We start from the raw sequence: 67,368 nt of genomic DNA on the forward strand, positions 1-67,368 counted from the left end.
CTCTCTCTCTCTAAGACCATATATTGAAGGACTTTCCTAATTAACCACAGCGTGGTTCTTCTGTCCGTGGTTCATCTTCATTTAATTAACGTGGTCATCCACGGCAGCCGCGAGGCAAAGAAACAAGCTTACATGGGAACAATTTACTTCTCACACGAGCACACAATGACAAGGCCTCTGAGCTGCTGTAGGCCCGAACCGGTTGGTTTGTTGGGCTCTGTAATTACTCGCGGTGCAGTATCTTGACGGCACTGTTTACCCGCAGTTCTGATTCGCTGCTCAAACTAAAGCAGAAATAAGGTCTTCGTAGTGAACCTGTTGGGACGAGTGCATGCCTCAGCAAAGCCAACTGTTTGCATCTGACGTTACATACGACATACCAGTCGTGTGACCGATGCTGTGGTTTTTCTGTTCTTCCACAAAAGCATCCGTACTATATAATAATTTGTTTAGTATTCGTAAGCTGCAAGGTTATTTGTTGTCTTAATGTCACCCCCCCCTCCCCATCCCTTACACAGTTTCACATTAAACATATTGGCAAGAAGTTACGTTTGCATCTATTTGTTCCAACTCAGGAATTCCTTTTCTTTTCGTGAATAATTATTGTTGATTAATAAATTTGCATTCGACGCTGACAGATTTCAGCGATAGAGTTCGGTGTTTATTGATAAGATAGCACAATAAAGCTGACGATCGGTGCCTCTTTCTTTGCATTTTCACTTGTGTCGTTACCGGCTGTACGTTTACAACTATCAGTTTACAAGGTTTCTTTATTGCCATTGTGAAAGCGTCGCATCTGTATATTGCAAACATAATATGGCGCTTCTGAAATAAAAATTTTAGACTTGTAACAAATACTTGCCTCATTTATGTCTGAGAACCAAGGGAACTTAGGTTTGCTTCATAAATAAAAAAAGTATTTGTTGCAGGTACATTATTCTGTCCTAACGAAAACACCAATGTTAAGCAAACACACAATTCTGAAATTGAGCGCGTGTACTGTGAAGGCGTACAAATACTGCCACTCAACTGCTCTGCAAGCCGTGTCAGTGCGCAAAGCGCGTTGCTCATGCACCAATAGAGTTTCCTAAAATAATTACTAGAAAACATTCTGGCGATGTGACTGTTCGTCTGCTACGAGAAGGTTCGCTAGAATATTGATTCGGTTTAATTTTCGAGCTTATGATTTCAAGCGTTCTTGTGACGCTATTTATTATGGTTTATCTCCCCAAGATATTAAGCACTCGTAGTTTTCTAAACAAAGGCAGGTAACTAGTCGGTGCTCACATGCGTAATAATTGCGTATTGCTGTAGTTGTACCGCAGTAGAGTGTTGGAAATGATGAAATCGCTAAGTCACAAAGCCGTTCGAACCCACGAGGACGGCGTTTGGACAAATTTACGTACCACCCGTAATTTTCATGTTTTCTGAACCACCGCACTTCTCCCGCAGGCACTATAGCGCCAGGGTAATTTTTCTCGGAAACTCTGTGCATAAACACAGCAGCTCGTGTCACCGTCAATGTGTCTTCATTTTTGTGTCTCCTCTTTGGGACAAGTAAGTCTTAGCAGTGTGACTACTTTAGTTTTGCAGAAACTTCACTGTACTAGGTAATGTTAGTTGAGGTCTTCTCACCATAGCTGAGGGCATGTTGAACCTGACTCGACTGAGTGGAAAGAAAATGTAGGCGCTCACTCATAGTCCACCATTTATTTTGCAAAGGTCGGGGCCGCTTCCCTCAAGAAAAACACCCCGGGCAGATATGACCACCGGTTGAGAATGCTCACTTTCCAAATGTTGAGGTGCCTAAAGAGCGCTTTACCTGATCCAAACCGCTTACTTGACCTCTTTAGATTTCATCTTTCTTTGCGCCACTGGTTGGCAGCTACCAAGAGAATAAGCCGTATCCATTTGCACTACACGAAAAATTTTCATCGTCTTCCACAGCTGCGAGCTATGCTCCCCTACACGGCAGCTCGTGGTTGGGAAAGACAGAGCGAGAAAAGGGAAAGAAACGCAGGTAGGAAGGTCAACCATGTTCGCACGACCGGTGGGGTTTCCCGATAGACAGGGAAGTAGGTTAAGGGATAAAAAGAAAGAAGAGAAAACATTGAGGGTTCATCCCGAAACAGGTGTTCCGGAACACTTGGAATGTGTTCTCATCTGCACGGGCACATTGAAACTGTGCAGTCTTTCACTGAGGCCTGGCCTCTTCATGAACTGCAGTAATGCGCTTTTCGCCTTCTGGGGTTGCGAGACGCGTTTACTTTGAGTAATGACGTGCAGACGCTGTGCTTTAGGTTATGTGCATTGGAGAAATGGACTATAATCAAACACCACAAACTCTGCCCAGCTATATTTGTAAAGATATCTACCGATAAAAAAAGCATGCTTCACGAAGTCCATAATACGCCACTAAACCAACCATCACTGGGGTCCGAAAAAAAAATGTCGCATGTCCAAACCACATGTTGGAATCTGAGAAACGGAGCTTTCGCGAAGCGGTTAAATAAATGTCATGCAACTGATTATATTCAACACAGCGTTTTGCATCAGGGCGTTTACCTGTCTGCCAGTGAAGACAGCGAGACGCAGAGACCTCCATTCACGTGACACATGTGACCACGCATTACGCTGTCTCCGGAATTGGCCACGTTTGTAATGACACTGTGTGCAGGGTCGGAATGCCTTCTAGAGTCTGCCGATCCTGGAGATAGAGCTAGAGTAAACTGCACTTTACTCGGCGATAGAGCGACCAAGCAGATGCGCGAAACCTCAAACCCTAAAAACGAATGTGTAGAAAGGTCGGCTTTATTAAATTGATTGTGCCCTTAATGACGCAGTTGAGACAGAATATTTAGGTATCATTTCTTCTATCACTGCGTAATTGTGAGGAGAAAGCAAGGCCAGCAGCCAGGACACCTGTAAGGGTAGTAAACGTGATAGTGCTCTCCTATGCGTAAGCTATTCGGGACCGTGCTGCCAACCCTAGGAATGTTTCCCTAGATCTAAGAAATTTGGGTATTATTTAGGAAAACCTTCTTTTATTTAGGGGAAATTTATTAAGAAATAAAAACTGTTGTACTGCAAGGATCTGCGCGGCGACGTGACTCAAGCTTGAGCGCATCGGCTTCATTAGTTAAATTTGTAAAAACGAGCTTGGTAATTAAGTTAAACTCATGCATAGCAAAAGTATGCATGACAAACAAGTTTACTTCTGCAAAAAAATATATATATTGGTGAAGTGAAAAACTATACTCAATAGAAAACTAGGGAAGTCTAGGGAATCTGCATCAAATTTAGGGAGAACTGACTTTAGAGTTTGGCAGCACTCGTTAGGGAAGACAGCAACACCCAACCGCGATCACGAAAGTCCGCCAGGGTTTGCAAGAAAAAAAGAAAAAAGAAATGAATTCGGCACCCAACGAGGATTCGCATGGTGATTGACGTGTCTATTTCTGGGGCCGGTTTACAAGGCGGATAAAATATTTTATTGGGCATTAGGTTGTTTGTTGACGTATGTCTTTGTCAACGCTCGCACACGTTGCATCATCTTTTTCGAGCAAACGTGAGCCCGTCAGCGATGGGTAGCAGGCACACGTCTATCCGCTCGTCCTCGTGCAGTTTCTTGTTGAACGCCCGCAGTGACGTCACTTCCGATGAATTGTCGTTGGCGTCGTACACCAGGCCGCGCCACAGCACCTATCAAAATGCAGATGATCACTGTTCAAGCACACGTGTTCTCCGCAGGCACCGGCCAACCGAATTCAAGAGCACATACGCAATGAGGAGGCTCATATAACCACAATAATCAGATGCTTTTAGCGACATCGTACACCATAGGCAAACATGTTTTTTAATGCGAAGCGAACTTCGGTGCCTTTAGCGTATGCAGGGTGTTTCAGCGAACACTTTCAAAGATGTTTAAAGGTTGCCTGTGGCAGATAGCTCAATTCTAGTTTACGCGCCGGTCTACTCGAAGCGGTGGACACTACTTGCACAAAAAGTTGAAATGCAAAATCGACTAACTAGCAAGAATTCACCAATTAACTTTTAAGTTTATTATCTTATGACCCACATTGCAATTTACAAATTCTAGCAGTGGACTTTGCAAGGCAGGTCCACTTGGAACGAATTCTCGGGACGACGCCAGTTTCGAGATCTTGCAGAGAAATCCATTGGCGTTCCAGTTACTTGTGTGCTTCACTGCATGAAACGACGTTTTGTTAACAAATTGACTGGTCGAGAGCCGGTCGAGGCGCACTAACGCAGGGTCGACGTCATAGCCAGCTCTACCTGCAAAATGCTTCGCATAACTTCGATTCCCACAGCACGTGGTATCTGCATAATTTTTTACTTCGTACGGTCCAACAAGAAGCTCATTACGCTCACGATCTTATTGGATACAGGAGTTAGGGCAGCTTAGGTGCGCAAAATATTCCTTTAAAACATTATTTTCATTCATTAGGGTTAGACAGGTTGAGCATCGCTTGTCAAAATAAAGACAAGATTCTTGCTTTGAATTTCGCGGTAACCTAAGCGCCGCTTCTCCAATGACGTCACGAAATGCAAAGCATATTGGTCATATTTCGGCCATTGTAGCCCAGGAAAAGCTTCTCGAGACTTGCCAAATTGAGTGTATAGTTTCTTTAGAGCGCAGTGCAGTTCTTTCTTGCCGATGAATAACTAACTAGACCCGAGAAGGCGCTGTCAAGATCCGTGACGTACGTCACAATGAACTGGCGCTGAAAGTTCGGGGCAGCATCGATAGCCGTCTTCCGTTTTTGCTACCTTTGCTGGCTTAGCAAACCTCCTCTGGCAGAACGAGCAGCCATTTTTCTCTTGCAGAAGCTTAATTTACCATAATACAGCTTAACCTGATTATTATTCCCCTCTATGTCCCTTTAATGAATCAGGACCCTGTATTCCTGTTGGAGTCTACAGCCTGATTCTCCATTCTTGCTGCTTAAAAATAGCTTTTCTCACTTTTCTTCGAAACAAAAAAAGTGCCGCATCATCGCCTGTCGTCACCTTTAACAAGTACTACGGGATCATGAGGTCCACCTATTTAATGGAACAACGTTCGGTAATATAGGCTTGTCTGTTACTCCAACAGCAGCGTCAAAACTATCAACACAAGCCTGAGAAAAAAGAAGGTTCAAGCTGTTTTCATTACTCCATGTGCCATCGTCAGTCTCGAAGCATCAGCAACGAGCTTGAGCCGGAAGTACAGCGTGCTGCCCTGTCGCAGGGTCCCTGCCACGTTACCATGTGACAGTTTTCATCACTCGCAACTTTCTTCTTATTGAAATGAAAATCACTTTAAACTTTAAACGGTCACTTTAAAACGGTGATGGCTACTCTTTGTCACTTATTACTAACCAAAATAGTGTAAGAAACGTCACGAAATCTTAAGAACAAACGCAAAGAGTTGAGGATTTCGAAACAAGGTCCCGACATAGGATAGAGCTCATCGCTGTCGTGATATTTTGCCTATGTATCAAGGCTTCGTGTGCCTATCATTCCGCCATTTTTTTTTCGTATAACTGCACACACTTCACTCCTACCCACCGGCAATAGTTTTTCCGCGCATTAGTACAGACAATTTTGGTGTGCGTTCAAGTGCAATTGAAAAGGAGGAATTAGCTTTTCTAGCCTGTCCCCATGATTCCTCTTATCCAAGCTTCGTACTTTGGTGCTCTGTGAAATGTGGCTAGCTGAGCAAGATTACCAAAGTACAAAGTATAGACAGGTGTGAGGTATCCATGCGACCGTAGAATGGCCTCTGGCAGACTCCTTTTTCGACCCTTTGCACGTCCTTCTAGCCCATATTTAGTTTCTGGGCATGAATTTGACCTAAACCTCTCCTTCACCGGCCGACCCAGATTTGGGTCCTCTCTCTTTCTCTCTCTCTCCCTCTGTTTCTTCTAGACTGCTTTCACCCATTCATGGCTATTCAGTTGTGTTTCAGGGGGAATCATCCTAATTAAAAGAATATAAAGTAATTCCCAGGTCTCGGCATTCTTTTCAGTGATGTGATCGTGCGCTGTAGCGACATTTCCGATGACGGAACTTCTCGTGGTAGGTTGCAGTCCTCGATGCCGCGAAGGTGTATGATTCATGGAACATAGAAATACACTACGACATGCCAGCGGACTCACGTTGTCGATGGCGATGAGGCCGTTCTTCCTGACCAGCTGCAGGGCCCTCTCGTAGTAGTTGTCGTAGTTTTCTTTGTCCGCGTCGATGAACACGAAGTCGAACGTGCCCGCCTGGCCTTCGCGCAGCAGGGCGTCTGCAGCGTCGTGAAGTCGGTGGGGGGAGGGAGGGGGGAATCACCAGACGTTATCGATTATTTGCGCTTTAAAACTCGTTCACTGCGGCAGCGAACTTCCACGATTTATCACAACGCACACAGCTTTGTACAGAAGCTCTTTCATTCCGGCCTCAAGTCCTGCAAGTTTAAGTGCCGACGAGAGGGCGGTAATGGCGACGGCGGTGATCACGTGACGACGGGGACGGTGTCTCATTGATTAAAACCTGCAGTTATCTGTTTTGCTAGAGGGATACTGAGCATAAAAGCACCGAAGATTAGCTCAAATATTTGCAACGCTCACCCTTGAATCGTTGCCTTGGTAACGTGTTTTATTTCGTCGAAGAAACAGAAGGTTAGGAGAAGCGAATATGGAAGTGTTCATACAGAAGCGCTACGCGTGCCCGTCTACTGCATTTACAGTAGCATTATGTTTACAATCGTATAAAATACAGTGCCACAAACAAACTTACTGCATTTCGATTATGCACTGGTTTATTGAGTTCTGTTGTGTTCTAAGCTGTTTTTCGCGATTTATCTTTTAAGATACTTAACATCAATGTATACCGTTTCCCGCTAAGAGACCTGAGACTCTGGGCGCTGCTATACTTTTAACCACTCAATCTTTAGAAGCTCTCTCATTATTTTGCGTCTCTGATAACTCAGTGTAAAATTTAGCTCACACAGTTGTTTTTTTTCTTTTCTCAATTTCTACATCTCCATTTTTTTAACCACTAAGGAAATAGCGGGAGGAAGAGTATAGAAGCCATGACGATAACGGTGTCAGTGAACGCCCGCCGTTGATACGCCACCGCAAGCTAAAGCTTCGCAGCTGTCGCCGGCATGGCGCGCCGCAGCACCAGCCGTACCGTGCCGCAATTTCAGAGTTTCCTAGAACCTACTACAAAACATGTTTGTTCGGCAACAATTCAACCAACAGGGGCATTGTGCTTGTATTTTTTTTTTTTTTTTGTTAGCAGTTTTGTCCTTTACTCATGCTGCTGCTGTTTCTTTTTGAAATCCAGGTGTATCCCGTGCTTGCCTTACATGGTACGTTCACAGAAGTCGCGTGCTAAGCCTCTCACATCTAAATAAATGTATCGAATAATTTTTAGTGCACAGATAAATAAATACAATTTAGTAACGCGTGACCGCTAAAGCTAGATCTTATTTATTCAGCGCTTCCAGCTACTAGGACAACAGGTGACGCCCCTTGTGAACGCACGTCGCGGTGGTAACAATATAACGGACCTCTCAGAAACTCACCTAAGGATTCAACTGCCGGTCCAAACCTCAGTTCCACCTTGTCCTCCACACCGGCCTGGAGAAAAGAAATAAATAAAAGCGTCACCGTGTGATTCGGTGCACCTAAGTACATGAGGGGTGACTTTAGGGATAGCATGGTGCAAAGATAAACCGCCTAATGAAGCTGTTTAACTGCGTGCATGAAAGTAACAAATTACATCGACATTCAATCTACTTGTGAAGTATTCAAGCATTAAGGAGACGTTGCTGACGTTATGACCCGCGAGAACTCTGCGCATGCGCTGAGGCGGTTAATTACTTGTGTTCTAGCTTTCCCGGTTAGAATAACAAACGTCGTTTTCTTGCGGGTGTTCGCCTTGATTTATTCAAATAAAAACTACGAGAAGGATATTTATTGACACTCCAATAGTGACGACTACTCCTTTTTACTTAATATAGCAATTGTAGTAAGAAAACGTTCTAAGATATAAAGAAACGTCACGCGTTCAGATGACCTAGAGAATATAAGTGCTCGAAGTAAACAGTTGCACCCCGGAGTATACCGAGTTGGGGACATGTACACGAGTTCACGACGTGGTGCGAGATGAGCAGGCGCAGATTGGGGAAAACGTACGCATCACATAATACATGTAGAGATACAACACTCAAGAGCAATCTCTATCGCACAAGACGCACAAAGATAATTATCTAAACAAGACAATTATCTAAAAAAAATAGGACAGAAGCACACAAGAATATGGAGGCTTGAAGTGATCAACAGTGTTCAAGCGAGGAATGTCGATGCAGCGAAGGATTCGGCAGAGGAACTATAGTCTTCGTCAGGGCAGTCACTGGTCCCCTTAGCAGCGTATGACACACACATGTGTATGACACACATTTCCGAAAACAAGCGCACATAAATAAAAATGGTGACGTTGATTGCGCCTATTCTACAGATCACCTGTAGTACAAGTTTATTACCGATGTTTCTTCAGAGACATTTTTAGGCGCGCTTATTGCATTTCCCTGTGCCTTTCCCCTGCCCTAGCATATGGCTGTGTTTTCGTGTTACCTTTTTTATTGCGATAGCAATTATACGGATACCCAAGGCTCACTTTCACCGTCGTCGCGCTGAGTACTCACTATAGTCTAAGTGCGAGGAGACTGAGCGGCTCGTACACCGTGTGTGCTGCGAGTGCGAGGGCGAGAATGCATGGGCCAGTGGAGAATGACGTTGGCTTGATGAGCACCGCCTTCCCGCACACACGAAGCTGGAGGTCACGTGATCAAGTGCGCACTAGGGGAGGGCGAGTACGTGCACGGGTTAGGTGAACAGCCGTCTCCTTCACTAACCTGTTCGTGTAGGCGCATGGCGTCCGCGCGGTTGAGCGCATACGCGGCCCACGCGCCGAATCTTCGAGGTAATCTGAGGGCGGGCGCAAAAGCCGAGGGCGAGCCGAGATGGCTGGTGACTTCGTGCGCACTGTGTTCCCGCCGCCTAGTGTTGGAGGTAGCGTATAATATCAGCTTTCCGAGACGCAAGAAGAGGCAGCACGAGGCGATCGCTTCACGCGGCCGGCGCTCTTTGTGACACCGACTGGTCGTGGTCAGCGAGTGAAAGATCTGTTCATGTTTGCCATTGCGCACGTGACACCATGCTTGGCGACTTAATTACTAAGCGTCTGTTTACTGCAATTTATAACGCCGATAAATCTACGAACCTCCGTTCGTGTATTTGCTTAATACTCCGCTATCGTTAGCGATGCCTCACGTTTTGGGTGAGACTACGACATTTTTTAGCCTGTAAGCGAATGTTCGCTGCAGTTTATACAGCCTAAAATACTACGAACCTTACTTCCTGTAATTGCCTAATACCTCGGTATTGCTACCAATCCTTCGTCTTTCGGGAGAAGCTGCAACATTTTTTTAGTATTATTGACATGATAGGAGGTTTTGGCATACAACTATGAGCGACTGCTAATTCTAGACTCTTGAACAGATGTTGCAATTGCACATGTCGATTTGTGCAATTATGAACGTAGTTAATTTAGAAAACGAGTAGAAGAACATTTATTACACACAGAACGACATTTCGGCTTCATAGCTTTCTGCTTCGACGGCCGCGTAACTGTGTGTGTGTTCGGAAATTAACGCATAGTAGGGGAAAAGGCGAACTGCTTCTAAAGCAAAAATATAATTCTCTTCCTTCACGTCGTATGGCACAGAATGTTCGTGAGCGGCTCGAAAGATCTCTAAATCGGCGTTTCAAACCATCGACAGCTGGCGGTCATTTTTGCTTTGTACTTCGACAATCGCGAAAACTTTGGAGCGCGTTCAAATGTCACCTTCTGGGTGGAAAAAGACGAAAATATAGCTCTCCTCCTTCACGTCCAATAGCACATTGTGCCCGTGAGCGGCATGGAAAGTCTCGAAAGCGACGGTTCAAACCATCGTTAGCGGACTAACGATGCCCAGTGGGCGCGGTACGCAAAGAGTTAGAACGAAGCCCACACTCATATGTTTACATTTAACTGATGAACGGCCACTGAGGTGTAATTTTCCGACAGCAAACTGCGGTTTTGTGAGTGTCACTCCTGTAAGTAGCACCTTGCGTTCAGTTGCACTGCAGCTTGAAACATTCAGAAGCTGCTGAACGTGGGATCGCCTTACGAGGGATGTCCTTGAAACAGGTCAAGCGCCATAAATGGGCACTAAAGAAAAACATTTATGTGTTCTGTATAAATAAATTAGCCATTTGAAATATTGAAATATTCCCCTAGAGGCTTGACAAGCCAGAAATCAAAGATTAAATAAAAACCAGTTGAGACGTCGCCTTGGAATTCCCAAACTAGCACGCCGTGTTGTCACGAATTTGGCGGCGTCTGCTCAATCGTAGTTATTTTTCTTTTATCGCAAAAGCTCTCACGTTGTATTCTAAAAGATCCAAAGACTGAATTTTGCGAGCTTAAAGAACCTTTGCTGGTCTACACCAAAAATAATTTGAAATTTCTAACGCCACACTACGCACCAGCGCTGGCGTTTCGGAGCGCACTTCAAGCAATCGGTCTTTGACCTTCATTATCGCTTCTAGTAATCAACCAGCGCCGGTATCCAAGTGTGACGTCACGGATTTCAAAGCATTCTTCTCGCATTGTGGCAGTTGGGGCTCCGTGGAAACTTTCTATGATCAGCCGCGGGATCGTTTAGAATACAATGTAGCTCACCTTAACCGATGAAAACTTAACTAGGCCCGCGCAGGCGTCGTCGAAATCTGTGACGTCATGGTGAACTGGTGCTCGAACTCTAAGACGGCGGCGCCAGCCGTTGTCCTTACTTTTTTACGTCTTTTCTTGCTTATCGAGACTGCTGACGGGGTAAGAGCGACCTCACTTGGTATTGCTGAAGTTTAGTTTATTAGTACAGCAGAAAACATTTTCCTGTTTGTGTTACCTTAAAAAACTCGAAACTGCGTGAACTGCGTCCGTCGTTTCCGTTAGGTCGTCGTCGTTACCGTGTCGTCGTGCCAACATGTCATCCTCAGCTTCGCCTTCGCCGAAAAAAAAGAGAGCTTTAAACGTCAACGCGGCTAGAACTCATGCCCGTGCGTCAATGTGCATCTGGCAACCGTGCATCATGCAGGTCATCAGTTTTCTGTTATTTTCCTGGCATCTATTACAAATGGGACACAAAAATTTGACTCGACATCCCGGCCCTGCGAAAGTTGATCTCCAGCGAAGCTGTTGCAAAACCACCACTACAACTGCTGAGGGAGCTATGCAATGCTTTATTGGTGGTTCGGATGTTCGTTTCGAGCTTGTTCTTTATCACATGTGCCGTTCTGTGCGTTGTATGGGCGATTTCAATGAATGTATGCACTGTTCGTTTCACTTTGCTAAACGCTTGTAGCCTCTGCCTTACGGGGGTATGAGCCACCGCAATTTTTGCTTGCTGTCACAAAGAGTTATACGAAAACCTTATAATTTCACGGAAGTCCCTTTCTCGCTGCCACTGGCGCATAAAATCGACGCGACAAGGCGTCACACAAACACTGTATAGCGTTACGGCTATAAGTCAAGATGTTTTCGGCGTGGCCGCGCGAATGCAGTCAAAAGTGAACACACGTACTTCCTTCCAGTGTGGCCTGCCAACGTTGACCAGGCCCTCGTGCAGGTCCAGCGCCACCACCTTCCCATCCGGAGGCAGAGCCAGCGCGGCGGCCACGGCACTGCAGCCGGTGAAGGTGCCTGTACAGAACGCGCGTATGCGTGCTCGAGCTTTGTGGCAGTTTCCTACAATAATTACTCGAGTGGAAACTCTGGCACTGCGATTGTTCAGCTGTCGTGGGAATTATGTATAGTACTGGCATTTGTCTATTGTACGTGATTTTGGCTTCAGAGGCCCTGGTATAGCGCCATTTATTACCCTTCATTTTTACTAAATTTACAAGCACTCGCGGTCTTTCTGCGCACGTGCGTAATTACTGCAAATTGTTGCATTTATAACGCAACATTTTGTCGACAGTGATCGACTTGCAAAGTCCCAGAGCCGTTTGAAATAATGGCTAAGTTTAGGCAAAGCGCCACGTGCTGAATACCAACATTTCCGTGCTGGCTGAACCGCCCTACTTCTCCCGTAGACGTTTGCGCCAGAGTTAGCTCTGATAATTATTGTGGGCCTGTCTATGGTTTATGGTTCACGGAAATGGAGATCTCGCAGTTTTTTTTTTTTTCGGAAGATGCGCCATAAGTACTATATCTAAAAAGAACTCCCAGCGTTTCTTTCAGGCATGGCGTATGCGGGCGCAGGCGTAACGATCTCGCGTCACGTGATGGCTGGGCTGATAACATTGTCAAAAAGTGTGTCATGGGGTCAATCGGAAACCATATGAAGTCCATTTTGTCTAGTGTACGTCCCAGCGCAGGCATTCAGTCACACCGAGTTTAGTCCACACTGATCCGGAAGCGGTAAAGTTAGCGTGAAGTGGCACTGTTGAACACTATCACCAATGTCAGATGAAAAAGTATGCGCCAGTTTACGCGGAAGGATGAGTGGTGTGTGTGCGTGTGTGCGTGTGTCTCTCTGTGTGTGTATGTTTGCTCCGCCATGTACGCATGGCGTATCTTTCAACGTGTTAGTAAAAGTTATTGTCATAGCTATGCGTTTAGGCTATGTGGCCAAAGAAAACACTATGTCACGTCAGAGTGCCTTCTTAAAATAAAGCAAGCCGGTAACTATTACTGAGAGATGAAGCGTGATACGGCCAGAAGATGGTGCACAAGTGAAACACCGGTGTCAACACTTTTATCGCCATCCCAAAGTACAGCTACATCACCAGTTATTCTGAACAATTGGCCGAACCTAGTAATTGCTGATACGAAAATAAATGCAACATGTGGATAATTATGTAGAGAGGGAGAGAGACATTCTTTAATGAGTGCTGGACATGATTGCGTGGCCATACACCTAAAATACTACTTCCGGTGAGACTATTGATGCTCGAAATGACCACCTCATAGGCATCGCACACTCACACGCGGTATGTCCAAGTAACAAGCACAAGCATGCACAGTAACAAGCATCTTGAGTATGTGGTTCAAGCTAATGTCCACGAGGTAGACCAAAAGCGCCTTTGTTGCGCGCAGAACTGTAGCAGCGCTGCCCCAAGAATAGGACACACCTCCAAAGAACTGCCATGCAGCAATGGTGTTTCCGAAACTTGCCTTAAATTAAAGCTTCGTGTATTTCTCGTGAACCAGCCATTGAAAACACAGTGTTGAACAGCTGGTTCAGTTTGCCCTCGGGAAGTTTGAGCCTACCTTGAACCTGCGCGAACGGATAGGCCTAACCGAGCCAACGAGTTCGTCCTCCCACTAATAGCGGTCCTGGACTATAAGTAAGCTAAGACGAAGGAAAGTGTTCTTTAAAAAAATAAATTATGGTGTCTTACGTGCCAAAACCACGATCTGATTATGGGTCACGGCGTAGTGAGGGACTCCGGAATAATTTGGACCGCCTGGGGTTCTTTGCTGTTCACCTGAATCCAAGTACACAGGTGTTCTCGCATTTTGTCCCCATCGAAATGCCGCCTCCCTGGCCTGTATTCGATCCCGCGACCATGTGCTTAGCAACCCAGCACCTCAGCCACTGACCAACCACGGCGGGTGGAAATTGTTCTTAATGCGACTAGCATACTTAGCCTACTTCCCCCACTTTGGCCTGCTGCTTTATTGATGCGAAAGCATCAAGTGGCCCATTGAGCTAGAAAGTCGGCGGCGTCTGTAGCAGTGAAAGGCGGCACCTAAATTCCCATTGGATGCAATGCCACGTACACGAGCGCGCCTCGACGGAGCAGAGTGGGCGAAAGGGAACAGCTGCTGCCCTGTTGCGGGAGGGGAGAGGGCATCGCCGCGACGCCACGTCACCCTCGCTCTCACTCTCGGAAGGCGGCGCGTGGTCCTTATCTGTCTCTCTGGACCTTACGGGGTTTAGCCTCTACGCGCCTGCCGGCCTTGGTGGCCGCTGCTGCTTCCTCGGTCTCTCGTCGCGCAGGACATCGGTGGCATGCGGCGTTTACATCGCAGGCTGCTGCTGCTGGCTGGATCAGGCAGCACGTGCGACCCGAGCGATACCACTATATGGCACATGACTCGCAGCGCAAAACTCGAAGAACCGCCCAGGAGCGTCCAATTGGACTTTAATGCTTTCGCATTCTCAACTCATATGAAATGCCTATAGGTGTCCTCGGATTTCTTTTATTGCGAACATCCCCACATGCTAAGTGGTAGCCTGTGCAAATGACAAAATCGAACCATTTGCGATCAAAGCGTTCTCGCGATTTCTGCCACTCGGCCGTGTGAATGCACCAGGCGAGTCATTTGTCATGTGCGTTCTGTGCAATTTGTGTGGTTCCCGACGAGACCTCTGCTACTGTTCTTTTTTATTCTGGCGGCCAAATACAGTCCACGTGAAGCCTTAAAATGGCTGGACGACAAAGCGCTCGCAGAAGATAAAATATTGGGGCCCTAGCGGCCTTAGACTCGACTGTCATCTGCACAGACAGCGACTAGCCCTTCGGCGCTCTTTGGGGACTGGGCTTTGTGGCTAACATAGAAGTATCTGCTTGAACATATTCATTAATCTTTAGAGTAAAATGAGTTGCTTGACATTGAGGGAAACCACGAAATTTATCCTTGTAGAGATGTCATTCGATTTTGGTGAATGAAATAGCCGTGAATGGCGCGCGTTCCAAAAAAAAAAAATAAACCTTTGCAGATATAACGTATAAGTCTGATGCCCAGCTGAATGTGCCAATATTTCCCGTAGAAGTGTTCACCTATGATGGTTTATTCCAATAAAATAGAAAAAAAGCAAGGACATCTTATCATACAACAAAGCTATAGCCAACTGAAAATAAATTAAGAATGTCAGAACGGGCAACATAGACGCTGCTGCATTAGGATAAATAATTCGCAAAAGTGGCAACCTCAATTTATACCAGTGACCGCACCGGCAACTATAGTGAGCTTGTAAAGGACAGACAGACAATGAACTTTTATTGAGGTCCTGAGGGACTCAGCGGCGAGCCGGGGGCTCGCCGCTGGCTGCTTCTATGTCAGAATCGGGAGGCCAAGCCTCTCCGCTCTTTCACGGGCCCTCTGGACGGCCATGGACTGGAGCTTGAGCTCCGTACTAGATATGGCCTCGTCCCTGTGCCGTTCGCTGGTGAGGGACGTATCCCGTAACGCAGGACACTGCCAGAGCATATGAGATAGAGTGCTAACCTCCTTCCCACAATCCGGGCACTGAGGGTAAAGGAATGGCTGTATTTATTTTCAGGAGACGCTATCGAGCACTGGAAATACACCTTTTGGCCAGACAGCTTTCAAACAATGGCGCATTGTCTGATGCGTCACTGTTTGATGGTGCAGTGCAGCGCAAAAAATTCCTCATTGAAAAAAAAAGGGGGGAACTATAGAATAACAAAACACTCTATTTTTGTTTCTTTCAGTGGAAAGCTTGCCACTTCCGTTCCCAAATTTCACTCTCCACTCCGAAACGAAAGCATAGCTCGCGTACGACTGCAGATGTTGTGCTCATTCGCTGAACAATAAGTTAAGCATTTAGTTCATGATAACTTGGTGAAAAGCTAGCAGGATGAAAATAACGTATATGTGCGTACGGGACTGCAATTGGCACAGGTGCGCATCTAACATATACGTATGTATGAGGGGAGGCTAAAAAACGGGAACACATGTGCTACGATGCTTCAGCGAAAACATGGAGTGATTCTTTAAAAGTTTGAACTACAGATAAAGCAATGTATATTTAGGTGAAGCTTATTTTTGGGGGCTTGAAATTCATCGGCTTGCTGGAATTTTTTTAACTTTTTTTAATATTTGGGCTACCCCATTCTTGGTCTACTGAGTATTCTTGGTCTATTGGGTATACTTGGCCAATCCCCAAGAATGGCTACCCTCTCATCAATGGGAGAAGGAAGACGAAGTGCTTCTCTTGTGGAACACATCTAGCCCATCTCTGTGCTTTTCTGGATTTCTCACTGCACTTATTGTGGGGTCTACCGCCCCCTACATCGCGGTGATGGATGTACAACACCCCGAGGACGCTCCCGGTTCCCGTTCACCGGTGGACATCGCTTCGAGGAAGCGAGAATATACATCGAGCGATAGCGAGGACGCAGAGCTGTACTCCTCATTAGCTGACGAGTTCTCGGAAGACAGCTTTCGACTTGTCCAGTACCGCAAGGCCAAATGAAGAATTCTCAACGCATCTTCAGCGTCAACTTCGACTACCGTGAAAACTGCGCCTTAACGATGGCCTTACTCCATCCTGTTTGCGCCACAGAACGCTACTGACAACCTACGCGTCCTCAATAGGCAAGCACTCTTCGTGTATATAGAAAAAACTGTGCCGAACGAGATCAAGTATGTCAGGATAAACACTGGGAAAAACATCCTGGCAATCGATGTGATGAACCGGAGGGCGCTGAACCTACTACAACATGTAACGCAGCTGGGTAACATCAAGGTCCGTTCCATCGTGCCAGCGAATAGTGCCAAATAACAGGAGTCATCTATGACATTGACAATGAAATACCTACCGCAGACCTCCCAGTTCTCATAAAACCAGCAAGTGAACACAACGTCATTGTGCATCTTGGTCGCCTCGGTAACACACGTTGTGTGAGGATAACGTTCAAAAGTGACTGTCTTACATCCTACGTGAAGGCTCGCCACTTTCGCCACCAGGTTCGACCATTTATTCCAAGACCAATGCAATGCTTCAACTGTCAGAAGATTGGCCATGTGAAAGGTGTTTGCAGAAATTCCACAGTGTGCCTTCGATGCGGCGAACCCCACTCAGTAGACAACCCTAGCGCAACCACGTTACAGTGACCTAACTGTCAGGGTGTCAGGGTGCGCCTCTTCCAAAGACTGTCCCCAGATCAACAAAGAGATCACCATACTTGAACAAATGGCGAGACAGCTTTACCGACAAAGAGGCCACTGTGAAAGTCCAGCGAAGACGACGTCACCATCGCAGATCCTCACCACGGAAAATATCAACTTTTCAAGAAAAGTTTACTCGTCAAGCAGCACCGTCAGCGGAAGTTTCCAGCACCCCAAACACCGATGTTGGAAGGGAGAAAACTGCCAGATCTCTCTCTACAAACGAATCACCGCCACTTACGCGTACACGACCGGCAGAAGAACCACAGAAGCCGCTCCCAGTAGAGCAAGGTGCTGTATCCGAGGAGTTGCGGAAATTATATGAGCAAGTGGTAGCTGTTCTTAGGCCTTTAATGAATGTCATTCACGTGTTGCTAAACAGCATGCACATACCGTCTGCCAGAAGTGCGCTTCAAGTACTGGACGCTCTGAGTCCGGTGCTGGCAACCCTTGAGTAGATCATGGCTCCCCAGTCACTGTCTTTCAGGAATGAGGTCCGACAAGCGGCTATTTTTCCGTGGAATGCCCGCAGACTCACAGGGCGCATTTCGGATTTTCGTCGCATATGTATACCAATATGTTTCCCATTATCGTCATTTGCGAGCCGAAGTTATCGAACACGATCAGGCTTTCTGGATAGGAATCGTTTATGTCATCAACTGTTGATGAAAACAGTAAGGTTTTGGTGTTTATTCGCCGTGACCTCACTTACATTCATCAGCCTGTGCCACCTAATGACGATAATAATATATATGTCTCACAATAAAGAGAATTTTACCTTTACTGTTGTGGGCGCTTACCTATCTCCGTCAGGTTGATTTGGTCGCAAAAGACTACGAGACATCCTTTCCTCAACTCCCGATCCGTGGGTCATTATTGGAGATTTTAACGCTCATCATAAACTCTGGGGAAGTTCGAAGATCAACGCGAGAGGCGCAGTTCTGGTATCTTTCGCCTCCGGTAATGAACTTTGGCTGTTGAATGATGTTGTTGAATGCTGTTGTCCCACGTTTCTACGTGCCTCCACATACAGCAGCCGTCTTGACTTGGATTTTGTCTCACGAAGCCTTGTCAGACGTGCTGGGTGGTTTGCGGACATAGAGACGCACGGAAGCGACCATATCACCACGTACGTCAAGACCAGATGATTGTCCCCTTCCAAAATACGAGATACGATCCAAAGAGTGGACTGGACTAAATTTCAGTCTATCATGGAAGAATACTGCGAAGCCAATCCATCTTTCGAGTTGGAAGAGGCAATCAAAAGCACGGTGCAAGACACTGCGTGCCCCTTTACCTGCTCTTCGAAACTGACGGAATTTTATGTGGAGCTAAAACGACATGGAGCAATCCGACGACGTGCTGGATGAAGGTACCAACGCGTGAAGGCAATGGACGATTTACGGACCGCCAGACGCACGCAAAAGAAGATCCAGCGCCGGTTAGACAATCTCGAATCGCAACATTGGACTGCCTTCTGTGAGTGGCTAGATCCACGCAAGCCTTTATCGCAACTATGGAGAACGGTGCGTGGTCTCCGCACCCCCCCCCCCCCCCCTACAGCGCTTCCCATTCAAGGCTCTAGCCCTCTCTCAAAAGAGACCGTAGATTGATGTGGCAGAGCTGTCCTGCGCCAGATTAATCGGGCAACTCACAACATTCCACCGCTTTCCATCAGTTGTCCGCCTACACGTGATCACTGCGTGGATCTAAAACCCTCAACCAACGAACTTAAGGTAGCATTAGCTTCGTTTGTACGTAGATCAGCGCCAGGACCTGATTGAATTTCCTGCTGAGCTCCGTGTCACCTGAATTAGCGAGCGTGAGTTGTTCTCTTTGAGCTGTACAATGAATCTTGGCGAGATGGCACGCTACCAATAAGCTGGAAGACAAGTCGCCTTGTTCCACTGCTGAAGCCTGGCAAGTCGCCGTTGGGCCTCTCATCATATCGCCCGATCGCTTTGGGAAGCTGTGTGGGCAAAGTAATGAAGAGGGGGGGGTCCTAGGACGCCTTGGGTGGTACTCGGAGTACCACAACACCTACCCAGATACCATGGCGGGCTTTCGGCATGGTCGATAATCGATCAATAACGCCGTTGACCTGGTCACCTACGCTCAGCATGAGAAATGCCGTAAGCGTGTCTGCGCTTCTTTGTTCTTCGGCGTCAAAGGGGCGTATGACAACGTTACCCATGAAGCTGTCCTCTCTGCTCTCGAAGAGGTAGGAGGGGGTGGTCGGATGTTTCAATGTATACGGAGCTATCTCTCCATACGATCATTTTTTGTAAGCACCAAGGAAGGCCAAAGTTCTCTACATTATAGCTACCGCGGCGTCCCCCAGGGTGGTGTACGTACCCCGTATTATTTAATCTAACCCTAGTTGCTCTCCTTGAGCACGTGTCAAGCACAGTCATGCTATCAATGTACGCGGATGACATATGCATATAGCCGTTTGCAGTGCCGCGCCTACAGTTGCGAACGAGAATTCAGAGAGCTGCCACCCAAACTGCTATCTACCTCCGTAATCGAGGTCTAGAAATTTCCTCCAAGAAATGCGCACTAGTGTCATTTACGCGTAAACCCCTGACAAACTACAGCGCAATGATAAATGGCCAAATAATACCATATGTTCGAGCTTACAAGTTTCTAGATGTCATAATCGACAGGGACTTGTCATGGAGCCCTCACCTATCATACGTGAAAAAATGGTTGACAGGCATCTGCCACCTGTTCAAGTTTTTCACTGGCAAGACTTGGGGAATGTCGACAAGTGATATGCTACAATTATACAAGCTGCCTTTTCTCTGCATTCTGTGGTGCAGATTGCCAGCAATAACCAACACAGGCAAAATCAATCTACGCACAATACAAAGTGATCTCATAGCAAGCTATTCAACAATGTATCACAGGGTCTCCCTTGACTGTCACTGTCACTGTCACACTGTCAGCAACATTCACGCAATCACTATCCACTGGTCGCATCCCTCAAGAATGACGAGCAGCTGAAATCATTCTATTGTTTAAGTCCGTCGAATGCTCCTCGTCGCTTAATTGGATACCGACCAATATCATTAACCAGCTCCATTGCAAACTTATTGAACAGATTACTCATTCGCAAGGCATCAACTGTCTCGAACATCACAGTTCATTATTTAAATACCAGCACGGCTATAGAAAAGGCTAATCTTATCACACAAAGCTCGCTGGATTTGTTCGCGATTTGTATTCATCTGTTGACGGCGGATTCCAGATTGACGCCGTATTCCTACACTTCTCCAAAGCTTTGGATTGTGTGCCTCATTACAGATTTCTGGCCAAACATGCAGAGCTTAATATTCATCCACATGTTTTTTAACGTGACTAACAGGTTTGTTGGCATCTAGATAACAGTACACCTCTGCTAACAACCTTAACTCTACCTTTAGTCACGTACCCGCCGCGGTGGCTCAACGGATATGGTGTTGTGCTGCCAAGAACGAGGTCGCGGGATCGAATCCCGGCCACGGCGGCCGCATTTCGATGGGGGCGAAATGCGAAAACACCCGTGTGCTTAGATTTAGGTGCACGTTAAAGAAACCGAGGTGGTCGAAATTTCCGGAGTCCTCCACTACGGCGTGCCTCATAATCAGAAAGTGGTTTTTGGCACGTAAAACCCCATAATTTTTTAACTGTGTTTTATCGCGCATTAGGCTTTTTGCCAACGATTGTGCTCTTTATCCTCAGCATTTCTTGTGAAAATAATTATGTGACACTTCAAAATTATTTAGACACAATTAACACATAGTGTAAGTCCTGGTTAATGCCCATAAATCTCAATAACACAAAGTTCATTAAACAAATCACGAAGCCAAACGAGGCACTCAAAGCTCCACTTCGTGTCATCTAGAACGTAAGAGTGTTGAGCTCGTCTGAACCGTTAAGCATCCAGGCGTTCATTTGCATTAGGCCTTCACGTGGAATCGTCTAATTTGCTCCGCCCCTGCAGCTGCTAATAGCTCCCTCGGCATCACCAAACGCAACCTAAAGCCCGCTCCTGCTGACATACACAAACTCGCTTACACTATACTAATCCTCTCCAGCTCCAATACGCATCGGCAATTTGGAATGCGGGTCAGCCATATATCGTTAACGACAATGAATCAGAGCAAAACCGGGCAGCTTGTTTAATATTTATTCATCTTACACTAGCGCTTCATCATTAAAAGCACGTACCTATTTACAAGCGCTATTCCTTCGCCGCAAATCAGCATGTCATTGCCCGCTTCACAAAGTTTATCATCCAAATTATCTTCATGGCGATTTCTTTCAGTCCCCGCCTGTCGTCTCTCCACACCATCTCAATGTGAAGCGCATGCCGTGCCTCGCGTTAGATTATGCCGGCTCTCTTATACCGCGCACTATCACTGAGTAGAACAGCTTGCCTTCTGATATTGCCACTGAACCTGACCATCTAAAATTTCACGACACGTTACACACTGTTGATTAGTTGCCTTTTAATTAGCTTTTTGTTTGTTGTGAGTCGTCATTATATCATTCAACTAATACCGTAGTTCATGTGAACTTGCATATTTTCGCCGTACAATTGCGCTCCGTGCGTGGCCTTTCTACAGCGAAGCTGTTTATGGCTAGGGTTACGTGAAACTTTCATGTGTGCGAGCAAAAACTATCATCATCAGCAACTGTTCGCGCCTTCGTCGTGGTCTTCTTCTACGGCTGGGTCCAATAGCGCACATCATGCCAGCGTTCCCATACTGCCCCTCCCTCTGCGAAGGCGCTGACGGCACTGGCCCACTGCCAGTTGATGCAGTGATTTCGGACTCAAATTCCTTGCGTCAGTATATCGCGAAATGAAGACACGAATGTATATAAGGAATGTGTATAACGAATGTATAACATGAATGAGAGCGAACGTATAAAAATAAATGTATGTGCGTACCTTTCGTCACGATGACCGCCGATCAAGGCAATAAATGTGTTCGTACCTTCAAATTCTGTGTCACGTCTTTCTCGTGTGCTACGCAGCTTCGCTGGTCATCCGTCATCAGAGTGGAATGACTCGTAGATTTTTTTATGCGCTTAGTGTTTCGTGCAAGCCGCACTTTGTTATCGCTTCGATAATCAACGCGAGACTCTCCAGTGTGCCTTAAATAGACTGGATGACAGGCCATTTACGGAAGCGAAGATCTTGGGGGCCTGGGCTCATAGTTCATTGGCCCAGAAAGCAGTTCGAGTGCTTTTTCGCTACCTGAGGGAAACAGACTTGAGTGCCAGACTGTAGACATCCTATACCTAAGTTCTCTCTCTCCCTCTTTCACTCCCCATTCCCCTCCCCACGTGTAGGGTAGCAAACTGGACTCAGTCTAGTTAACCTCCCTGCCTTTCTGTCTTCCCTTCTCTCTCTCTCCCCCCCCCGCACTTTGTTAGCATACTTTTGTTCTGAAGTTCGTCTTGTTTCCGACTGCTAGTTGGTAAACACTTTAGTGTTTGTACTGCCCACTTTATGTAATACCCGAAACTGCATGAGGGTCTTTGAAGGTACTGTGAACAAGATTTTAACATAAATTTGTTTTAGACTTTTGTTTTATTTCTCTTTCTTTCAGAATTTGTTACTCATGTTGCTCATTTTTATACCTAGTTCATGTTATCAAAATATCTAATAATTGTATTTATTTTTTTTATTTTCTGTCTTTGTAGGGTGCATGTGTGTGTTGTATTTCCATCTGTTTAGCCACCCTGCAAAGTTCTTAGCGACAATATTGCAATATTCATTAAAAAAATCGTTCGACGACACCTGAGGCACAGCTAGGACTGGGCGCGTAGTCAAGCGAAAATAATGCAAATGTACGCCTAAGAGGAAGTCAATTGCTTGGTATAATATGAGTGAGTGCTGAAGGCTTTCTTTTTCTACTGAAGATTGATTTTAACGCCACCTCGTTCCTGTCACGTGGTATCGCAAAGATTGCAAAATGATCAACCCATGGCGACAAGAGTCCTCAAAGTGCTGCATTCATTTCTCACTGCGACCAAATGTGTTTTCTCTTGTGCCTAAAACACAAAGCGGCTACAACCCCCCCCCCCCCCCCTTGGTGCTTTGGCATGCTGCAAGAAGGCACGCTTCATCCCCGTCTTCCTTCCTTCCATGCGCGAGGTCAAGTCACCGTTCTCAGCTCACTTTAGCACGCGTTATCTCACGCCCACGGCATACGGCGCGCGGCCACGATGTTATCGCACTTAGACTTTATATGGAACGTCACGGCGACGCCAGCGACGGAAATGCTCCTGGAGTGTCTACGTAATTGCTATGGCAATAAAATTGCACGTACCGCGTCAACTGGCGCTTGACGCGTGACTCACCTATTTCGAGGTACTTTTTAGCCGACATTGTTTTGAGTAGGATCTGGAAGAACTGCAGCTGGCAGCTGTCCCCCAACATGGAGCCGTACACGTGACTCTTGGTGATCTGCAACAAGCGACGTGCCGCAGGACGCTGTAAGTTGTGGGCCTAGCTTTCCTTGACTCGTCAAGAAAAATACCGGTACGTGAAAGAAAAACGTACAGTCAAAGGAAAACCAAGTAAATTCGACATAAAAACTGTACACCAAGTACTATTATGCGGACGAAGAACTAACTAGGTCGATCATAATCACTCTTCGGCTCATTAATGTTAAAGTGGAGGGATGTGTGGGTTTGGTGTGGGTGTGCTTACATATGTATGCAGACGTGTGCGTCCATGCGTCTGTATAAGCGTTGCACACTTGAGTAAATCTATCTTGGCCGTTTCTTCGTAATATCAAATAAGCATCGCAAATGCTTGAAGTAAATCTTCCTCACAGGCACGTACCCAGGATTTTTTTTCGGGGGGGGCCCACCACCTCCATCATCATCATCATCATCATCATCATCATCATCATCATCATCATCATCATCAGCCTGTTCTTTGTCCACTGCAGGACGAAGGCCTCTCCCTGCGATCTCCAATTACCCCTGTCCTGCGCCAACCGATTCCAACTAGCGCCCACGAATTTCCTAATTTCATCGCTCCACCTAGTGTTTTGTCGTCCTCGATTGCGTTTCCCTTCTCTTGGTATCCATTCTGTAACCCTAATGGTCCAACGGTTATCTAACCAGCGCATTACATGACCTGCCCAGCTACATTTCTTCCTCTTGATGTCAATTAGAATATCGTCTATACCCGTTCGCTCTCTGATCCAAACCGCTCTCTTTCTCTCTCAACGTTATGCCTAGCAATCTTCGTTCGATCGCTCTTTGCGCGGTCCTTAACTTGCTCTGAAGTCTCTGTCCCATATGTCAGCACTGGCAAAATGCACTGATTGTACACCTTCCTTTTCAATGATAATGGTAAGCTTCCAGTCAACAGCTGGCAATGTCTGCCGTATGCGATCCAACCTATTTCTATTCTTCTGTGAATTTCCTTCTCATGATCAGGGTTCCCTGTGATTAATTGACCTAGGTACACGTACTCCTTCACAGTCTCTAGTGGCTGACTGGCGATCCTGATCTCTTGTTCCTTTGCCCGGCTATTTATCATTATCTTAATCTTCTGCATATTAATATTCAACCCCACTCTTACACTCTCTTTGTTAAGGTCGCCAATCATTTGTTGTAACTCGTCTGCATTGTTGTTGAATAGAACAATGTCATCGGCAAACCGAAGGTTGCTGAGATATTCGCCGTCGATCTTCGCTCCTAAGCCTTCCCAGTTTCATAGCTTGAATTCTAAGCACGCAGTGAATAAATAGCTTTGGAGAAATTGTGTCTCCCTGTCTGACCCCTATCTCTATAGGTATCTCCCTGCTTTTCTTGTGTAGAATTAAGGTAGCTGTAGAACCTCTGTAGATATTCTTACGCGAAGGACGAGTCAGTAAGACGAGAAACTATTTACAGATTATATTTACAACAACGGTTGCAGCGCTGACCGGTTAGATTCACAGCGCGAGCCCAGTTCGTTCTTCCTTCTCTTTTCTGGAGTGATGGCGCCTATGCGCCTCGTTCAAACAAACAAATACCACACGCATGTAGCAATATTTTCCAAGTTTTTCACGTAAGCGTTCTGTACTCCTTGATTACGTAGTGCCTCTACGATTGCTGGTATCTCTACTGAATCAACTGCATTTTCGTAATCTATATAAGCCACATAGAGAGGCTTATTGTACTCTGCAGATTTCGCGATAACCTGATTGATGACATGGATGTGATCCATTGTAAAGTATCTCTTCCTGAAGCCAGCCTGTTCCCTTGGTTGACAAAATCCAGTGTTGCCCTAATTCTATTGGAGATTATTTTGGTAAATATCTTATATAATACTGGGAGCAAGATAATGGTCCTATAATTTTTCAATTCTTTAACGTCTGCTTTTTTGTAGATTAGTATAATGTCTGCATTCTTCCAATTTTCTGGGACTCTTGCAGTCGATAGACACTTCGTATAAAGAGCCGCCAGTTTTCCAATCATTATGTCTCCTCCATCTTTGATTAAATCGACTGTTATTCCACCTTCTCCTCCCGCTCTTCATCGTTTCATGTCTTGCAGGGCCCTTCTGACCTCATCGCTAGTTGTAGGAGAGTTTCTGTATCCTGTTCATTACTGTGCCTAAGTGAGGTATCGTGACTCCTCTGGGTACTGTATACAGGTCAGCTTAGAATTTTTCCGCTGCTTTTACTATATCTTCGAGATTGCTAATGATATTATCCTTCTTATCTTTTAGTGCATACATCACGGTTTGTCCTATGCCAGGTTTCTTTTTTACTGATTTCAGGCTGCGTTCATTTTTTACGGCTTCTTCAGTCTTTCTCATGTTATAGTTTCGAATATCAGTTATTTTCGCCTTGTTGATCAGTTTTGACAGTTCCGTGAATTGCGTAACGCTGTGCGACCGCCAGTCCCATACAACCGCGTAGAGCGCAGGACTCTGCGATTCTAGACGTACTGCGCTCACCGCGAAAGGTTAGAAAAACACCCACATAAGCACAGCAGAGAAGCGGCTACGTGAGGTGGTTCGACCGATAACTGTAGAAGCGTCATTCAAAACAAGCAATTGTTCTCTACTTCCGGCGGCGTTTTCTCTATTTCCTTTTTAAATAAAAGGATGTTGATCCATAAATATTCTCATAAACAACGGTTAACTTTTTTATTATTCGCTTTTGCTCGCAGTTTGGTTGTTGCCTTGGCTCTCTCCTTTAGTAGATCGCTTAATTTCTCAACTCCTTGCGATTTTTGTTTCCAGTTGCCAATTTTGCACGAAAAGTGCTATACAATTAGGGAAAAACAGACGAGGTAACGGGCGACAGTCATCTTGCTTATGGGTTTAAGGGTTATTGCAGGGTTTCATGATGGACGCTCTTTCACATTATTTTATTTCCCACCATATCTAACCCATATCACGTGTATATGGTTCCGGGCAGCGCTTCCGGTGCATCTGCCAGCGTCGCGGCGAGCCGTAACTCGAGGAAATAATGAAGCAAAGGGATAAGTTAAACGCAACTGGCGTTTTCTCCGGGCGCAATTCGTTCCATGAGAGTACAGACCAGCTGAGTAACAGCCGCATCCCTCTCCTGGTCCCAGGATCAGCCTAAACAAAGAAGGTTGAACTAACAAAAGCAACAGCTATGCGCGTGACGGTTGAATAGACGGTGACAACTGAACGCATCTCGAGTTAATCGCGCGGGTGCGGAATCTATGAGAAAACCGTCCTTCACATTACAAGAGATGCCGATAACTGCCGCCATCTAAAAGGAGTGAAAAAGGCAGCATAATGCTGACCGATGAACAGCTGCCAAGTCTCAACATTGACCTGGCGGCGTTTTAGGAATGTTTGAGGAGTGGTGGCGTGGGTGGGGAGGGGGGGGGGGGGTATGCCACTTGATTTCGGGGGGGGCCCGGGCCCCCCCGGGCCCCCCCTTGGGTACGTGCCTGCTTCCTCAATATAACAATTGGCTGTCGCACTCAGCTGTGCATGGTATAACATACAAGGGGAAGTGCGCACCACACTTGCTATTAGCACTTTCAGAAGCTTTAATTGCCTAGTAAGCTGACAAGCACGGCAAAGCAGCCGACGGAATTCAGCCCAGGCCGCTGGCTCCAAAAAGAGAGCCTCGTTGTCTTTCAGTATGGTGACGCCATCTACCCGTAAAGCAGCGAATAGAGCGAACGCCAAGGACCTTCAAATTGTGGCAATTATCGCGGGTGCGTGTTTCGAGCGTTTGTTTCAAGGGGGTGTTGTTTTTATACTAGTTGGATAAAGCAAAGGTCAGTGAAGAAAGCCACTGTGTTTGCTCACCTATAACGATCACGTTGAGCAAAACACAACGTAGAAGGCAAGCGCACCCACTTTTTTCGACACAAAATCTGTTGCTGTGGAGGTTAGATATATTAACCTGCGGGTGCGGCCACACTGACCTTTCTCCTTTCCCTCTCCACTTCCACCCTTTCGCTTCCCCAATGGAAGGCTGCCGATAGGGCGCGGCGATGGTTAACTTCCCTGCCTTTTGTTCTCTATCTCTTTTTTTCTCTCTCTCAACCGTGCTGTTTACAACACATGGGGTCGCCTGCAGAAACTTGTTAACAGATATTATATGCGTATGCACTTCGATTGAAGGTCAACGGCTTGTCACTCTCCCCATGACTCTAAGCCAACCAGATGAAAGACTTCATTGAAAACAAGATCAGGCTCATGGTTTCACACGTCGAGCGTAGCACCTTGAACGACTAGTCGGTTCAGTTTAAGGGTTGTAAGAAGGAACTTGTTCCCCTTTTTTTTGTTGTTCTTCTTCCCGGCTTGTGGAAGTAGTAAACAACCGTTTCACACGTCGCAGCGGCAGAAACCCACAAAACCGCTGCAGCAGTTTCTGAACTCAACCAGGCGGAGTGACCGTACGTGAGATAGCGACAAACATTCTTCCTCTACATCTCCAACGCGGCTTACCTCTGCCCTCTCCCTCTGTCTACAGCTTCTGTCTCTGTACGGTTACCCCGCCGTAGGATAGCCAACCAGGCTCAGCATACTGGTTACCCTTCCTCTCTTTCTCCCTCACCAGCCTCCTTTACTGGCACAGAGCATCATCGAGATACGTTATAAGTATTTTCTTTTGGTTACTCAACACGCTCAGCACCTCTTTATTTGGCGCCTGACAATCAACATGACGCGAACGTGTATGAAGTTGCAGAGCAATACCAAAGCGTACTTCCTGCGCAAAGTGAGCCAGTTCGCACCCTCCATCCCTCGTGAATTCTTAGAGTCGCAGATCCTGGGACAGCAGGTTTGACAAAGGGTTTATTATTCTACCGGAATGTCGTTAACCATGTCTTTAACCATGCACTTAACCATGCCTGCATATCATTAAAAAGAATCTCCTCTCCGTGTCCGTCTCTTACTCTAATGCAATATTCCAAAGAGACTCACCAACTAACTAGGATCGTGCACCCCAATTTTCTTACGTCACACTTTTTTTTAGAACGACTAAGGCTCCTCAGCCCGTTCGTAATGTCGGCGCCACAAATTTATATATATATATATATATATACATATATATATATATATATATATATATATATATATATATATATATATATATATATATATTGATTTTGACTGTGCTGAATAGGTAAAAGATTACATTTGTACGTGATTCCACAAGCAACAATGTCAAAGTTGTTGTGACTATGAATAAAGGAAAAATACAATGGAGAAATGTGTGCTGAGAAAAAAATGGCCGGGCTTTGATGAGTGCTTCGATGCCATATGCAGCCTTGCATTTCAAACGATGAATTTCGCTGTGAAACTTAAGCTTGCTGTTTATTTGTACTCCAAGAACTGTTGCAGATTCAGTGATAGTAATATGATGTGATCTAAGAATTACAGACGTAGTGTTAGGTATGGGTTTCTGTGGGGATATGAGAACCATAAACTTAGTCTCAGATGGAATGAGGATCAATTGATTAGTTGAACACTAGCGAACACTAGTTTTAAAGGGAATGACAACTGGCCAGAATGCATTGTGAGAGGTTGATGGAAATGAAATGACAGCGATGTATAGTGATAGAATTCAGCACGCTGTTCGGAATTTAAGTAGGAAATATAATTTTAAATTGACAGAGGAAGTCAGAAAAACCAGTAAATGGCGAGGCCTGGCGGTGATATCGTGGTACTTCGAAATGCCGTCAAGATATTACTGTACGTAAGTCGGCTGTCATTAAGCACAGTATAATTATTGCTTAATATTGCAGTTAGCTTATTATAAGGCACTAGCGCTTTATTCTATCGTATTATGAAGTAAACAAAGTCCACGCTAATAAGCGGCGCTCGCGTCGTCCCACATGCATGGCGGCGCACATGATGTTGTATACGCGCGCAAGTATAGCACGGGTTTGCAAGTACCCAGAGTCTTATAATCTCCTTGTGATATGCCATCGACGAGTTGTGCCGCAAATGGGTGCGTTTTTTACCTTCGCGTCGGCGCCTCTGTCACACTGTACCGACGCCGAGCTCTCCGCCGACCGTCGGCAGATTGTCGGCGTCGGTACAGTGCGACAGAGGCGACACGAAGGAACAAAACGCTGTCGCCTACTGTCGGCAGACCAAAATCGCTGTCGGATTGGCTTAGCGTGAGTGAGCATTTACCAATCGGCATTCTCCAGGCGCGCTGCTTGTGGCGGCGGTCGACCGTGCAAGTTGGATTCGTCGCTTCCACTGCCGCTTTCGTCCATCGAAGCCCCATGACGTTCGGGTGCTATTTCGTAAAGATCTAAATTCTGAGCAAGCATGGGAGCTAAAATCCTTTGTTCCTGTTCGCTCAGGTCTTCGAGAGGAGACATCGGAAATCAGAAGCGCACGCTTGGCTACAGCAACACGAACAGTGTACCACGTGTAGAAGCGTCGTTTCGTTTTCGATGTGCTTGGTTTCGTTTTGACTGGTAAAATACCAAAGCAGTTGGACAGGAAACCGCAAGAACACGTAGCTATTATCGTAGAAATACGTTACCACTTTGGAAAAGATACAAACAGTCTTATCTGAAAAAATAAACTTGAAAGAATTCAAAGCCTAGCACTCCGTTTTGTTTATTCCCGTTACTCCCGCTACGAAAGCGTGACACTTGTCCGTAAAAGGGCTAGCATCTCGACGTTAGAATGCCGACGACTAACTGCATGTATGACATTTCCTTTCCGGTTATATCATGATTGCATCAGCATAACTAAAGATGCGTACCTAAAGCCACCTCACCACCGCTCCAAAAATATCAACCACGACATGTGCATACGACCATTTGCTGCTAGATGTGACTTATTCAAATTTTCATTTTTTCATCGATCCATGGAACTATGGAATAACCTGCCCCACCTTATTATGAATGATGTGTCACTTGATGCTTTTGTTGCGAATGTTAAATATGTCTTTGAAGAGCAGTTCCTGTTGTAAATCTGTTTGTAGCCATAGCTTTCTTGATTATGAGTCATGGATAGTATGATTCTAGAGCTCTGCACACTTTTGATTCGATTATTTATGTAAGCTCTCTGTCTTTTCATTCATGTTCCGGAACACCAAACCTGTTGTATTACCTATTGTTCATTCCACTCCTGTCAGAGCCTGTGAAAAGCTCATAGTTTTACGAAATAAATAAATAAATAATAAATAAATAAATCGCAGGAACATCGACTTGATAAACCAAATAATACTTTCTCACACCTACAGCCGCACTTCTCGTCTGCCTTCCACTAGGGCCAGCCTATAATCGCTATCGCGCTCACCTATCACAGTTTTCAGCACGCTTCCAGTGAAAGACCTCATCCTCACTGCATATCGAGAAATTCTGCTAAAAAAAATGTTCCACGGCGTTTTCCGCGTTAGTGCTTCATCATTAGACGCTCTGGCCGGTAAGCTTTCCATTGCACTAAAGAAGTGGGTGCCATGAAAATTGGTTGTCAGTCGCTTTAAAGCAGTATTTAGTTCCGAAGTTAGGCAAGCGATACAAGTATCAGATTTTGAAACCGCAGTGTCATCAGCATATAAAACGACATGAGTACCATTGGTTGTTTAGGCATGTCATTAGGTTATGAAGAGTAGCGGACCTAACATTGAGTCCTGACGTACGCCTTGGTTAAATGATTTTGTGGTAAAAAGGCAGTCCGATTATAACAGGTTTATTGGAGGACCAGGAGCACCATAAGCTTCAAGTTTGTTAAGGAGGATAATATGGTTAACAGTATCAAAAGCCTTGCTACAATCCAAAAATATAGAACCGACAAGATACCCAGAATCAATTTCAATTTTTAATAAAATCTGTTAAAGGAAGAATGGCCAGGCTTGTTGGGCGCCCAGAACGGAATGCGAATTGAGAATTGGTTAATACATCAAACTTATTGAGATAAATCTTTAGACGCACCACAGAAAAGTTGTTCTATAATTTTACTAATGACTAAAATAATAGAAATTGGACAGTAATTAGAGATGACGAGCCTGTCACCCTTCTTAAAAACAGGGATAATTTTTGTGTCCTTTCAGAAGCTAGGAAGAGCAGCGTTTTTGAAAATGAGGTTCATGATGTAGCTGAATGTGTCACGGACAAGATGAGCCACTAATAACCCACTAACCTCTCAGCCCAAGCCCAAGATTTGTGGCGCACTGAGGCAAATACATTTTGCGTGGAATGATAATCCAGAAGCGTAAGCAACGCAAACACATTACATAACATGTTACCTTGGACGAAATTTTTTTTTCAAGCCAGCTGAAGACTACATAGGCATCTTAAATAATAAAAAATCATCAAATAATAGAAATCAAATAATAATAGTGACAGTGACAACACGGCGTCCACGACGGGGACGGTGGAAAGACATCTCGGGTGTCCTTATAATTTCTGTCGCAATAAAATGCGAAATAAACGTACCTACGTGCCGTGTCTAAGCACGTAAAATATTTGCTTAGCTGACAGTGAGTGCCACTCAATTGAAACTATCTATTAACAAATACAGCATTTCCTCATCATGCCTGTTTGTGGTTATATGCCTGACATCACTCACCTCCATGAGTTTCTTTTGTACGGGATGCAGCCGTAACGTGTGGTCTTCGGCATACTTGGCAGCCTTCGGGCACACCAGGTCTTTCTTTGAAGGAACCCTCAGCTCTTCCTGAAAAGTTGCAAGTAGAAATAACATATATATACATATATATATATATATATATACGAACCTACGAGCAAGGTTCAGGCGAAATGGCAAGCAACAGCCATTTTTCAATTCTAGGCGCTGTTCTATTTACTGTAGTTCACATACATTTTGCCAGTTCGGTAACATTATGGCAAAATTAAGGCCCTAACTTTGTCCCTTCCAGTTCTCTCGACAAAAGTGCAGGGGCGGCCGAATAAGCAAGGGGCAAAATATCGAGGAAAACGAGAAGGGAAAGAAACACGTTCAAGGTATGGTTCGGCTTGGACCTGAAGGTCGGAGGGGTGGGGAGAGTGAGGAGGGAGTACTCTGCAAGTGTTCACCTACAGTGTACTCTCCAGATCGGCCATTGCTAGCTGGCTGGTGCCTTACGAGAGAGAAGGATAATGGCTGGGGGTGCCTACCTCCACCTGAATGGTACCCCAGCCCAGTCAATCAACTATTCAGGAGCATTGACTGAAACGCAGCAGCTGCTGATTACTACACCCCCAGGGCTGCGCTGATGCCAGTAAACGGATTTTCAGTGGCCCGCACCAGAGTTCAGACTTCTATGGTGTGCTGGTGTGTGCAATCAGCGCATGACCACGAATCTTGTTGTCAGACGCGATAAGCGCCATGAATCGTTAGCGGCATCACGGGCACTAAAATGGAAAAAAAAAAAGGAGGCGGTGCTGGATTTTTTTTTTTTTTCTGGATCTCTTCTAATGAGATAAAAAGGGCGCACGACCCACGAACGCATTCAGCTTTCTAATGCAAAGACTGCATTATTGGAACAGATTCCGTAATTAAATCGAACACAGCCCGAACACAGCCTTCTTACCTTATTGACCCCATGTGGCATCACCTGCGAACTGACGCTCTTCCTTCACACGTGCGACTTGCTATTCAACTTTCACGAATATTTGCTCACATGACAGCGCTGTAAGAGTAAGCGTCAGTTCAGGTAATTTGGATCCATTAACGTTCCAGGATTTGTACTAGCGCGATACAAACAACCTGCCGCACTTACCCGGCAAATTTTACGTAGATCGCATTAATTACGATATAAGACCAATTACGATGTACGAATTACGACCAAGCGGGTCGCTTCCTCGTCATGCTGCTAGACCTTAGTTAAACTAATGGCCCGTAACAATGTCAGTGCCGCCAGGTCCAATGATTGCTTTTGAGATCGCTGGTTCGGTGCATACATCGCTCCTCGTGCCTGTTACAATGGCGGCGCAGTTAGGTCCAATCACTTCTCTGCACTGGTTCGGCACAGATGTCACTCAGCATTCTAATGCACGTGCTGACACTGGTTCGCGCCATGAGTAAACAGATATGCGCAGATTGGCTTTCGTGTGAAGAAAAGGTTAGCCTATAGCCTGCTACGATGTCGGCGCAGTCGGTTTCAGTCAGTTATGTGAAAAGCACTGCTTCGACGAGTACATCACTCGTCATTACAAAGTACGTGCTGTCGCTGACTCACTCCAGGAATAATATAGTCAGATTGGCTCTCGTGAAAAAAAAGGGGGGGTAAGCCTGTATACCGCCGTTTACAATGTCGGCGCAGCCATGTCCGATCACATCTCTGGAAAACACTGGTCAAGCGCATTCATCACTCCCCATGCTAACGCACGTGCTGACGCTGATTCACGCGATAGATAAGCGGATATGCGCAGATTGGCTTTCGAGGAGAGAAAAAAAGGTAAGCATATATAGCCTGTTACGTTGTCGGCATAGCCAGGTCCAATCACTTCTCTGGAAAGCCCCGGTTTGGTCCGTGTCCTGGGCCAGTACTCGCCGCCGATGGGGTGTTGGTTATTGTCGGTGAGCGTCGCTCGTTGGCGCCACAGGGCAGCGGAGCGCGAAATGAGTTCAATGCCACGTGGCGTAATACGGCTAGTACCTCATAAACTTACGGTAAATTCTTCCGTTGAAGTTGCACTTTGTTCGAGCGCCACCAGATTAGAATGTTCTGTCTTGATTTACAGCAAAGCTGTATATGACTAGGATTGCGGGATTTCTTCGTCTCCGTCGACAGACAATTCAGCCAATCACAGCGAAAGGTGCGCGCCGCGTACGCCGCTGGATTCGTTGCGTTGCAGCACCACCACATGGCGCTAACCTCTGCGCATCCGCGGCGGCGCCGTTCGTGAGGGGGATAGAAAAAAAGAACCAGAAAGCTCGTCTTCGCGTGTAGCGTTCGCCGCAAGCGTTTCACGGTAACGATTAGGTTACATAAGCTGCAGCTGCCGGGAAACGGCAACTGTGGCATACAAAGCAGGGAGTGATGTCACTATACTTTCACATGTAGAAGAAGAACCCGCCTAGCAACGCATTTAATTTGTATTGTAATAACGATATGGAGATGCCCCGCATAGTTAGGACTCTGGAAGAGCAGCGTGAACATGATGAGCGACGAAAGGAACAGCAACATCAATATGTCCAACGGCGTCGTGTTGAGGCTCGGCAAGACGCAATTCAAGACTACGTCCCATTGGTCTACCGGATCTGGTGTTACCACAGCTTCGTTGGCCAAACAACTTCACAGTATGGATCGGAGCCCAATTTTTTAAGTACTTTGGCAAGAAAAGAAAATACAGGAATATACATAGCGATAGACCTCGAGACTGGCTTTTTTCTTCGGTAACACCTATGTCTGTGAGCAGTCGCTCTCTTTTGCGTCCCTGAACAAGACCCACTTTTTGCTTTCAATGACTAAAGTGACATAACAAAACTTGCTGAGAACAGAAACGAGTGCGATGACTCCAAACATAAACTGCCTCTCCCCGAGCAAAAGGTGTAACATTTTTTCTTGAAGTGCAACCCGTATGTCTCCACAATAGGTTGGTTTTAGGCCCTCCTTAGTTTTCAGTTGTGCAACGCTAGCCTAAGCATTACCGTTTGAAACCGCTTTCTGGAGATTCTGCGTCCAGCTGCGTTTAATATGAAATCAAATAGGTTTGTACTATTTCAACGTCCGACGACCGGATTCCAGTGAAGGGAATAAGACGTCTCCCTCACGCTTCTGCCATAGAAACAATATTTTCATATGATTTTTATAGTTAAATTCTTCCAGAATGGTGACATATGTGAGCTCTAAGGCAGTACCACCTATACACGAGAGACGAAAAAATCGCTATTGTCTCAAGTTGGCGGATACGGTGAAATTGCATTACTGAAATCTTTATTAGAGACCCCACATAAGTCATAGTGTACGCCAAAATACATGATAATCTAAATAGTTAGTGCTGCCGACTTTGTGTTTCAGTACAAACGAAGAAGGCAGCTTACTTCTGTGTAAAAATTCTGTGCAGGACAGCACATTTCTTTTTCGCGTGCGTAAAACTGTGACCGGCGTTCATAAACACATGCAATCAAAAACAATAATTCTGGTCAAATAGGCAAGAAGTAAAAGGTTCTGGCCAAACAGCGCTGCCAAGCCTGCACAGCAAGTGGAAATTAAAGCAGCACCGCTGACGTTGCAGCGTTGGCTCACTACAGGAAATGCGGAGGGCTTGCGACGGGTTGTTTAACCGACCGGATGTCATTAGCGAGGTTCAGAAGTAGCGTGTGACCTCGCAAACAACGGTTCAGCGCACACAAAGACAAAGTCGGTGGCAGTCCGCATACGGAGAACTGAAACTGCGCTTGGCCATTTTTGTACTACTATAATGCCAGAGTATTGTGCGGGAAGCCAATGCAAGTCACCAAAATTATTCTGTCACCGAGAAGCTTTCCTTGACCCCGCGGAGAGCGAAAAGGATGTACGAGCGCGCACCGGAATGCTTGAGAGAGGAGATCGTGGCGGTACGTAGTTAGGGAGAAATTATGATGATGATTTCTATCGACATCCCTTTCGAAGCGGATGACGAGGAACGGTCACCTAGACTACTTGTGCTAATTGAGTTTTGTTTACTCTGTTGCATTTGGCCTACCTCTCCTTGATGTTATGTCTCTTGAATGAAGCCTTTGTCTCTGTATTCTATGCTGTTACCTATTTCTGTAACGAGCCCGGTACTGATTACCTCTTCCCTGCATTCTTTTTTTTTCCCCACCAGTACTCTAAACGTCTCTTGCTTATCTCGACCGCCCGACAAGGTTAATGCTTCCATTCGCATTGAATCCCAGCGCTTCTAAAGCTTCCCTGAGGTAAATTTTAGCCGCTATTACTATACCCTAGCCGACATACGCAAATATGAGCGTATACCTTAGATTGTTCGTGGAACAACGTTTACGAAATGTCGCGTTTATTTTGTCGCTGGCGCACTCCTCGTCCGTCAGCTGCATGCGCCTATTCGCATACACAGAGATTCCGCAACACTGTATAGAATGTAAAGCCTCAGCGACCTGACAGGGCACTCTTAGAAGTTATTGCGTACTTTCCACGAAGCCTTACCATTTCAGAATGTGACGTGTAGAGACGTTGTGCTGTGAAGTTCTAAATACAGAAGATGTCCGAGTTCGCTCCACCAGCTCTACACGGCTGTTGCTCGCGCGCTTCTGTCCCCAGTTTGCTTTAACGCGCCAGCATGCTCGCTTTATGTATACATTTTGTTTCGTTTGTTTATCCCTCAGCCCATCCACCTGCTCTGTGCCGTACCCTTTCCAGGGCACGTCAGCCATAAATGTGAGCCGAACGCGGGGATAAAACAAAAAAGCTGAGCGTGCTTCCAGATAAAACCATCAAACAGGTGTGCGAATTTGCTTTATGTGTCGTTTGGTTCTCGTAATCATTGCCCTCGGACCCCGCAAAACGGTTCCGTGCGGAGCAATTCGATGGTATTCACGTCCATCCATCGCTTGACGAACGGCACGCAATTTAATCAGTCTCTCTTTCTTTGTTCCTTCTAAAGGCTGAAAGCAACAAAATTTTTTGCCATGGAAAGGACTACATAGCTGTATAGAGTATGTATGGAACCTCCTACACCGAGCGAAATTTTACATCTCAAATACAAGCGCATGCGTCACAAGAAGCTCGCGAGAATTGACGCTTTTGATATCGAAACTCAAAGAAACGCCGCCATTAACACCCGCCGGAAGCGATCCATGATTGAGCACGCGCGGTTTCTTGGCATGACCTGCGAGACATGCGGCTGCCTAGGGCGCCCTGAAAATTTTGGGGGGCCACGTGCTGGAGACTTGCGTCACATCCGCTAACCATTATACGTTCACGCGTCGCTTGCTAAGGTGTTGTTTAAAGGCTGCTAATAAGACAATTATACAATTACAAACCCGGCAGTTTTGCAAAGCTTACTTCGATTCTGTAGACTGCTCGTCTATAAACAATTTAGCCAAATTGAAATTTAGATGCAATGGTTCTTGAACACCTGAGCCCTGAACTATCAACATCACCCCACTATCTCCAGCTGTCCCCGAAAGTCATCAACATCATCATGATCAGCCTATTTTATGTCCACTGCAGGATGAAGGCATTTCCCTGCGATCTCCAATTACCCCTGTCCTGCACCAACCGATTCCAACTAGCGCCCTATTTAGTCTTCTGCCGTCCTCGACTGCGCTTCCCTTCTCTTGGCACACATTCTGAAATCCTAATGATCCGCTAGTTACCTAACCTATGCATTAAATGACCTGCCTAGCTACATTTTTTCTGTTAATATCAATTACAATATCGGCTATCCCCGTTTGCTCTCTGATCTACACCGCTCTCTTCCTGTCTCTTAACGTTACGCCCAACATTCTTCGTTTCATCGCTTTTTGCACGGTCCTTAACTTGTATGGAGGGTAAAACTGCGCGAAAAAACGAGGACAAGCGAAAGGAACACACAACACACCATTGCGTTGGTGGTGTGTTGTGTGTTCCTTTCGCTTGTCCTCGTTTTTTCGCGCAGTTTTACCCTTCCTTTAAGTATAAACCAACTAGCCCGCAAGAGCGTCCTGCCTTAACTAATTTCCGAGCTTCTTTGTCAGTCTCCAAGTTTCTGCCCCATATGTTAACACCGGTCGAATGCACTGATTGTACACATTTCTTTTTAATGATAATGGTAAGCTTCCAGTCACGATCTGACAATGTCTGCCGTATGCGCTCCAACGCATTTTTACTCTTCTGTAAATTTCCTTCTCATGATAAGGGTCTCCTGTGAGTAATTTACCTAGGTAAACGTACTCCTTCAGACTCTAGAGGCTGACTGGCGATCCTGAACTTGTTGTTGTTGTTGTTGTTGTTGTTGTTGTTGTTGTTGTTGTTGTTGTTGTTGTTGTTGTTGTTGTTGTTGTTGTTGTTGTTGTTGTTGTTGTTGTTGTTGTAAGTGGTGACTGTGGCACATACCCACAGTGTGGGATTGATCGGCCATGCATCAGATGGTTAAATTAGGTGTGTAAAAAACAAGGGTGTTAACAATTTGAGCGTTGGAGCTTAAAAAGTAAACTTTTGTTGTGGGGAAAAACAATCAGAAGAAAACCGTGTATATGAGAATAATCTATTAATAGATAATAAATAAAAGAAAGCTATGGTTGGGAGGGAGGACGATCAGTCTAACATGGTAGTCGATTGGTTCCAATTAGGTAATTTTCGATTGTCAAGCAAACATTGCTGTGGCTGAACCCGATAAAGGAGGCTCCAAAAGATGCGATCACAGGCACTAATAAATTTAGGCCAATATTGCGAAGCGGGATTTCGAGTAGTCGTTTTCTTGTGACAGAACAACGCCTGCAAGACAACAAGAAATGGTCTATTGTCTCCGCTTCACCACAGAATGAGCATAATGGTGAGGAGACCAGACCACACCTGTGTAGATAGAAGTTCAACGTAGGTATGCGGCAGCGCAGTCTCGTGATGGATACTTCAATTTTTCGCGTTTGACAAAAAACTCTGTGCCAAGGGTATAGAAGGTGTCGCTAGTCCACAGAGTTGGTAATTGCAGAGTCTGATACTGCCTGCATAATGACACTCCTGCAAAATCTAGCAGCAGTAACATAAGCAGTCAAAGGGCAATAAGAGAGAATCGGACCACTTATCGATGCCTTAGCTAGAGAATCTGCAATTTCATTTATAATTAGTCCTTTATGGCCAGGCACCCAAATCAAACGCATGCTTCTCAAGTACCGATTTACCAATGAATGAAACGTCCTCATTACGCGAGAATCACGAGAAGCAGTAAGGGATGAGGACAATAATAACGAATTAGTGATCTTCACGGATGACGTAATTGATGGTCCTAATTTACGTAATGCCAGCACCACTGCCATGAATTCGGCTAAAAAGATCGGCATGCAATCTGGCAGCCGAAGAGAAAATGTCCAATCAAGAATCGGGGAAAATATTCCTACTCCTGACTTTTCTTCCCATTGTGAAGCATCTGTCCCAATTACAATGTTTGTTTGAAGGTTCTTCAAATGATCTGTAATATACCGTCTAGAATACGATGTGGAAGTAATTTCGCATTATTAGGAAATATCATCGAATTGAATAACCCTGGTAACAGCTCTGTCGGAAACAGGAAGTACATCACATCCGCGCACGTCCAAAGAATCAAGTAATTTTTGCAGGAATGTAATTTGCGTAGTATGTAATCGTGGCCAACTGACACCGAAAAACAACGCAGGCTGTTAAATAAATGTTGTTTGGGGACGTCGGCCACGGTAATTCGTGAATCCTCAAGAAGGTCTGCACTGTCAAAAGCCGGAACCAGTACGAAAGAGGAGGAACACGGGATTCTAGATAAAGGACATAATTTGCATCAAATTTAGAAAGACCTAAACACATACATAATGCTTCTCTTTCTAAGAGGATTAGAGGATCGGGACTTGTAGGCTGGAGCTCCAGAAAAGAGCACGCAACTAAATTCTAATACAGGGCGAACGTATATACGGTATACGATATCATTAGGAGTGTATCTCTTCTCAATCCTATTCGACGACTGCTGAGGCTACGCAATATGCCAATTGCACAGGTACCTTTTCGTCTCACATGATCTATGTGTGGGCGCCAAATGAGAGAGGCGTTATAAATCATTCCAAGGTATTTAACAGACTCTACCTGTGGTATGTCTTGAAGGTGGCACGACAATGAGATGTGCACTGCGTCACGTATCGGAAAAACAAGAACAGCACATTTGCTGGCATTAAGTATAAAGTGACTAACATCTAACCACCTCTCCAGAGCACAAAGGTAAGTTTGCAGTCGTTGGTATAGCATGTGGATGTCGTTTGAAAATGCGAAAAACGCAATATCGTCTGCATAAACATAAGTAGTCACTTCTTGATGGCAGGGTAGGGTGCTCATGAGAATATTAAAAAGCACCGGGGAACGGACTGAGCCTTGCGGTACGCCTCTTGTTTGTTTGTACCTAGAAGAAGAAAAGCTGCTTTTGTAGCAATAGAATTCTCTTTTATCTAAAAACGACTGAATATACCCAGGAACACCACAGGATGCTAACCAATTTATCAACACAGTGTGCTCCACGGTATCGTATGCTTTAGCGATATCGAGCTTCACTGAGGCAGCATATTGCTTATGACATCGAGCGAGTTGTATTCGGCTTTCTAAGTAGACGTGGGGATGCAACATGGAGCAGCCGGCCCTGAAACCAGTCTCACAGGGATTAAGAATAGAATTATCATTAATAAATTTCATGATACGAAGGTGAAGAATACTCTCAAATAATTTTACTACGTTTGATGTAAGGGCAGTGGGCTTAATCTTCTCCAATACATGCCTTCCTTCTTGTTTCTTAAGCATCAATATTACTTTGGCAAGCGTCCATTGCAATGGAATCCAAGCATATTTAATTGAATAATTTACCAGGTCTAAAAGAACATGAGGAGATTACTGTAACAACATATTTAACATCGCATATGTGACACCATCAGGGCCAGGAGCTGTATTCGGCAAACATAGTGCAGTCTCATTTAGCTCAGATAGGGAAATTGGGGTAAAGCCATCCGAAGGATCTACTGCAGAATGAATAACCGGAAGCCTGGCCGTAAATCGATTTTCTAAGCCTTTGGCAATCTCTTCTAGAGAGGCGCCCAATTCTTGCTCGGTCAAAACGATCGCGTTTAATGCTAAGGGCGTTGGTAGCACCTTCTTGGCACGAAGAAATGCAAATAGAGCACGCATATTTTTTTTAATTTGATAGATAATCGAATGCCTAATATCATATTCATCTTTGGCTCGATTAACAGTCCGCTTAAGTACACCAGCGTGAAACTGATAATATTTCCAATTTGTCGGGAACTGATTGTGCAGAAGCATTTTCCAAGCGGCTTTTCTTTTTCTATAGTCCCGCATACACTCATTATTCCACCAACGACAAGCGGTGCCTTTAGCCGAAGGGATGACAACTTCAGCTTACTTCCGAGAACCCTCTAGAATTGAGCAGATGGTTGAAGCGATTTTCTTATCATTGGCATTGGTAAGTTTCGAAACGGATGAACACAAGGAAGTCTTAAATTTCTTATAGTTCACAAATTTGCATGCCTGGTATTCTAAAGATTTTATTCGACAAATGATTTCGAATGACACAGGAAGATTATCACTGTTGGTTGCTGAGTCAACTGCTAGCCACGACGAAAGCTTGATTCCAGCGCTACAATATGTTAAACCTAACACAGAACGAAAGTGACCTCTAGCAAACGTTACTTGTCCTGTGTTCTGACATGAAACGTGACTGCCAATAGTCCACTCCCATAGTCGCTTACCACACAAGTCCGTTTTTAGCCTCCCGACACGTGATGCGAATTGCAAACGTGCAAGTTACGTTATGCAAACAAAATTTCTTTTCTACAGGGAGCCACAGCCCTATCAAGTCGACGCCTACTTTGCACACTGGTGGGGCAATAAGCATCTAAAGTTTAAAATGGATGATACCCTGCGAGACATAAATCTATTGCCAAAATTTCGCAGTCAGAATCCATGATTTCCAAAGAAATTTTTGCCTTGTGACAATTTTTACTGGAAAGTAAATTGTTACTTGTTACTGATTGTTACTGATTACTGGTCAGTAATTGTTACTGATTACTGGTCAGTAATCCTCCACCTCGCGAGTGTCAATCTAATCGGAAAGACCGAAAACCTCTAAAATGAAAAGTTTTCTGTAGTGAAAGCCAAGTTTCTTGAAGAAGTATGACATCTGGATTAAGTTGAATAGATGGGCAAGATAAATCGGTTAAAGCTGAGAATATAGAGGGACAGTACCACTGGAGTACTTTCAACTGTCCAATGGTGTTGATCGTACAGCAGCGGCAACTGCCGCCTTCAGAATACTTTCTTTAATCATAGGAGATGGTTGGCTCTTCTTTTTTATTTTGGTTTTATAATTGTATAAATTGAGGATCCCATGCGTTTGGGAGCTCGAGTGTCAAGTTCTATATATGTGACGCTAACGGTGTCTGAATAAGAGGGCTCATCCTCGCCTGGTTGGACTAGCGGAGTAGTGTCTCTCGAATGTTCTGCAAATGTAGAAGGCGTCTCCATCTCGTTGCTAGGCATTCGAGGTGAGGCGTTAGATACTGAGGACTGCAGCGGTGTCTTAGTGGTCTGCATTATTTGCATCATCTGACTGGAAATGATTTGCGCTAAGCAATCAAATAGGCTGAATATCAATTTATCCATAGCTTTAGCCATAGCTTTTTCCACAACAGGGTCGATGGCTTCCGAGAGATTAAGATCCATGCTTGGAGTGTTGCGCGCTGTAACACCAGAGTATCCGTAGGCCCTGTCTTTACTAACTGCAATTGCATCTCTTCGGGAGCAGCGACGGCGGTTGATTATTTCAAAAATTTGTCATTTTTGAGCGCGAGCTGAGCAGTTCGAATAGTTTGATGTGTGTGTTCCCTCACACAGGCAGCCCTTTTGAGATTGTGCAGAGCATTCACTTGAAGGATGCCCATCTCCGCAGGTGCGGCAACGCGAGCTTGACTTACATCCTCCTGCACTGTGCCCGAATCTCCAACAATTCTGACATTGGATTCGACTTGACGCGAGTTGTTCTACACGGAACACAAGAGGCCGAATTTTTATTCCCGACGGACATGATGTGCCCACAAACGTTGCAATTACTGATTCCGTCGGGATCTTCCCGTTATTTACCACTCGATTGCAACGGTAAATAGCAATGACGCCTGCTGCGGAGAGCTTGTCCAAGGTTTCAGTTGGACTTAATCGGGAGTCTACGCCCCGTACAAGACCCTTGGTGCACGCAAGGTGAGGCGGAATAAAAGCACTCACCGGGGTGGAAGCGAATGAAGTGCATTTCAGTAGGTCTTCAACACAAGTCTGGTCGGGTGACCGACACACTATAACTCCCTGTCCGACCGCTCACACTAATGGTTGGACATAGTCTTAAGTTCCTTCTGATGTAACCTCCATTGCTAGGCACAAGCGGAACAGGAATGATGCTGACGCCACTGCGAAAAAAATTAATCTAGAGGCAATTCATTTGATAGCAGGGATGCTGACCAGGCCCATCGCACCTGATCAGGAGAATTGGTCGACATCAGCCCAAGACGGCTGATTCAAGAAATGCCAATAAATCAGGGACCAAATTAAGATTAGTGAGACACCTGAAACCCCCCGATACTCAGCCAAAACACCATTGCAGGTCAACGAAACTGCCGAGAGCTGCCGAGAGCCGAAGACCAGCAGCTGACGATGGAACGTATTCCAAGCTCGGCTGAATCTGGGACAGAGATCCTGAACTCTTGTACCCTTGCCCGGCTATTGATCATGATCTTTGTCTTCTGCATGTTATCCTTCAACCCAACTCGTATACTCTCTCTGTTAATGTCCTCTCCCCAGTGTTGTTAAACAGGACAATGTCATCTGCAAATCGAAGGCTGCTGAAATATTCGCCATTGATCCTCACTCATAAGCCTTCCCAGTTTAATAGCTTGAATACTTCTTCCAAGCAAGCAGTGAATAGCATTGGAGAGATTGTGTCTCCTTGTCAGACCCCTTCTTTATAGGTAACTTCCTACTTTTCTTGTGGAGAATTAAGGTAACTGTGGAATCTCTGTAGATATTTCCAAGATATTTACGTAAACGTCCTGTACTCCTTGATCACTTAATAGCTCTATGACTTCTGGTACCTCTACTGAATCAAATGCCTTTTCGTAATCTATGAAAGCCATATAGAGAGGTTGATTGTACTCTGCGGATTTCTCGATTACCTGATTGATGACATGGATGTGATCTATTCTGCAGTATCCTTTCCTGAAGCCAGCCCGTCAAAATATCAAATATCAAATATCAAAAAATATTGACTCGAGTCTTGTGTTGCCATTATTCTATAGGATATAATCTTAGTGAATATTTTATATAATACTGGAAGTAAGCTAATGGGCCTATAATTTTGCAATTCTTTAACGTCTCTCTTTTTGTGGATTAGTATAATGCTGGCATTCTTCCAGTTCTCTGGGACCCTTCAAGTCGATAGACAGATGGTACAAAAGCCGCCAGTTTTTCAAACATTTTGTCTTCACCATCTTTGATTAACTCTGCTGTTATTCCACCTTCTACTGCCGCTTTCCCAAGTTTCATGTCTTCCAAGGCCCTTCTAACTTCATCGCTAGTTATAGAAGGAGCATCTGTAATCTGTTCATTACTACTTAGAATGGAGGTATCATGGCTGGTCTAGCTAGTGCACGGGTCAGTATAGAATTCTTCCGCTGCTTTTACTATATCTTCGAGATTGCTTATGATATTACTGCTTATCTTTCAGTGCATGCATCTTGGTTCGTCCTATGCCAAGTTTCCTTTTCACTGATTTCACGCTGCGTCCATTCTTTACTGCTTCCTCAGTCATCCTCACGTTATAATTTTGAATATCCCTTTCTTTCTCCTTGTTGATCAGTTTGTACACTTCTGCGAATGCTATCTGATCTCTTGCGTTGGACTCTTTCATTCTTTGTCGTTCCTTTATTAGGTCCTTTGTTACTTGGGAGAGCTTGCCTACTGGTTGCCTTGGTGCTTTGCCTCCCACTTCAATTGCTGCCTCTCAAGCCAGCCAAGTTACGGTTTCATTCATTAGCTCTGTGTCATCATCTATCTGTTCTAAGGCTGCATATCTGTTTGCGAGTACAGCCTGAGTATGTCTGCTTTTACCCTTACTGCCTCTAGGTTGACCTATTTCTTCTTGACCAATCTTGCTCTTTCTCTCTTCAAATTGAGGTGAATCCTAGCCCTCACTAACCTATAATCCCTGCACTTTACCCTACCTATCACTACATCCTGGACTATGCTTGGATCAGCAGAAAGTATGAAATCAAGTTCATTTCTCCTTTCAGCATTAGGTATTCGAAAGTTCTGCTAGAATAGAACTGGCAGAACTTTCGGAGTTAATCAACAAGCGTAAGACAGCTGACATAAGGAAGTATAATATGGATAAAATTGAACATGCTCTCAGGAACGGAGGAAGCCTAAAAGCAGTGAAGAAGAAACTAGGAATTGGCAAGAATCAGATGTATGCGTTACGAGACAAATCCGGCAATATCATTACTAATGTGGATGAGATAGTTCAAGTGGCTGAGGAGTTCTATAGAGATTTATACAGTACCAGTGGCACCCACGACGATTATGGAAGAGAGAATAGTCTAGAGGAATCCGAAATCCCACAGGTAACTCCGGAAGAAGTAAAGAAAGCCTTGGGAGCTATGCAAAGGGGGAAGGCAGCTGGGGAGGATCAGGTAACAGCAGATTTGTTGAAGGATGGTGGGCAGATTGTTCTAGAGAAACTGGCCACCCTGTATACGCAATGCCTCATGACTTCGAGCGTACCGGAATCTTGGAAAAACGCTAACATAATCCTAATCCATAAGAAAGGGGACGCCAAAGACTTGAAAAATTATAGACCGATCAGTTTACTGTCCGTTGCCTACAAACTATTTACTAAGGTAATTGCAAATAGAATCAGGAACACCTTAGACTTCCGTCAACCAAAGGACCAGGCAGGATTCCGTAAAGGCTACTCAACAATAGACCATATTCACACTATCAATCAGGTGATAGAAAAATGTGCGGAATATAACCAACCTTTATTTATAGCTGTCATTGATTACGAGAAAGCGTTTGATTCAGTCGAAACCTCAGCAGTCATGGAGGCATTGCGTAATCAGGGTGTAGACGAGCCGTATGTAAAAATACTGAAAGATACATATAGCGGCTCCACAGCCACCGTAGTCCTCCATAAAGAAAGCAACAAAATCCCAATAAAGAAAGGCGTCAGGCAGGGAGATACGATCTCTCCGATGCTATTCACAGCGTGTTTACAGGAGGTATTCAGAGACCTGGATTGGGAAGAATTGGGGATAAGAGTTAATTGAGAATACCTTAGTAACTTGCGATTCGCTGATGATATTGTCTTGCTTAGTAACTCAGGGGACCAACTGCAATGCATGCTCACTGACCTGGAGAGGCAAAGCCAAAGGGTGGGTCTAAAAATTAATCTGCAGAAAACTAAAGTAATGTTTAACAGTCTCGGAAGGGAACAGCAGTTTACAATAGGTAGTGAGGCACTGGAAGTGGTAAAGGAATACATCTACTTAGGACAGGTAGTGACTGCGGATCCGGATCATGAGACTGAAATAATCAGAAGAATAAAAATGGACTGGGGTGCGTTTGGCAGGCATTCTCAGATCATGAACAGCAGGCTGCCATTATCCCTCAAGAGAAAAGTTTATAACAGCTGTGTCTTACCAGGCTTACGAAAAGGGTTCTACTTAAATTGAGGACGACGCAACGAGCTATGGAAAGAAGAATGATTGGTATAACGTTAAGGGATAAAAAAAGAGCAGATTGGATGAGAGAACAAACGCGAAGTAATGATATCTTAGTTGAAATCAAGAAAAAGAAATGGGCATGGGCAGGACACGTAATGAGGAGGGAAGATAACCGATGGTCATTAAGAGTTACGGAATGGATTCCGAGGGAAGGAAAGCGTAGCAGAGGGCGGCAGAAAGTTAGGTGGGCGGATGAGATTAAGAAGTTTGCAGGGACAACATGGCCACAATTAGTACATGACCGGGGTAGTTGAAGAAGTATGGGAGAGTCCTTTGCCCTGCAGTGGGCATAACCAGGCTGATGATGATGATTTTCCAGGTCCGCTTTTTGTTGCTACGTTTCCTGAAAAAGGTGTTCATTATTCTCAGTTCATTCCTTTCTGCGAATTTTACCAGCATCTCTCCTCGAGTGTTCCTAGAATCCAGGCCGTCGCCAATTGTTTGTTCACCAGCCTGCTTTTAACGCGACAGCGCTAAGGAGCTCGTGTCGCCGGTGTCGTGGGTGTTGTCGTCGGCGGCGTTGGCCGTGAGCGAAAGATCCCGCAAGGCAATTCATAAATAAAAACAACTTTCAAGATGGGCTGGGTGGGAATCGAACCAGGGTCTCCGGAGTGTGAGGCGGAGACGCCACCACTCAGCCATGAGCTCGATCATTCAAAATGGGACAAAAACGCCTCTAATGAATGCGGTGTTGACTTACAAACGCGCCGTAGAAAGTTATACTGCTGCGTATATCGGTAATTATGAGCATGTGAATTACAGAAGTCGCAGTTAAACGCGTAGTGAAGTACGTTTCCGCTACATTTATTCTGCGCTTTCCGCACACGCAGAGCCATCTTGCGGCAAACACAGAAGACCCCCTCCTCGCAATGTACGGCGCTTCCCCGAGAGGTGGCGCGCCACGCGCGCATTGGGACTCTGCGGCGACCGCTGCGAGGCACGTCGCCGCCCGGTTGTCCGTGCCGATCACGACGTTCCGAGACGCCGAGTTCTTTGGTTCGTTCCGCTTGCTCAGGCGCACGTTTTGTTGCCGCGCCGAACGCTGCGTTGCTCGACGCTCACCGCGTGATTGGTGGGTGCAAAGTCCGATGCGGGGCGCCTCGTAAGTGATCGCTGCGCCGTAGCGCATTGTCTTACACCCCTTGGCGGGTCGACGGGAATGCTGTCGCGTTCCACTCTTGAAGGCGAAGCTTAAGCGTCCTCCAATTTTTGTCCCCACTTTTGCATTTAAGTCGCCCATTACTATAATATCCTGAGTTTGCACTTTTCTCATCACTAATTCAACATCTTCATAAAACTGATCTACTTCCTCATCGTCGTGACTGGATGTTGGAGCGTGGGCTTGTACTACCTTTAATCTATACCTCATGTTAAGTTTGATTACGACTACACCTACCCTCTCATTAACACTGTAGAATTCGTCAAAGTTACCCGCTATGTCCTTGTGGATTAGGAATCCTACCCCGTATTGCTTCTTATCTAGGAGACCTCTATAGCAGAGGACATGGTCGTTACTTAGCAATGTATAAGCCTCACCAGTTGTTCTAATCCCACTAAGGCTGATAATATTCCAAACAACGCCTGACAGTTCCTCAAAGAGTCCTGCTAAGCTAGCCTCACTCGACAGAGTTCGGCAATTAAAGGTTGACAGGGTCAGTTTCTATTGGCGGCCTGTCCGGACCCAGAGATTCTTAGCACCCTCTGCTGCGTTAACGGTCTGACCGCCGCTTTGGTCAGGTGCTCCGCAGTTGCTGGGGACTGAGGGCCATGGGTTAATTGTAGGAATCATTTGGCAGGTAGTGGCCGAGTACTGCACCAGAGAAGCCAATTCCTGTTCTGTTGAGGGAGTGTCTTTGTTGAAGCTTTGTGGGCCTTCCTAATTTGATTGTACTTGGATTAGTACAGCCCCACTCACTCTCGGCATCTTTTGCCGGTGTCAGGCGTCACTCCAAGCCTGCAGATGTAAACGCCGATATGCAATGTGGCCCATTTTTAACGAAAGGAGCACACGTCGAAATTTATTTATTGTATGTGTGTACACAAAAATTGAATGTGACCTGCACTTCAAGTTAAAAGATATGTGTCTATCAAATTTTCTGCTTTCTGCATGTTTGTAATGAGGGAAACACTTCTGGGACACCCTGTGTATATATCTTGGGAAACATCTACAAAGGTTACACAGCCATCTTAGTTCTCCACAAGAAAAGCAGAAAATTATCTATCAAGAAAGGGGTCAGACAAGGAGACACAATCTCTCCAGTGCTATTCACTGCATGCTTAGAAGTATTCAAGTCACTAGACTAGTAAGGCTCAGGAGTGAGGTGCAGCGGTGAATATCTCAGCAATTAGCTTTTCTTTAGTAGCGATTCGTGTATACCCAGGGAATATAACCATTTAATGCAACGACTACCTCACTCATTCTTCTTGTTTCCAACGACACCGCATGAAATAGAAAACATTATAAGAAACTTAAAAGCAACGAGTGCAGGTCTTGATAATATGCATCCGAATGGCATCAAGCTCCCATTGCGCACTTGATCTCAGATGTTCTCGAAGTTATTATTCACCTGATGTTTAAGATTGGAGCCTTCCAACAAGAAAAAGAAAACAAGGTAGAATTACTCCTGCATTTTAAAAGGTTGACCGTGCCTTGATTACTAATTATAGGCCGATATGCATTCCACCCTTTCTTTAGCAAAGTTATTGAACGGCTGGTAGAAAAGCGCCTAAATAAATACCTATTTCAAGTTAGTATTATTTCACCATTACGGTTCGGCTTCCGCAAGGGCTACTCAACCGACCTTGTTCTCATCGCCTTAACTGAACAAGTCAATATGGCAATCGACAAGGACATGTATGCTGTATCAGTGTTCGTGGATCTAACTGAAGCCTTTGATAAAATTATCCACCGCATTTTATCCTTTAAACTTGAATCTATGGGAATAACGGGTCCTACGCTAACTTCAATACAAACTCACTTAAAAAATATAACACAAAGGGTAAAAATTAATGGTGTTCTTTCTAAAGCAATGATAACAAACACTGGCGTACCACAGGGATCCATATTTGGCCCACTCTTGCTTTTAATGCACGTTAACGACCTGTCTAATTGCCTGCTTTCTTCTAACTAGATTCTTTATGCAGATGACACAACTATCTTTAACTCTGACAATTGTGTAAGAAACCTAGTTTCGCAACCTAATACTGACTTAAACATCGTGTTAAACTGGTGCAATATTAACCAGCTCAATATAAACTAGTCTAAACTAAATTTATTTTGTTCACGCCCCACCAACGCTCATCCGCATTCCTTCCTCCGCTCTATCTTGGTAATGATCTTATCGCGCATAGTGTTTCCTGTAACTATTTGGGTGTAGAACTTGATTCTAACCCTAAATTTTATCAACACATAGCCAACATTAGGCAGAAGGCAGCCTTCAGAATAATGACTCTTTTGAAAGCTCGGTATTTATTTAACCATAAGACACTACTGTCTTTATACTAGTCATTTATCCATTCACATTTAAACTATTGCACTGCATGCTGGGGCAACACGCATGCTACCCACCTACAATCCTTACAAGTATTACAAAGCCATGCTGTTAGAATAACTACATTTGGTCCTAACCATTTCAATCCCGAACAGTTATTGCATAACTATAGCATTCTTACTGTAGACGAACTTATTAACTTTAATCTTGGTATGTTTTCATACCGACAACTAGATAACGCTCACCGAAATAGTCTGATATCTCGATCTTGTCTAACGAATACTAATCTTACGCGATTTGCACTCAACATTAATTTTATTCTTCCCAAGGTACGCACAAATTATGCTAAGCAGAGCATCAATTTTTCGCCCGTTTCCTTCTGGAATACATTACCTCCTACTATTAAGTGATGGATGTAAATAATTTCAATTTAAAAGAGTCTTTTCTTTCCTTTTCTCCCTTCCAAATGTACATTTTGTTAATACTTACGCTACACAAATAAAAGTTAGGTTGGTTATGTCTCATTATCCATTTACTTTCATAATGGCGTTCTAGTTACTTCTACTTCTGTAATTAGTCGAGTGTAATAATAAAACATTTTATTAGCATGTATGTAGCTGATTTGTATTAGTAGTGCTAAGTACAAACTCACATTATGTTTGCTATATTTTTTTTGCATTTTTACATTATTTGTTACAACTGTTGTTTATATTTTTACTTATACGGTTGTACAGGAGGTCCCATTACTGTCTTTGACGTCGAGATCTCCTCCTGTATAATATTCCCTTGTACAGTATCTTGGTTATTAATAATAATAAAATCTCATTCAATCTTAGGTTTGCAGATGGCATTGTCCTGTTCATTAACACTGCAGATGAATTGCAACCGACAAAGTGCAGGAGTGGGGCTGAGGATAAATATGCCGAAGACAATCTTCAATAGCCTGGCGAGGAAACAAGAATTCATGATCGCCAGCCAGCCTTTAAAGTATGTACAGGAATACGCTTATCTAGGTCAATTACTTACCATGAGAAGGAAATTTACAGAATAAAAATATGTTGTAGTGCATACGGCAGGCATTACCAAACCCTGACTGGGAGCTTACCGTTGTCATTGAAAAGTATATAATCATGGCACTCTGCCGGTGCTAACATATGGGGTAGGAACTTGGAGCTTAACAAGAAGCTCGAGAACAAGTTAGGAACCGTGCGAAGAGCGATGGAACGAAAAATGTTAGGCGTAACGTTAAGACACAGGAAGAGAGCAGTGCGGATCAAACAGCAAACGGGGATAGCCGATATTCTAATTGACACTGGGAGGGGAAAAAATGGAACAAAGCAGGCCACGCAATGCGTATGGTAGGTAACCGGTGGAGCAACAGAGTTACAGGATGCGCGCCAATGGAAGAGAAGCGCAGTCGAGGACGGCAGAAAATAAGGTGGGATGAAGAAATTAGGAAATTTGCAGGCGCAAGATGGAATCGGTTGCCACAAGACAGGGGTAATTGGAGGTCGCTGGCCTGCCTCCTGCAGTGGACATAAACAGAACAGTCTGATGATATATATATATGGCTCGTTTTTGAACGTAAACGAACATTCGAGTGTCGAATATTTTATGCAATAGAATACGAATCGAATATCAAAGACTCTTCAATTTGTATTCTAAATCTTAATAATTCGCCCAGTCCTTTTTTTACCAACATCGCCTTATTATAACGAGTCATTCTCTTCGAAATAAAGAGCTTTGCTCATTATTTCACTCACATATCAACGCGGGAGCCGACAGGCTTCGGGTCCCATTACGCTCGCTCCAGCAATCGCCACTACAGCACAGTTTCCGGAGTTTGGAGGCTCCGGGGTCTTGTAAAGATGGCACGTGTACAAGCCATTCTCACGTTGACAGGATGTTGCCGCCTAGCGCCGGTCCACGAGTCGGGAATGAATTGCAATATCCTGCCGCTGTAGGGTGACTACTTTCAAAAGTAGAAGTATAAAATATTATTTTTGACGGACTGCATGCACACGAACCGTTGTCACAGAGAGAGAGAGAGAGAGAGAGAGAGCACATCCTGCCCCACACGAGCAAGATCGTTGCTGTATAAATGATAAATTGACAGTGATCCTTCGCTACTAGAGACACTTCTCTCCTTTCCGGCGCGCTATGGTGATCAACCTGCCTATTTTAGAACTACCGCACATTCCAGGCTACGTCGCCACACTCTATTCTCGTCCGCGTAGGCAAAGTTTGACTGCGAATTGGAAATCGAAAAAATTGCACGTTATTGTAACTACATAAAGGTAGGGCAAAAAGCTTGCCGTGAGCGCGATCTGAAGATACGCAGAATATTTTGTGAGCCTTAACATGGTAGCCTGGATTTCGAATGTGCTACGTGTACGAGTTTATACGGGACCAACATAGCAGTCTACGTATTCTTTTCAACATTCGGGCATGTTGAGAAATGCCTATCAAAAAAGAGGAGGCTACTTGTCTCCTGATTGGGAAAAGTGCCGCAAATTAGAACGTGAAGCAAAACAACATACGGTGTACAGAGACGATTAGGTACGTTAGCGGAAGAAACATACACGCAGACGCATGCATTTTAAGTCAAGTTTTTTGGAAATCGTCATATGTGTCAAACAATGAATCACACATGCACATGAGAACAAACATTCAGTGAAATATGACAAAATAGTCACGAATTTGGCCACACGAATTTGTATTATTATACTATACCTACAAACATTCCACGGCTACCTTGCTTCTCAATATGAAAAGTAGAAACTTACCTGTCAAGAAAGCAGTCACGCAAGGAGACACGATCTCCCCAAAGATATTCAATGCAGGCTTAAAAGAAGTATTCAAGCTATTATACCGGGAAGGCCTAGGAGTGAAGATCAACGGTAAATATCTCCACAACCTTCCACTTGCAGATGGCATTGCCCTGTTCAGCAACACTGGGGATAAATTGCAACAAATCATTCAGGATTTAACCAAGAAAATTTAAGAATGGGGTTGAAGAATATGATGCAGAAAACAAATATAATGTTCAAAAGCCTGGCAAGGGAACAAGAATTGATCACCAGTCAGCCTCCAGAGTTTGTGCAGTGGTATGTATATCTAGTCAATTACTCAAAGGGGACTCCGATCATGAGAAGGAATTTTATAGAAGACAAAAAATGGGTAGCAGTGCATACGGGAGGCATTACCAAATCATGACTGTAAGCTTACCGCTGTCGTTGAAAAGTGAACAATGATTGCATTCAACCGGTGCCAACACAGGAGGCAGAAACTCGAGGGTTAACAAAGAAGATCGAGAACAAGTTGAGGACCACGCAAGGAGCGATGGAATGAAAAATGCTAGGCGTAACGTTAAGAGACAGGGCGAGAGCGGTGGCGGATCAAAGAGCAAACTGGGAAAGCGGATGTTCTAGTTGACATTCAGAGAAAAATAGAGTCGGGCAGGCGTAGGGCAGATAACCGCTGCATGATTAGATTTTTTTTTTTTTCGCTGGGATTGCCGTGCGGCATAATGTCATAATGGAGCTAAATATAAGCATGCAGGCCCGTTTCCTAGAGGTACGGTAACATTACAGAATGGGTGCCAAGGGAAGGAAAGCGCAGTCGAAGACGGCAGAAAATTAAGTGGAGTTATCAAATTAAGAAATTTGCAGGTGCAAGTTGCTGTCAGCTAGCGCAATCGGAGATCGCTGGGAGTGGCCTTCGTTCTGTAGGAGTTCTGCTGCTGTTGCTACTGCTGCTGCTGATCTTGATGATGATGATGACTACGCAAAACTGAAGGTTATTAAAACTGCATCCCTATGAAAATTTTAGGCTAGTGGTGTCTGCCGGTTTTTGGGAAAGTCGGGGCAGGCAGGCCACAACACAGCAGCGATACTATGCGCAGATTTGTGCACATTGGCAGCGCTCTTCGGTCACTGGCAGCAGGCTACCAGTTTAAGGTACCATAATACGCTACTTCAGGCATTTATTGTCTAATAGCTTCGTACACTGCGTATGTCCTCGGAGTAGTGATGCCGTTGTGGTCGCTCCACCTTCACCGTAGGGTCATGGTCATCCCGTTGCAGTCATGTTGTACTCGTAAGACAGTCGCACTTTCGTCATCATTTCGGAAACGTCACCAAACTGTCGCCACGTCACCATGCATCGTCACACCGCCTTCGTCGTTCCATCGACGTCATTCCGTCCTAATTATGCTGCCATCGTTCAATCGTCATTGTGATGCCGTTGCCTTGTCATCGTAGTCATTACGTAGCCGACATGCAGTCATCGTAATGCATTTGTTGTCATACCTTGGTCGTGATGTCGTCGTGGTCGTTCCATGGTCGTCCTTACAACTTCGTTATCCGATTCTCATCACGCCATCGCCACCTTACGGTCACGTGATACTTTCATCGTCACGCCATCGTCGTCATGTCGCCGTCGTGATTTCATTGTCATGCCATCGTCATCACGTTGTGGTCATGCCATCGCCATAAATTCACAAATGCAATCCAATTGTCGTCATTTCTTCTTCACTGCATTTAATTGTACTATCGTCATTCAATCGGTATTGTGCCACCGTTGTCAAGGCATCGTCGCCATTTCGTCGTCGTCATACATTCGTTGCCATACCACCGCCGCGATGTTGTCGTGGTAGCTGGTAGTAGTTGGCGCTTGGCCATCTTGTTTCTGACGGAGGCTTCGCCGTCAGGGGACTTGTGCGGCTCTTTAGAGTATCCCACCGATGAGCACGCCATGTTGTCAAAGAACATGCCGATTTCCAGCTTCGTCATCCGACTTCGTCGTCATACAGTCGTTGTCACACTACTGTTCTCATGTACTAGTCGTCATCCCATTGTCCTCGTGCTGTCGTCATCACGCTGTCAACGCTGCTTTATTGTCATCGCTTCAGAATTGTCAGCCCATTGTCTTCATGCCGCCGTCGCCATACCGTCTTCGTCGTATAATCTACGTTACTCTTTCTTCGTAATTCCATCGTCGTCACTGTCCCCGCAGGGGCGTCTGCGTAAGCAGGCGTTTGGTGTGTTGCGACACCACGTACCCGAGCACACGAGGGTTGGCCCCTCCCGCGTGTAGCCATGCGCGGCTTAGCCGTGTCTGGGGAAAAGGGGATCCTGGGGTTTGAGCCGATGCTGGGTGTTTGGACCTTTAAGGCCCCCCGGCGGAGGCAACACACCCCTTTGGCCTCTGCTTCACATAGACGGCACCTGCAGGCCGACCCACCTGGAGGAAATCGGCAGTCGCCTTTTCCTGTCCTCCTCTCCATTCTTTGTTTTTCTCTCCCACTTTTACATCTTTCCTGTCTTCTGTTCATTTCTTTGAACTTCCTATTTCCTGGCGGCAAGGGTTAACCTTGTGTAATATATCCAGTCTTGGGTGTATATATATATATTAGGTTATAGTGGAAACGTACCGCTGGCGTACGCAGAATAGAATTTTTCTAATCCTGTGACGTCCCCAGGTTAGGCTCCGAGGTGGGCGGCGGGCATTCCTGCCGAATACAGTATCCTATATATGGCTTCAAATTTCCCCACACTCCCTGATCGCTCCCTGAAGAGGGGGCGCATCGATGAAACCTTCAACAATATCCCCGTTTCTGGTCGCAAAATGTCTGACAGAAGCAATCGGTTCTGGTTACAAAGTAACTAAGATGGGAAGCGGCTACCTCCTTCTGGAAGTACGTGACAAGCTCCAATACAGCAAACTGACGAACCACCGCCGTTGCGTTTGGTGACATTCCCGTATCTGTGGGCCCCCACCGGTCTATTAACACTGTGCGTTGTGTCATTTCTGATGACGAGCTCCTTGAACTTAGTGAAAGCGAGCTGTTGGAAGGATGGCAAGACCAAAACGTGGTAAAGGTGCAACAAACTAAGTTAAGGCGTGACGACAAGGAAATTCCAACAAAGCATCTAATAATAACATTTGGAACAAGTGAACTACCTGATTCATTAGAGACGGGATATTGTAAACTACGCGTACGACCGTACATCCCCAATCCGCGCCGATGCTTCAAGTGTCAGCGTTTTGGGCATGGGTCTCAGAGCTGCCGAGGGCGTGCTACTTGTGCAAAATGTGCATCTAAAGACCATGCTTCAGACAACTGTTCTTCCACAACCCACTACGCTAACTGTGACGGAGACCACCCCGCCTATTCGCGATCGAGCCCGTCATGGAAGAAAGAAAAACAAATAATCGAACTGAAGGTAAAACTAAACATCTCTTTTCCAGAAGCGCGCAAGCGTTTTAGTGTCCACAACCAATCGAATCCGTCCTACAGTGATGTGACGCGCCGGGGGGCAGCGCCACATCTTCTGGCGGCCGCGCAAGTCACACGGAGTGTGACGGCGGTTACGCCATCAGCCCCCCTGGCGGGAGCAGCCACTGCTCTTCCGCCCCCTACCACGAAGGGCCAGCAGGCTTTCGACCCTGCCGGTCCCAGGGCCACTGCTCGTGCAGACAGGCCCGAAAAACCCCCGCGCGTGCCCTCTGAGCGGGCGTCATCCAGCGCCTCTGACGAGGCGATGGATGTAACAAAAACTTCTCCGGCGTCTCAGACGCCGAAGGAACGGCGTTGCTCCCTGGAGCGCGCCAAGAAAAAAGAAATACCCCGCATCAAGGGGCCTGGAAAGGTCCTTTGAGCCAACCTAATTCATATCTCTTGACACACAGCACATAAACACAAACAATATGGATACACAAATATTACACTGGAACGTGAGAGGGTTGATCCACAACCTCGACGATGTCAAAGAACTCTTACACAAATACAATCCAAAGGTGCTGTGTGTTCAGGAGACACATCTTAAATCTACGCAAATAAACTTTCTTAGGCAATACGCTATTTTCCGGAAAGACCGAGATGATGCTGTTGCATCGTCCGGCGGGGTAGCAATAATAGTCGACAGAGGCGTTGCTTGTCGGCAACTGCAACTCCAAACTCCTCTTGAGGCAGTTGCTATCGAAGCAGTTCTATTCAATAAACTAGTTACCATCACGTCTGTATACATCCCCCCAAGTTATCAACTCTCTAGCACAACATTTCAAAGCTTTATTGATGAGCTGCGTCACCCTTACATAGTCGTCGGTGATCTAAACGCGCATAGCACACTGTGGGGCGACTCACGCTGTGATGCGAGAGGACGGCTTATAGAAAACATCCCATTCACTTCAAGTTCCTGCTTGCTTAACAAGAAAAAGCCAACATTTTACAGCCCCACACATAAAACATTTTCTTCGATAGACCTAAGCATAGCGTCTAGTACAATTGTGCCATATCTCCAGTGGAATGTCATTAATAACCCTTATGGCAGTGATCACTTCCCCATCGTCCTAAACCTTAAAAAACAAAGTGAGTGTCCTGCACATGTTCCTCGATGGAAAGTTGATTCAGCCGACTGGACGAAGTTTCGCGAACTAACGCAGCTGCCCTGGAATGATATCTGTGAACTTAGCCTAGACGACGCAGTAGCATACATAACAGCGTTCATTATTGATGCTGCATCAGTATGTATCCCCCAAACGAAAGGGTCGCCCTCGAAACGACGTATTCCATGGTGGAATGAGGAGTGTAGGGAAGCCAGGAAAAAGCAAAACAAGGCTTGGAATCTCCTCCGTAACTCACCAACCACAGAGAATCTAATTTTTTCAAGGCGATCAAGTCGCAAGGTAGAAGAACGCGCCGCCGCGCTAAACGGGACAGTTGGAAAAACTACATAAGCAGCATGAATTCATATACAGATGAACGAAAAGCCTGGAACAGGGTTAACAAAATAAAAGGCCGCGAAACTCATCCCTTACCTTTATTAAATACACAAGGAGACACCCTGGAGGATCAGGCAGATTGTCTAGGAGCACATTTCGGGCACATTTCCAGTACATCTCATTACACAGATACATTCCTAAAATACCAGCGACTAGCAGAACAGATGAATTTGGGTCGGAAAAGCACATCCAACGAAGTATACAATCGTCCATTTGGAATGGCTGAGTTCCAGGCCTCACTGAACTGTTGCAACAAGTCCGCTCCAGGAAGTGACAAGATAATGTATGAGATGATCAGACACTTACACCCCGAAACCTAAAAAAACAATACTGTCACTCTTTAATTCCATGTTCTCTGCAGGCTACATTCCTTCTGTTTGGAAAGAAGCAATCGTAATCCCTATTCTCAAAGAAGGCAAGGACCCTTCGTCACCCAACAGTTGTAGGCCTATAGCTCTGACAAGTTGTATATGCAAATTATTTGAGAAAATGATTAACCGTCGCCTCATCCATTTTCTTGAAAGCAACAAGATACTCGATCCCTTACAGTGCGGTTTTAGAGAGGGTAGATTCCCAACAGATCACCTTGTTCGCATCGGGACAAATATCCGTAATGCCTTTGTCCACAAACAGTTTTTCCTGTCCGTATTTTTAGATATGGAGAAGGCATACGACACAACCTGGCGCTTTGGAATCCTCCGTGATCTGTCTGAAATGGGAGTTCGAGGCAACTTGCTATACGTCATTCAGAGTTACCTCTCCAATCGCACGTTCCGTGCTAGAGTTGGTAACGTCCTGTCTCGTCCATTTACGCAAGAGGCTAGTGTTCCACAAGGAGGTGTGCTCAGCTGCACTCTTTTTATTGTCAAAATGAACTCGATCCAGACTGCCATACCACGTAGTATGTTTTATTCTGTATATGTAGATGACATCCAGATAGGTTTTAAATCATGTAATATAAGTATCTGTGAGCGACATGTACAGCTTTGCATAAATAAATTGTCTAAGTGGGCGGACGAAAACGGTTTTAGGCTAAATCCAAAAAAAAGTACGTGCGTCCTGTTCTCTAATAAAAGAGGGATACTGGCAGACCCCGTAATCAATCTCAATGGAGAACGGTTATCTGTGAGCTGTGAACACAAATTCTTAGGGATCCTTCTAGACAGTAAGCTAACTTTTGTGCCACACCTGAAGTATCTTAAGGCAAAGTGCCTCAAGACTATGAATCTGCTGAAGCTGTTGTCACGCACAGCTTGGGGAAGCGACAGGAGATGCCTAATAAAGTTGTACAAAAGTCTAATATTGACACGCTTTGACTATGGGGCCATAGTCTATAATTCTGCTGGACCTAGTACTCTTAAAATGCGAGATCCTGTCCACCACTTAGGCATCCGCCTTGCAACAGGCGCCTTTAGAACTAGTCCTGTGCAAAGCCTTTACGTCGAATCTAATGAATGGTCCCTATACTACCAAAGGACATATTTGTGTCTTTCGTATGCCTTGAAGGTAAAATCAGCTGTGGATCATCCACGTCATTCAATTATTCACAACTCCTCCACAGCCAGGCTATCTCGTAACCGCCCAGGTGTCCGGCCTCCTCTGCCCCTCCGGTTGGAAGCACTCTCAGAAAAAACAGGGGTCTCTCTTTTAGAGAATGTCTTAATGGCCCCCTCTCGGCTTCCACAGCCTCGGGAGTGGCAAACTATCCAATGTGACATCTCTTTCTTAGAATTATCGAAACAAGCACCTGAGGCTCACATACAGTCACATTTTATTGAACTTAAAGAGAAGTATTCCTGTGACGAATATTACACAGATGCTTCGAAGTCTCCTGCTCGTGTTGCTTATGCAGCTCTCGGACCCTCATTTTCAACATCAGGGCCACTAAACCCACACCCCAGTATCTTTACGGCAGAAGCATACGGTATACTTTCGGCTATTAAACACATAAGGCGCAGAAATGTCGCTAAGGCTGTTGTCTTTACAGACTCATTAAGTGTCGTGAGAGCCCTGATTAGCTTACGAAAGCATAAGAATCCCGTTTTGAATGAGCTGTATAGTTTGTTGTGCTCCGCATATATCTACAACCAAGCGATTATCCTATGCTGGGTACCTGGCCATAAAGGTATAAAAGGCAACATAGCTGCTGACGAAAACGCTACGTCAGTGAGTTTTAGCGACACAGATGGAAATATCCCCATTCCTGCCACAGACCTAAAGCCTTTTCTGCACCGTAAATTGAGGAAACATTGGCAAGCAGAGTGGGATACACAAACATTGAATAAGAGACATATTATAAAACCAAGATTGCGGAATAGGATAAGTGACAAAACAGCACGGTACAAGGAAGTACTTCTTTGCCGATTAAGAATAGGACACACTTACAGTACTCGCTCTTACCTCTTGACTGGCGGGGATCCTCCTACTTGTAGTAGGTGCGGCGATAGCCTGACAGTCCTCCATGTTCTTATCCAGTGCCCTGCAATAGAAACGGAGAGGAAAAAGTATTTCCCTTCTGCATATCGGGAAAGTATACCTCTCCATCCTGCATTTTTTTTTAGTGACGAACCGCTTTTTAAACTGCAAATAGTCTGAGATTTTTTAGCCGGAACCGACATTCTGAAAATCCTTTGGCCAGTCAATTTTTAGCACGTGACTAACAGCCCTGCATTCAATGGCTCTCTTGAAACTCTGGTGTCAGTGTTCTTTTATTGCATAATGTTTTAACGACAGCCCATTGCCATAGCCCACATCACTGCCTAGTCACCGTCATTATTTTAGCAACTATACATTCTACGCCACTTACAGCTACAGATTTTAGGCTCTTTTACAGCCATGTGACATCTACCATGAGGAATTCATTGTGCACGCCATCCATAATACATCGTCAACATTACCACTTGTCTTGGCGTTCTTTGGCCAAACCTGGCCCTTGCGCCATAAAACACCACACATAATCATCATCATCGTCATCCCTGCATTCGCCGTCGGCATACAGTTGTCGTCTTGCCTTCATAGTGATTGACCACCCTGGCAGGCGAGGGTCGTAGAAAAGCAGGCCGATCATGGGTATAGAGTATGTCGCATATAGCCGAAGGACTTGAAAAAATCAGAAATACCCATTACAGACTCTAAATAACTTAATGACTCTAAATTAATTAAAGATTCTAAATAAATAACTTGTTCCTGGGTTATCCAAATCACGGATTTCTAGAGGTGATGGTTCTCAGGCGAGAGACGGATGACCCGACGTTCGAATGGAGGCGGGGCTGGCAGTTTGCCAGCGGTCCCGTTTTTCACAAAGGAGAAGCTCATTAATGGGGTTTAGAGTGCTGGCGAAAGACAAATTTCCAGAGTGGGAAGACATCACAGGTCCGGATCAAAATGACAAAGATTTAAACAGATATTCGCATTGCAGCGGCGATGAAGAGATCGAAAACTGTTTGAATGGTGGGAGATACGCTGCAAAAAAAAAAATTATCTAGACTGTCTTCACTTGTCAGAGATATCCTTCGAGTAGTAGCCACAAGAAGAATCAAGGAAAAGAGTTTTAGTACAGCTGGTCAAATTTTTTATGAGCAGAAGAGGTGCCTAAAGGCAGAATCGTTTACAATATTTGTTGGTGCGCAAAAATATCTAGAATTTCGGCACCAGTCCTTGATGTGCCGCTTTGCAGTACCTTGAGCGTGGTCATTTCAATGAAAAACCAAAGAAAGAATAAATCTTAAACAAGTTCTTAAAGTATTGAAATGAAGTGGTAACAAATAAATTTGGAACATTCATTCGCAAATTAATTTCTGTGCTAAGGCATAATGCCAACTCGCAACTGGTTTCTCTTATTTTTTTTTCGCTATTTGATCAAGCAAATTCAATATTCTGCCGTTGTTTACTGAATAATTCGTCCAACTAATTTAGGCTTTCCAGCGCCTATTGTTTTTGGCACTTTAAGCATATGCGGCTGCTGCAAAATTTTGCAACATTGAGGAAAAGGATGCGTAAAAGAAGACAGAACGCAGACAATTTTACTCTTTCAGTGTGTGTGTGCGTTTTTTAATATTTTCAGACGCTAAGTGATTCAACGCTCTTGTTCATTGGATTGTGTATACTTCCCTATAGTACTAAGTACTATAGTACTAAGTATAGTACTATAGTTCCGCCCGGCGCTTCGTCGCCGCGCGGAACGTCGATATCGGCGTACAAAATCAATCCATGACCTTAGGGCAGCCAGAAGGATGCAAAAGAAGATTCAGCGTCGTATGGATAGAATAGCGTTGGAACGTTGGGCAACGTTTTGCCAGACACTCAACCCCCGCAAGCCACTGTCTCACATTTGGAAAACGGTGCAAGGTCTGCGTTGCCTTCCGGAACAGCGTTTTCCATTCAAGGCGTTAGCACTTTTCCAAGGGCGGCAAGACATCGATGTCGCAGAAGATTTTTGTGCGCGGATCGCAGACCAAGCGACTCGTCCAGATCCTCCAGCCCGAGCTGACGTCCCCCATTCCCTTGATTGCCACATGGACCTTCCTTTTACAATGGAGGAGCTCGAAGCGGCACTAGCTCTCTGCAGGCGCTCATCATCTCCGGGTCCACATGGTATATCATACCGGGCCTTGTGCTATCTCGGAGAGTCCGCACGGATAGAATTGTTGAGCCTTTACAACTCCTCATGGCAGGAGGGAAATGTTCCTGACGAATGGAAAGTAAGCCGCATGGTGCCACTCTTAAAGCAGGGAAAATCCCCACTAGAACTCACCTCTTACTGCCCAATAGCGCTGGCCAGCTGTGTAGGAAAGATAATGTAACGGATGATCCTTGGCCGCCTGGAATGGTACCTTAGATACTACAAGATTTATCCGATTTTCATGGCTGGTTTCCGACGGGACCGCTCTTCCATCGACAATGTAGTTGATCTCGTTTCATATGTCCAGCACGAACGGTCCCGTAAACGTTTCTCTGCAGCTTTATTCTTAGATGTGAAAGGGGCATACGATAACGTATTACATGAGGCAATTCTCGACGCTCTTGCGACGGTTGGCCTAGGTGGTCGAGTTTTTTTGTGGATTGCAAGTTACCTATCTGCAAGATCATTCTATGTGTTAACAGACGATGGCCCAACTACGCGACGCTATACCAGCAGGGTCGTTCCTCAAGGCGGTGCTCTCAGCCCGACGCTATTCAACCTCGCTCTTATTGGGCTTGCTGAACACTTGCCAACTACCACCAAAATTTCAGTATACGCAGACGACATCTGTCTCCGGACTTCGGCAGTCACACGTCCTCAGATACGTGCGCGGCTTCAAAGAGCGGCCACTTTGACAGCGAACTACTTGAGTAAACAGGGTCTCAGCATATCACCAGAAAAATGCGCACTAGTAGAATTTACTCGCAAACCGATGACGCCTTATGTCATCTCAATCAAAGGGCGAACCATTTCCTATGTACGAACCCACAGCCTTCTTGGCGTAATTATTGACCGAGACCTCTGTTGGAGCCCGCACGTGGCCTACATGAAACGGCGCCTGACAGCAACTTCCCAGTTGTTTAAATACTTGACAGGAAAGACGTGGGGGATGTCAGTAGACGCAATGCTTAAATTCTACAGAGCTCTCTTTCTCAGTTTTTAAGGTATAGTCTACCTGTACTGAACAACACCTGCAAGACAAATATTCGTGTTCTGCAGGCAGCACAAGCTCAAGCACTCAGAGCCTGCCTTGGTTTGCCCAGATGCACGTCAACAGAGGCAACTCTTGCGATTGCTCGGGACCATCCCATGCCAACTCACATTACGGTGGAAGCCGTACATTTTGCACGTGCTCCCTATCACCACCTTGCAACACTACCTTCAGACAGGCACCAAGCATCATTCTCTAAAACTATCATCAAGTACAACGACAAACTTCCCTCGGGCTTCACCGCTACATCTAAACCATCGATACCCCCTTGGTGTCTTATCAGCCCCACAGTCCATCTCAGTGTACCAGGAATCGGGAAAAAGTCTGAACTGTCGTCGCCTGTGCTGAAACAACTGTCCCTGCTTCTTCTGCACGAGAGGTACGCGGACAGTGAACACATTTGTACTGATGGTTCCACAAACATCCAGTGTTCGTCCGGTGCTGTGGTTGTCCTAGCAAAAGCTATTACCATCAGCTTTAGGACCGACCACCCAACAACATCGACAACTGCTGAACTAGCTGCTCTTCGCGCTGCACTTTGTTTCGTCAATGGGGAGCCACCTCGACAACGGTCAATCTTCAGCGACTCAAAGGCAGCCCTACAATCTGTGCTATCAGCTCTGCGTCGCGGGCCATTTGAACAGCTCGTATTCGATATTAGATGCCTACTCCATACATCACAGGAGAAAGGACACCACGTGACGTTTCAGTAGCTGCCAAGTCACTGCGGCGTCACTGGAAACGAAGAGGCCGATAATGCCGCTCGGGCAGCTCTTGAAGACGCACAAGAAGAGGTCATACCGCTTTCACGATCCGACGCAGCTAGCCGACTTCGAGTGCTTGCACAGGAGATCACGCTCGCTCTATGGCGCACACCAAACAGCCAGACCAACCGGAGCAACCGTCAATACCACCTGCCCTCTTTGATGCATCTCTATATGCCAACTGGACTCTGCCGAAGAGAGGCGACTGCTTTATCGCTTATGATTAGGGGTGGCTTTCACGAAATCTTTCTCATTTCGCATTGGAATGGCCGACAACGCTCTCTGCAATGCCTGTCTTTGCGAGGAGACGCTGGAACACATTCTGTGCGACTGTCCTGAATTTAATGTTCAGCGACAGTCCCTGGCATCCGTTCTAGCGCACCTTGACACTAGACCATTGTCCCTCGACACGATTTTCACATGCCGCCGACAGAAGACATCGCAGGTGAAGGCGACGAAGGGACTACTTCGGTTTTTGAAAGAGACGGGATTGGACAAGCGGCTGTGACAGTGATATTACGTACCACGCCAGATTGACGGACTCTAACGGACGATGTGTGTGTGCTGTGCTATGTGCTCTCTCTATCTCTCTCCCTTCCCCATCTTTCATCGCCCCATCCCTCTCCCATGTGTAGGGTAGCAAACCGGTTAAGCCAAACTGGTTAACCTCCCTGCTTTTCCTTCTCCACATTTCCTTTCCTTCCTTCCTTCCTATAGTACTAAGCGGGTTCTGTGCGAATTTACATTAACGAAAAAGCATGTCATGTCACAATTTGACGGGGCAATATAACTACGTTGTCTACGCTGTACATGCACTGTGCTTAACTCCCTAAGTAATGAAACAATAGTACACAGAGTCCAAATTTGCCTATATTGCCAAGCAAGGATAGCTAAATTGTCGAATGAAAAATTGACTCCATTATAATGCGACTGAACATAGCAATCAAAATGAAATGTTCCATGTCACAGTATAATTGGACGCGAGCGTTACTCTTGCGCGTCACCGATCTTTGTGTCATTAAAAAAAGGCTTCTAATGAGCGCGCATTAGGGTATTCCTGAAATACAATTGACCCGAGTATTCATATTTACATTCGCGCCTAATTTACTGGGTCGAGTTTCATCGCTGTACGTCACAATGATAACATGGTATTCAAAAGTGAGAAGAAATGGCTAGCCGTGCATGCAAGAGTGTTCATCCATGCCTTCGCTATATATCGCCGCGCAACTATTTGGAAAGTGTAGTACGCTACTTCCTGTGACACATCAACGCACGAGCATAGTGAACAAAAATGTGTACTTTCTTTATTTCTTTTTAGCGGCCACTTTAGCGGAAAGCCGGGCGCACTGATATCTGCCTCTTGCAAATAACCTTCAACTGCCTTTTCTATATCCTCCTTCCTACAGATTAGGAAGGCGTTGTGCCACTTTCGGTGGCAATTGCCAGTCTACTCCCAGTCTACTCCCTCCCTATGTACTGATCTTTATTTATTTACAGATACTGCAGACCCTTTCCGGGCCCAAGCAGGAGTGGGTACATCAGTGAGTATGAAAACAGTACAAAGCATAAAAGTTAAAACAAACGCAATCACTGTAAATACGCCAACTCTACAGAAGTAGTAATAATACAAGAAAGAAACGAGAGAAAAACACTCAGTCGGGAATGTAAGATATGAAATCTCGGAAAATGGCATTGTCTCTATGTGTTTTTTTTTACAATTGAATCAATTGTCGTGCAATTCACTACCACGCTCGGTAATTTGTTCCAATAAAATATGGCTTGGGAAAATAACGAATAATTGTGGGAGTTTACTAAATTGTTGGCAGATGGTTTTACAGTGGTTAGTTCTGGTCGAGTGGTTAAAGGGGCCTTGCAAGTAGCGAGAACAAGGAATGTTATAATGCCCATGGTAGAGAAGGTATATAAATTAAAGCTCAGAAATTATTCTGCGGTTTCTTAGTGGTTGAAGATTTGCTCTCATTACTAGGCTAGTTGCGCTACTGTATCGCGAGTAGTCCGAGTAGATGAAGCGTGCTGTTAATTTCTGGATATTTTCGATTGCGTCAGTTAAGTATTTTTGAAATGGGTCCCATATTATATCTGCATATTTTAATACCGGTCTTACCAGTGTCTTGTAGGCATTCAGTTTAACTGATGACGGTGCGTTACGCAGTCGTCTTTTAAGGAAGGACAGTTTTATAAGAGCTCGTTCACAAATTGATGTAATGTGTGGTTCCGAGTTCAGATTGCTTCTCAGTGCGACTCCTAAATATTTGACCTCATCGTACGTGGCGATTTCAGTTCCGTCCAGTTTGTATGTGAAGTTATAGGGTTCTTTTTTATTGGTAACTTTAAAACATTTTGTTTTATTAGCGTTCAGCTTCATACCCCATTTCAAACTCCATGCTTGTATGTTTCTTAAGGAATCTTAAGTCTAATTTGATCATCCCGATTGTTTACAGTTGTGTACACTACACAGTCGCCTGAAAAAAGACGTATTTGTATGGGTGACTGAATGCAAAATTGCATATCATTGATCTAAAGAAGGAACAAAACGGGTACTAAAACCGAGCCTTCGGTTACTCCGAAATACACATCTAAGTATTTTGAAACACTGTTGTTTATCACAACGCACTGTTTTCGCTGTTGTAAGAAGCGGCACATCCATGATATAACTTGACTGTCGATTCTGAAAGCCGCAAGCTTTGTTATTAACTCATGATGAGGAACTA

At 45.2% G+C, this 67,368-nt stretch overlaps 1 protein-coding gene across 1 annotated transcript; it reads right to left on the bottom strand.

Annotated features, from left to right (window-relative positions):
- Positions 1-3,468: 3,468 nt before the first annotated feature.
- Positions 3,469-60,712, bottom strand: LOC126522188 (probable caffeoyl-CoA O-methyltransferase 1). The gene is made up of 7 exons (XM_072288836.1): positions 60,601-60,712; positions 32,060-32,167; positions 23,380-23,485; positions 11,684-11,802; positions 7,580-7,634; positions 6,162-6,295; positions 3,469-3,702 (listed from the first exon to the last, which is right to left on the bottom strand). Exons 1-7 carry the CDS (start codon positions 60,661-60,663, stop codon positions 3,550-3,552), a joined length of 738 nt encoding a protein of 245 aa, XP_072144937.1. The 5' UTR covers positions 60,664-60,712; the 3' UTR covers positions 3,469-3,549.
- Between the last annotated feature and the right edge of the window lie 6,656 nt (positions 60,713-67,368).

Source organism: Dermacentor andersoni, chromosome 6 (genome assembly GCF_023375885.2).
Source record: "Dermacentor andersoni chromosome 6, qqDerAnde1_hic_scaffold, whole genome shotgun sequence".
Classification (NCBI taxonomy): domain Eukaryota; kingdom Metazoa; phylum Arthropoda; class Arachnida; order Ixodida; family Ixodidae; genus Dermacentor; species Dermacentor andersoni.

Excerpts from the sequence above, each read along its gene's own strand:
- LOC126522188 (XM_072288836.1), bottom strand. The coding sequence starts at position 60,663 with ATGGAGGACTGTCAGGCTATCGCCGCACCTACTACAAGTAGGAGGATC. Across the intron at positions 11,803-23,379 it reads TAAAAAGTACCTCGAAATAG|GCACCTTCACCGGCTGCAGT; the intron begins GTGAGTCACGCG and ends CGTTCTGTACAG. Across the intron at positions 7,635-11,683 it reads GCAGGCCACACTGGAAGGAA|GCCGGTGTGGAGGACAAGGT; the intron begins GTACGTGTGTTC and ends TCTTTTCTCCAG.